This window comes from Arachis hypogaea, chromosome 4, assembly GCF_003086295.3.
Source record: "Arachis hypogaea cultivar Tifrunner chromosome 4, arahy.Tifrunner.gnm2.J5K5, whole genome shotgun sequence".
NCBI lineage: Eukaryota > Viridiplantae > Streptophyta > Magnoliopsida > Fabales > Fabaceae > Arachis > Arachis hypogaea.
In genome coordinates, this window is record NC_092039.1 from 93,550,443 (window position 1) to 93,622,531 (window position 72,089).

General features: G+C 39.5%; 3 non-coding genes across 3 annotated transcripts; 2 read left to right on the forward strand and 1 right to left on the reverse strand.

Moving 5' to 3' along the window:
* The first annotated feature begins 26,851 nt into the window (after window positions 1-26,851).
* Window positions 26,852-26,959, forward strand: LOC112799044 (small nucleolar RNA R71). Its single transcript, XR_003200632.1, has one exon. It is a non-coding gene; the product is annotated as a small nucleolar RNA R71 (small nucleolar RNA).
* Window positions 26,960-37,086: 10,127 nt separating this feature from the next.
* Window positions 37,087-37,194, forward strand: LOC112799012 (small nucleolar RNA R71). Its single transcript, XR_003200602.1, has one exon. It is a non-coding gene; the product is annotated as a small nucleolar RNA R71 (small nucleolar RNA).
* Window positions 37,195-43,168: 5,974 nt separating this feature from the next.
* Window positions 43,169-43,276, reverse strand: LOC112799083 (small nucleolar RNA R71). Its single transcript, XR_003200668.1, has one exon. It is a non-coding gene; the product is annotated as a small nucleolar RNA R71 (small nucleolar RNA).
* Window positions 43,277-72,089: the final 28,813 nt, after the last annotated feature.

Below are 72,089 nucleotides of genomic sequence, written 5' to 3' on the forward strand. Positions count from 1 at the left end.
ATGAATGAGTGCCTGATAACCACTACCGTTCTACAAGCAAACAAGGCTTGAATGTTTATCTCTTGGATCCCTTAATTGGAATCTTCGTGGTATAAGCTAGAACTGATGGCGGCATTCAAGAGAATCCGGAAGGTCTAAACCTTGTCTATGGTATTCTGAGTAGGATTCAATGATTGAATGACTGTGACGAGCTTCAAACTCTCGATTGTGCGGCGTTAGTGACAGACGCAAAAGAATCACTGGATTCTATTCCGACATGATCGAGAACCGACAGCTGAATAGCCGTGCTGTGACAGGGTGCGTTGAACATTTTCACTGAGAGGATGGGAGGTAGCCACTGACAACGGTGAAACCCTACATACAGCTTGCCATGGAAAGGAGTAAGAAGGATTGGATGAAGACAGTAGGAAAGCAGAGAGACGGAAGGGCAAAGCATCTTCATACGCTTATCTAAAATTCCCACCAATGAATTACATAAGTATCTCTATCTTTATCTTTATGTTTTATTCATCATTCATAACCATTTGAGTTTGCCTGACTAAGATTTACAAGGTGACCATAGCTTGCTTCATACCAACAATCTCTGTGGGATCGACCCTTACTCGCGTAAGGTTTATTACTTGGACGACCCAGTACACTTGCTGGCTAGTAGTGCGAAGTTGTGATAAAGAGTTGAGATTGCAATTGAGCGTACCATGTTGATGGCGCCATTGATGATCACAATTTCGTGCACCGCTGACCCACTTGTGCCTCCAAATTTCTAATGGAGGACCTTGTTTCATTCATGAAACTGAGAGTGGTCTTAGATAGATTAGAGACTATGTTTGCTAAGCTAAAGAGGCTCTGCTCAGAATTCTCTGTTAGTTGCTGAGAAGATGATGGGAAAGGTTTGCTATTGCCAAACCTGTTTCTCCTACCATTATTGTTATTGAAGCCTTGTTGATGCTTCTGTTGATCCTTCCATGAGAAATTTGGGTGATTCTTCCATGAAGAATTGTAGGTGTTTGATGCGGGCAGAAATTGGCGAATTAAAAATTATTAAAATATATACGTTGCAAGTATAGTTCTTAACTCGCCAGAAATCCACTTATCAATTTAGAAAGGTGTCACAGAAATTTAAAATTAAAATACTGGGAGTATGAATCCCAGGTCGTCTCCCAACGAGTTGCAGAAAAGTGTGCTATTTTATTAATCAGATGTTTTCAAAAAGGTTTGAGTTGAGTAAACAGAAAATTAAATTGGAGAATTTGAATAATGTAAATAAAAGCCTTGACTGGGAGTTGATTAGTTGGAAGCCCCATTATTGTTGGATTACTCTCTAGATTAATTGATAATTAAAGGTTATCCTGTTTAGTTATCTCTTACTAGGTAAGGGAAAGTCAAACAAGTTGGAATGCTACGTCCGTTCACAAGTTGCAACCCACTTAATTAAAAGGGATTGGTGTTAGTGACTAGAGGGCAATCCAACAATAAACCCAATTACAATCTTTCTTTTAAGCTTTCCAACTCAAGGGTTCCATTCAATCAACTCCCCATCAAGTTAGGGAACTACTCGCTCATTGTGAATGTAAAATTCATAACATATGAAAAGGAATTAAAGAAAGACATTGTAAATAAAAATCAAAATAATCAATTAAAAATAAAAGTAATTGATGAGCGGATAATTTATACGTTTTTTGGCATTGTTTTTAGTATGTTTTAGTTAATTTTTATTATATTTTTATTAGTTTTTAGTTAAAATTCACTTTATTGGACTTTACTATGAGTTTGTGTGTTTTTCTGTGATTTCAAGTATTTTCTGGCTGAAATTGAGGGACCTGAGCAAAAATCTGATTCAGAGGCTAAAAAGGACTACAGATGCTGTTGGATTCTGACCTCCCTGCACTCGAAGTGGATTTTCTGGAGCTACAGAGACCCAATTGGTGCGCTCTCAATTGCGTTGTAAAGTCGACATCCTGGGCTTTCCAGTAATGTATAATAGTCCAAACTTTGCCCGAGATTTGATGGCCCAAACCGGCGTTCCAAATCCGCTCAAAACTGCCCGGCGTTAAACGCCGGAACTGGCACAAGAATGGGAGTTAAATGCCCAAACTGGAACAAAAGCTGACGTTTAACTCCAAGAAGAGTCTCTACATGAAAATTCTTCAATGCTCAGCCCAAGCACACACCAAGTGGGCCCGGAAGTAGATTTTTATGTCATTTACTCATTTATGTAAACCCTAGCTACTAGTTCTCTATAAGTAGGACCTTTTGCTATTATATTTTCATCTTTTGATCATACTTTTATGATTGAACCCTCTTTGGGAGGCTGGCCATTCGGCCATGCCTAGACCTTATTCTTATGTATTTTCAACGGTGGAGTTTCTACACACCATAGATTAAGGTGTGCAGCTCTACTGTACCTCGAGTATTAATGCAATTACTATTGTTCTTCTATTCAATTCAGCTTATTCTTGTTCTAAGATATTCATTCGTACCCAAGAACATGATGAATGTGATGATTATGTGACGCTCATCATCATTCTCACTTATGAACGCGTGCCTGACAACCACTTCCGTTCTACAAGCAAACAAGGCTTGAATGTTTATCTCTTAGATCCCTTAATCGGAATCTTCGTGGTATAAGCTAGAATTGATGGCGGCATTCAAGAGAATCCGGAAGGTCTAAACCTTGTCTGTGGTATTCTGAGTAGGATTCAAGGATTGAATGACTGTGACGAGCTTCAAACTCGCGATTGTGGGGCGTTAGTGACAGACGCAAAAGAATCACTGGATTCTATTCCGACATGATCGAGAACCGACAGCTGAATAGCCGTGCTGTGACAGAGCGCGTTGAACATTTTCACTGAGAGGATGGGAGGTAGCCACTCACAACGGTGAAACCCTACATACAGCTTGCCATAGAAAGGAGTAAGAAGGATTGGATGAAGACAGTAGGAAAACAGAGAGACGGAAGGGACAAAGCATCTCCATACGCTTATCTGAAATTCTCACCAATGAATTGCATAAGTATCTCTATCTTTACTTCATATTTCATAAATCACCTATAACTATTTGAATCTGCCTGACTGAGATTTACAAGATGACCATAGCTTGCTTTATACCAACAATCTCCGTGGGATCGACTCTTACTCGCGTAAGGTTTATTACTTGGACGACCCAGTACACTTGCTGGTTAGTTGTGTGAAGTTGTGATAAAGAATTGAGATTGCAATTGAGCGTACCATGTTGATGGTGCCATTGATGATCACAATTTCGTGCACCAGTAATCCTTGTATTAAATAATCCTAAAAATATTCCAATGCTAAAATTAAATAAAGCAAAGGACATGGAAGAGTAAAGCCAAGTAAAGAAAATGAACTAGAATGACGAAGTCTTGATGAGGTAATAACTCTTCTAAGTATCCCAATGCAAAAAGTGGTAGAAAAATAAAATCCTAAGAACTATGAATGTGTAGAGAGAAAAACCTAGAGGAGGAGTAAAAACTAGATCTAAAACTAAAACTGTGTAGAATGAATGTTGTCCCTGGTTTCTGCATGTTCTCTGGCTCTAGTCTGCTGTTCTGGGCCGAAAACTGGGTCAAAATAGGGTCCAAAATCACCCCCAGCAAATTCTGCAGATTATGCAAATCGCGCACGTCACGCGATCGCGACATCCATGCGGACGCGTCATTCACGTTTTTCCCTGCCACGCGTTCGCGTCGTTCACGCTTCCGCGTCACTTGTGCTTTTCCAATCCGTGCGGTCGCGTGAGCCATGCGGCCGCGTCACTGCGATTTCTCCTCTTTCGCGCGAACGCGTGAGCCATGCGGCCACGTCACTTCTCGCTGGTTATCTCCTCAATTTCTCGTGTTCCTTCCATTTTTGCTAGCTTCCTTTCCAATCTCCAACTCATTCATGCCCTATAAAGCCTGAAACACTTAACACACAGATTATGGCATCGAATGGAATAAAGGAGAATTAAAATGCATAATTAAAAGTCTCTAGGAAGCAGTTTTCAATCATGTAATAGTTTTAGGAAGGAAATATAAATGCATGCTAAATTAATGAATAAGTGGGTAAGGATCATGATAAAACGACACAATTAAACACAATATAAACCATAAAATAGTGGTTTATCAACCTCCCCACACTTAAACATTAGCATGTCCTCATGCTTAACTGAAGGAGATAAGATAAATAAGTATGAACATGTAGAAACTCATATAATGCAATGCAACCTATATATATGAATGCAACTATATGATTCTTTCCCACTTGATCAAAAGTAAATAAGCTCTTCAAAACAATTACAAATCAAATTCCACTAATTCTATCATTATACAGTAAGACAGATAAAAGTGCAAGAAGATAGCTCATGAAAGCAGGGAACATGGAAATTCAAGCATTGAACTCTCACTGATGATGTATGTATGCTCTAATCTCTCTAGTGTATAGGATAATCACTTTATCCTTCTTTAATCATGCTCTCTAACTTTTGTTCTTCTCCTAACCAATCAACAACAGTTAATGTACCAATACAAACATCATGAGGTCTTTTCAAGGTTGTAATGGGGCCAAGGTAAGGGTAGGGATACATATATGGTTAAGTGAGCTTATAAATTGAATCTTTAATTAACCCAAGCTTTAACCCAACCTATATATTTTATATAACCTTAGAATTCATACCTAGCTACCCAGAATTCCCTTTTACATTCCATACTCATGTATCAATTTTTTTTAATTTTATCATATGTGCATTGATCTTTGAATTCTTAATTCAGCATTGGGGTAATTTTGTCCCCATATTTATTTATTGATTTTTTTAATATAGACATAAAAATAAACATAGCTTATCAATGCACATAGATTTTTAATTCTTATAGTTTCACATGAGTAGGTATCCAAATCCCCATTGTATTATCATGACACATTCTCTTAATAACTTTTGTTCCCACAATTTTCCATACTTAACTAGCATACACAATTCTATCTTAAGCTAACCAAAGATTCAATTTAGGATATACAATTATTTTTCCGCTTAAGGCTAGTAATGTGGTAAAATATAGAACAAATGGGATTTAAAGGCTCAAAGTAGTTAACAAAGGTAATTGAAAAGGGTAGGCTTAATTTGGATAAGTGAGTTTAAACAAATAATGGCCTCAATCATATGCAAGCATACAAACATAATAAATATTGGACATATAGGATAAAACAAAATATAGATTACAATCATAGAGAAGTAAACACATAAGAATAAAATAATTATGGTTAAATAATGTAACCATGTATAAAGGCTCAAATCTTCACAGGTTGTGTGTTCTTTAGCTCAAAAATCATGTTCCAAATACAACTTCAAGCAGATTTATCATAAAAAAATTTAATTAAAATTAGTGAAATTTTGTTCCAAAGATAGAGTCTTAGAAGAAACTTATTGTCTTTTCAATTAAGTAGAACATGCATGCAACTAACCTATTACTATGCAATTTATCCTATTCTATAAAAGAAAGAAAATCTAACTAAAATATCCTAATTTATTGGTGTTAGGAAAGAGAAATTACCTCTGGAAGTCAGGTATTGACCGACCTCCCCACACTTAAGGCTTTGCACCGTCTCCGGTGCCATCTGTCTGGAACAGGGGTGGGCTGGTAGCAGTATCTCCACAGTCGGGACCATCATGGCTCCCTGTGCTGGTAAAAGAAGTGGATTCCAGGGTGTCTGAGTCTCTGCAATCTCCTCTAAGTAGCTCCCTGAGGTGTTTGAATCGGCGGTTGTTACGACGCTCTCTTAACTTTGCTTTCTGTTCTTGCTGATCCAACCTTTTGATTATCTGCTAGAGCAGTTCGTCTGTTGTAGGTGCTTGTGGTGTTGAAGAAGGAATATCTTCAACCAGTGCAGTAGGAAGGCTTGTAGTGGCTGCTGGAAGTCTGAGGTATTTCCCGTTAGGGACATACTGATCATCCTGTGAAAGCATGGCTTTAGTGTCCCCAGCTCTGTAGGAGACTCTGGCTGCTGAGACAAGATCTGAGACCAAGGCGGGAAAAGGTAAGTTACCCGCAATTTGTACGTGTCCCATGGCATTCCGGATATGTCTTGGTAGATTCAGAGGTTGGTCTGTAAGGATGCACCATAGTAGAATGGCCATGTCCGCAGTGAAGGAGGACTCGTGAGTGCTCGGAAAGACGCAATGGGACATGATCTGTGCCCATACGTGAGCCTCCAAGGTAAGTGCTGAAGCCGATATTCCCTTAGGGCGGGTACGATGGTATCGGTAGATCCAACGGCTGCCAGGTAATGCGATAACTCTTAGAACGGCGTCCCAGTCAAATTGGTACTTCTGGCGCTTGAGTGTGGCTTCTTGAAAGGCGTCCATTCCTTCTGGAATAGGGGGAAGACCTAGAGCTTGTTGAATGGCCTCTTCTGTAATGGGGACTTGCTTCTGACGGACATAGACAGACTACAGGGTTGGCAGGTAGAAGTTAGAGTAGAACTCAACTACCCAAGAAAGATTGACCTGCCTTGGCTGTCTCTGTAGGAAACCCCATTGTCTTCGTTCAATTTGCGGCTCAACAAAGGTAGCAATATTGGGCGGGAGGATAAGAAGATATTCGTTGTTATAGCTCCTTTCTACCAGGATAGGGAACATCTGCTCACAGTAGCGATTGGGAAATCGCGCAGTGTCCTTTGCTGGAAAGGCTTTCTCCTTTTCATCAACCTTTATGATCCTCTTAACTCTTTTTGTTGAGGGCTTGACTGCAGTTGAAGAAGGTTCTGCCACTAATGCTCTTTTAGTTCCTCTTCTTGCTGGGGGTTTGGGAGTAGCTTTCTCCTTACCTTTCTTGGTGGCCATCCTGAAAAAGGGAAGAGAAAGTAATTTAAATTCAAATAGATATAGCAAGGAAGGAAACAGAAAAGGTGGTGATGGATGCACATTAAGATGTAACTACATTAACACATGCTCATGAGTACATATGAAAAATCATCAATGGAAAATAGCTAGTGCATATAATAACAAGTGAATGCAAGGTGTTTATTGGCATGCCGGAAAAGGGCGTGAGTAGCATAAACCAAGCATTACTTATAATAAATCACCATGTTGTATTGACAATTAAATTCAATTAATACAATAGTAAAGGGAGTTTATGAAAAGCAAGCATTGAATAGTAGAAAGCATAATAGAGAAGTGCATAATGCCATATGGGCTTTTTCACAAACACATAGCATGCATGGTAAATAAGGTATAGAAAGTATTAAAGTAAACATGCAAGCAACCCTTTAAAGAAAATAACATATAGTTGCCAAACAATTTGCAACAATCCACAAGCATATAATGAGGAATAATGACTCAAATAAATTTCTAACATTATGTAAAAAGGAAAGAAGAAGAAAGAAAATATGGATAATGAAAAGAAAAAGAAAAGAAACGAAAATAACATATAAAATAAGAAGAATGATAGAAAAGGAAGGAGGGAAGAAGAAAATAAAACCTTGTTAATGGAGGTGAGAGAGAGAGAGTGAAAGGTGAGATAGAAGGAAGAAGGGAGAAGGAAGAAATAAGGAGGGAAAAGAAAAATTAGGATTTTGAGAAGAGAAAGATAAGATATTTTGGCAATTTAGGTTGAGCTGTGCGGCGTAAGCGACGCGGCCACGTGGGGCACGCGTTTGCATGATTGCGCTTTAATTCAGTTGACGCGGTCGCGTCGGTCACGCAGTCCCGTGACCCATGTTATGCTTCTGGCGCGAGTGCAGCCTCGCGCCTGCACAACTCTCTGTTCGAATTTATATATTTGCCAAATTTGAGGTGACGCGATCGCGTGGGGCATGCGATCGCGTGAGTGGGCTTCAGAAAGGAATGAAGCGGACGCGTTGGCGACGCGGTCGCGTGATAGGGATTGTGTGTCCAGCACCAATCCAGCACCACTCTCGCACAATAATTTGTTGTGCACCCTTTTTACGTCGAAAATCAGGGCACGCGGCTGCCTGGGACACGCGGTCGCGTGGGAAACCATTATTCTCATGTGACGCAGACGCGTCAGCGATGCGGTCGCGTGGGACGATTTGTGCCACTGGCACGCCTCCAGCCACGCTCCAGCGTGACTCTCTGTTCGTTTTTATTTTCTCCCCTCTCCTTTCGATGCGGACGCGTCGCTGATGCAGTCGCGTCGCGTGGCAACTTTTTTAGAGAAATAAAAGTAAGTAAATGCAGATGCACGAAAGTACTGATAAAGAGAAGAGTTATTGAATAGGAAAAACTAAAAATAAAGAAAAGAACAATCATACCATGGTGGGTTGTCTCCTACCTAGCACTTTGCTTTAACGTCCGTAAGTTGGACACTCCACTAGCTCAATCTTCTGCTATGTGGGGATCTTCCAAGATGAAGATCTCAAGCTCTTTGTTTTTCTGCATCTTCTCACCATGGTACAGCTTCAGACGTTGTCCATTAACTTTGATAAGTTCAGAGCTTGAAGGATGGCTTAGGTGATAAACTCCGTATAGTTCGGCCTTCTCTACTCTGTATGGACCTTCCCATCTTGATCTCAACTTGCCTGGCATGAGCCTCAGTCAAGATTTGTAAAGGAGGATTAAATCCCCAGGTTGGAACTCTTTTCTCTTGATGTGCTGATCATGTACAGCCTTCATCTTCTCCTTGTATATTCTTGAGTTCTCATAAGCTTCTAGGCGAAGGCTCTCTAGTTCTTGCAGTTGCAACTTTCTTTCAGCTCCGGCTTTCTCAATTCCCATGTTGCACTCCTTGACTGCCCAAAAGGCTCTGTGCTCTACTTCAACTGGGAGATGACAAGCTTTTCCATAAACTAAGCGGAAAGGACTCATCCCAATGGGTGTTTTATATGCTGTCCTATATGCCCATAGTGCATCTTGTAGCCTGGTGCTCCAGTCTTTTCTATGAGGTTTGACTATCTTCTGCAAGATACGCTTTATCTCTCTATTTGACACCTCAGCTTGCCCATTGGTCTGAGGATGGTATGCTATTGCAACCTTATGAATTATCCCATGCTTCTTCATTAATCCTGTTAGTCTCCTATTACAAAAATGGGTGCCTTGATCGCTCACAATTGCTCGTGGTGATCCAAAGCGGCAAATAATATGGTTTCTCACAAAGGAAACAACAGTGTTAGCATCATCAGTGTGGGTAGGAATTGCCTCCACCCATTTGGAAACGTAATCCACAGCTAACAATATATAAAAATAACCATTAGAATTTGGAAATGGACCCATGAAGTCAATGCCCCAAACATCAAAAATTTCACAGAAAAGCATAATTTGTTGAGGCATCTCATCCCTCCTGGATATATTACCAAATTTTTGGCATGGGAGACAAGATTTACAAAACTCAGCAGCGTCTCTAAAAAGAGTAGGCCACCAGAATTCATAGTCTAAGGTCTTTCTAGCTGTTTTTTGAGGGCCAAAATGTCCTCCACTCTCAGATGAGTGACCGGCCTCTAAAATGGACTGGAATTCTGATTGAGGCACACAACATCTAATTACCTGATCAGCGCCACATCTCCATAAATATGGGTCATCCCATATATAATATTTAGACTCGCTTTTCAGCTTGTCTCTTTGATGCTTAGAAAAGTGTGGAGGAAATGTGCGGCGAACTAGATAATTAGCTACAGGTGCGTACCAAGGGACTACCTCAGATACTGCTTGCAGGTTATCAAATGGAAAATTATCATCTATAGGAGTAGAATCATCCTTAATGTGCTCAAGGTGACTCAAGTGGTCTGCCACTAGATTCTGGTTACCACTCCTATCCTTTATTTCTAAATCAAATTCTTGTAATAGCAGTATCCAACGTATGAGCCTTGGTTTGGACTCCTTTTTAGCTAATAGATACTTTAAAGTTGTATGGTCTGAATACACTACTACTCTAGTACCAAGTAAATAAGCTCGGAATTTATCCAGAGCAAAAATAATAGCAAGAAGCTCTTTCTCAGTAGTAGTATAATTGGACTGGGCAGTGTCTAAAGTCTTAGACGCATAAGCAATAACAAAAGGATCCTTACCTTCACGCTAAGCCAGCACTGCTCCTACTGCATGGTTGGAAGCATCGCACATGATTTCAAATGGCTGACCCAGTCTGGTCCTCTCACAATTGGAGCTTGAGTCAGGTCGGTCTTCAGCTTATCAAACGCTTGTTTGCAATCCTCACTGAACTCGAACTCAATATCCTTCTGCAGTAATCTGGATAAGGGAAGTGCTACCTTACTAAAGTCCTTAATAAATCTCCTGTAAAAACTTGCATGGCCAAGGAACGAACAGACTTCCCTCACAAAGGAGGGGTAAGGTATACTAGAAATAACATTCACCTTTGTTGGGTCTACAGAAATTCCATTATTAGATACAACATGTCTTAGTACAATCCCTTGTTTTACCATAAAGTGACATTTTTTCAAAATTTAATACAAGGTTTGTATTGACACATCTATCTAATACTCTAGATAATCCATCTAAGTAAAGGCTAAAAGAATCACCATAAACGCTAAAATCGTCCATAAAAACCTCCATACAGTCCTCAATAAGATCAGAGAAAAGACTCATCATGCACCTCTAGAAGGTAGCTGGTGCATTGCACAGGCCAAAGGGCATTCTCTTGTAAGCATAAATCCCAAAAGGACATGTAAAGGTAGTATTTTCCTGATCCTCAAGAGCTATATGAATCTGGAAATAGCCTGTGTAACCATCTAAAAAGCAATAATGTGATTTACCTAACAGGCGATCCAGCATTTGATCAATGAATGGAAGAGGGTCGTGATCCTTACGAGTAGCTTGGTTGAGACGCCTGTAATCAATGCAGACCCTCCAGGCGTTCTGTACTCTGGTTGCTATGAGCTCTCCATGCTCATTCTTCACTGTAGTTACTCCAGACTTCTTGGGAACCACTTGTACTAGACTCACCCATTCATTGTCTGAGATGGGGTAGATAATACCTGCCTCTAATAGTCTGGTCACTTCCTTCTTGAAAACCTCTAAAATAGTGGGGTTCAATCTTCTTTGGGATTGACAAACAGGTCTTGCTCCTTCTTCTAAAAATATCCTATGCTCACAAACTTGATGATTGATGCCTACTATGTCTGCTAAACTCCACCCAATTACTTTCTCGTACCTCCTCAGCACACTAAGTAATTGCTCTTCCTGCTGAGAAGTGAGGTCCTATGCAATGATAACTGGAAACTTCTGCTTGTCCTCGAGGTAAGCATATTTGAAGTGTGGAGGGAGGGGTTTCAATTCTAACTTCTGGTCATGGTCTGGCTCTGGATTATTTGGAACTGGTGGCAGTGGTAGAGTGCCTGCATTGTCCTCTGAATTCCCCACACTTGGACCTTGCCCTATGTACTTATCTTCAAACTCTTCCTGGTGAACTTCAGCTACGGTTTCATCTATGATGTCACACTGGAAGATAGAACGATCTTCTGGAGGGTGCTTCATAACTCCATTCAGATTGAAGCTTACTACCCGGCCGTCTATTTCAAAAGAGTATGTGCCTGCAAAAGCATCTAATTTGAACTTCGAGGTCTTCAAGAAAGGTCTTCCGAGTAGGATTGATGATGGCTTCTCTGAGTCATTTTGGGGCATCTCCAGGATGTAAAAATCAATGGGGAAAGTGAGACCTTTAATGCCCACCAATACATCTTCAGCAACTCCAGCCACTGTAATAATACTTTTATCTGCTAACACAAAACGAGCTGCCGACCTCTTTAAGGGAGGGAGCCTCAAAACATCATATACAGATAAAGGCATTATACTAACACATGCTCCTAAATCACACATGCAGTCAGAAAATATCACACCTCCAATGGTATAGTTAACCATTCATGGACCTGGATCACTACATTTTTTAGGTATATTTCCCATTAAAGCAGATATAGAACTTTCTAAAGGGATAGTTTCTAATTCATTAATTTTGTCTTTATGTATGCACAAATCTTTTAGAAACTTTGCATATTTAGGTACCTATTGAATGACATCAAAAAGGGGAACAGTTACCTCAACCTTTTTGAAAATTTCTACCATTTTGGGATCAGGTTCCAACTGCTTCCTGGGCTTCCTTGCAAGTTGTGGAAATGGAATAGGAACGGCATCCTCTATAGTGTCTGCGCCCTTTGGTGCTTCTTCCTGTGATTTGGCATCTTCTTCTTCAGCCATGTCTTGCATGCTCTTTTCTTCTTCAACATCTTCTATTTCCACTACCTTTTCAGCTGAGGTGTGTTCAGATGGAGTTGGCTCTTCCTGATTCCTCTCTTGCAATGTGGTTCCGGACCTTAGGGTGATGGCATTAATACCACCCTTTAGGTTGGGTAATGGTTGAGAGGGGAGTCCACTAGAGCTTGAGGACTGGTTGTTGGAGTTGTTCATTGATCCAATCTGTGAGACAAGGGCTTGCAAAGTAGAATTCAAACCATTCAGAGTAGAAGTAAGGTTATTTTCCATGGCCTGTTGTCTCCGATCAATGGCTTGTAGTAATTCATCATTAGGAGATGAAGAAGGGTAATTGATCTGAGAGGTCTGCTGAGATGCTTGAGGCTGTCTTAAATGAGGTGCTCTGTAGGACTGATTCTGATTCTGCTGCCTGAAGTTGTTATTCTTATTCCACCTCTGATTTCCATTATTATCTCTGCCTCCTCTGTTATAATTGTCCCTCGAACCCTGGTTAGAATTATCTCTCTAACCTTGGTTAGAGTTATCCTACCATCCTTGGTTATAGTTGCCACCTTGATTGTACCCTTGATTGGGGCGGTCATGAAAGTTATGAGTGGCTGCTACAGTGTTGTCTTCTGGTTAGAGTTGCGGGCATTCATCGGTATAGTGACTGTAATCTGCACATATTTCTCATACTCTTTGTGGAACCAACTGCTGGTTGTGCTGTGGTGGAGAAGGCTGAACTTGCTGAGGCTGTTGTTGATTCAGTTACATCTGCTTCAACAAGTTAGTCATTTTACATAAGCTCTGAGCTATAGCAGCAGTCTCTTTACTAGTGGATACCTCTGCAATATCTCTTGACCGAATTTGTCTCTGCCTATGACTCCTAGTAGAGTCATCTAAGTCGCTGATCAATTGCCATGCTTCTTCCGTAGTCTTGTACTTTTTTGTAGAACCATTGCTAGCACCTTCCAGTGTGGTCCTATCTTGAGATTTCAAACCCTGTGTAAAGTAACCGAGCAACACTATCTTGTCAATCATATGATGGGGGCATGCGTCTTGAAGATTGTTGAAGCGTTCCAAGTATTCATAGAGGGTCTCAGATTCATCCTGAACGATCATAGACATGTCCTTCCTCAGCTTATCGGCAACCTCAGCTGGAAAGAATTTATCCAGAAACTCTCTCCTAAGTGTATCCCAGTTGGAAATAGTTGTTACGGGTTGAGTGTAGTACCACTCTCTTGCCTTTCCCTCCAGAGAAAATGGGAAGGCTTTCAACAGAATGGAGATTTCATCAGTGCCATCACGCTTAACAGTAGAACAAGCAGTCTGGATATTCCTAAGATGCTTGATAGGCTCTTGAGCAGGTAAGCCATAAAACTTGGACATCAAGTTGAGTAGTGAAGATTTTATTTCAAAATCTACAGCTACTGCTGGGTGGTGTGCCTGGAATGGTTGGAGCGTAAAATCAGGGGCTCCTTCCTCCTGGATAGTGACTCTTTTGGGCACTGCCATGTCACCTGCACGTAAATGAACTGGATCAGTAGAGAGGGAGCTTGTTTCTTCCTTAGATGATGGTTCAGGTTTGTCCTCAAAGAGGAGTCACCGACGCTGAGCTTGCCTTATACGTGAAAGAGTTCTTTCAATTTCAGGGTCAAATACTGGCAAGCTTGGATCAGGAAGTGAATGCATCATTTAACGAAAGAAACATACAGCTCATAGTGATAGAATGAAAAGAAAAATTGCAATAAAAATAAATACCAATCAATAAATTAGCACACTGTTGCAACTCCCCGGCAACGGCGCCAAAAATTGAAGCGAGCAGAAATTGGTGAATTAAAAATTATTAAAATATATACGTTGCAAGTATAGTTCTTAACTCGCCAGAAATCCACTTATCAATTTAGAAAGGTGTCACAGAAATTTAAAATTAAAATACTGGGAGTATGAATCCCAGGTCGTCTCCCAACAAGTTGCAGAAAAGTGTGCTATTTTATTAATCAGATGTTTTCAAAAAGGTTTGAGTTGAGTAAACAGGAAATTAAATTAGAGAATTTGAATAATGTAAATAAAAGTCTTGACTGGGAGTTGATTAGTTGGAAGCCCCATTATTGTTGGATTACTCTCTAGATTAATTGATAATTAAAGGTTATCCTGTTTAGTTATCTTTTACTAGGTAAGGGAAAGTCAAACAAGTTGGAATGCTACGTCCGTTCATAAGTTGCAACCCACTTAATTAAAAGGGATTGGTGTTAGTGACTAGAGGGCAATCCAACAATAAACCCAATTACAATCTTTCTTTTAAGCTTTCCAACTCAAGGGTTCCTTTCAATCAACTCCCCATCAAGTTAGAGAACTACTCGCTCATTGTGAATGTAAAATTCATAACATATGAAAAGGAATTAAAGAAAGACATTGTAAATAAAAATCAAAATAATCAATTAAAAATAAAAGTAATCCTTGTATTAAATAATCCTAAAAATATTCCAATGGTAAAATTAAATAAAGCAAAGGACATGGAAGAGTAAAGCCAAGTAAAGAAAACGAACTAGAATGACGAAGTCTTGATGAGGTAATAACTCTTCTCAGTATCCCAATGCAAAAAGTGGTAGAAAAATAAAATCCTAAGAACGATGAATGTGTAGAGAGAAAAACCTAGAGGAGGAGTAAAAACTATATCTAAAACTAAAACTGTGTAGAATGAATGTTGTCCCTGGTTTCTGCATGTTCTCTGGCTCTAGTCTGCTGTTCTGGACCGAAAACTGGGTCAAAATAGGGTCCAAAATTGCCCCCAGCGAATTCTATAGATTATGCAAATCGCGCACGTCATGCGATCGCTTCATCCATGCGGACGCGTCATTCGCGTTTTTCCCTGCCACGCGTTCGCGTCGTCCACGCTTCCGCATTACTTGTGCTTTTCCAATCCGCGCGGTTGCGTGAGCCATGCGACCGCGTCACTTCTCGCAGGTTATCTCCTCAATTTCTTGTGTTCCTTCCATTTTTGCTAGCTTCCTTTCCAATCGCTAACTCATTCATGCCATATAAAGCCTGAAACACTTAACACACAGATTACGGTATCGAATGGAATAAAGGAGAATTAAAATGCATAATTAAAAGTCTCTAGGAAGCAGTTTTCAATCATGTAATAATTTCAGGAAGGAAATATAAATGCATGCTAAATTAATGAATAAGTGGGTAAGGATCATGATAAAACCACACAATTAAACATAATATAAACCATAAAATAGTGGTTTATCAGTGTTTCCATAGGGTTCTCCCATGTAATTCACCTCTTCCATTGCAGGATTCTCAGGTTCATAAGCTTCTCCTTTAGAGGAGGCTTCTTTAGCACTGCCGGATGCAGCTTGCAATCCAGTCAGATTCTGAGAAATTATATTGACTTGCTGAGTCAATATTTTGTTTTGAGCCAATATGGCATTCAGAGTATCAATTTCAAGAACTCCTTTCTTCTGAGTTGTCCCATTGTTCATAGGATTTCTTTCAGAAGTGTACATGAACTGGTTATTTGCAGCCATTTTAATGAGTTCCTGGGCTTCTGCAGGCGTTTTCTTCAGATGAATAGATCCGCCTGCAGAATAGTCCAATGACATCTTGGATAACTCAGACAGATGATGAGCGGATATTTTGTACGCTTTTTGGGGGTAATTTCATGTAGATTTTAGCATGTTTTAGTTAGTTTTTAGTAGAATAATATTAGTTTTTAGGCAAAAATCATATTTCTGGACTTTACTATGAGTTTGTGTGTTTTTCTGTGATTTCAGGTATTTTCTGACTGAAATTGAGGGAGCTGAGCAAAAATCTGACTTAGGCTGAAAAAGGACTGCTGATGCTGTTGGATCCTGACCTCCCTCTACTCGAAATGGATTTTCTGGAGCTACAGGAGTCCAATTGGCGCGCTCTCAACGGCGTTGGAAAGTAGACATCCAGGGCTTTCCAGCAATATATAATAGTCCATACTTTGAGTGAGGATAGACGACGTAACTTGGCGTTAAACGCCAAGTTCATACTGCTGTCTGGAGTTAAACGCCAGAAAAACGTCATGATCCGGAGTTGAACGCCCAAAACACGTCATAACCTAAAGTTTGACGCCAAGAAAGGCCTTTGCACGTGGAAAGCTTTAGTCTCAGCCCCAGCACACACTAAGTGGGCCCCAGAAGTGGATTTCTGCACCAATTATCTTAGTTTATTCATTTTCTGTAACCCTAGGTTATTAGTTTACTATTTAAACAACTTTTACAGACATTTCTTGTACCTCATGACATTTTCAGATCTGAATTACATACTTTGTGACGGCATGAGTCTCTAAACTCCATTGTTGGGGGTGAGGAGCTCTGCAGCGTCTCGATGATTTAATACAATTCCTTTGTTTTCCATTCAAACACGCTTGTTCTTATCTAAGATGTTTATTCGCGCTTAACTGTGGAGAAGGTGATGATCCGTGACACTCATCACCTTCCTCAACCCATGAACGTGTGCCTGACAACCACCTCCGTTCTACATCAGATTGAATGAATATCTCTTAGATTCCCCAACAGAATCTTCGTGGTATAAGCCGGATTGATGGCAGCATTCATGAGAATCCGGAAAGTCTAAACCTTGTCTGTGGTATTCCGAGTAGGATTCCGGGATTGAATGACTGTGACGTGCTTCAAACTTTAACCTGCTGGGCGTTAGTGACAGACGCAAAAGAGTGATTCTATTCCAGTAGGAGCGGGAACCAACCGGTGATTAGCCGTACTGTGACAGAGTGCGTGAGCATAGTTTTCACTGCGAGGATGGGAAGTAGCCACTGACAACGGTGACACCCTACATAGAGCTTGCCATGGAAGGAACCTGCGTGTGAGAAGAGGATTTCAAGGAAGAGTTGAAGTCAGAGGACAAAGCATCTCCAAAACTCCAACATGTTTCCCATTACTGCAAATCAAAGTAACATTGTTCCCTCTTTTATCAAATTCCAGTAATTTCACTTTTAATCCAAATTAATCCTTGTTGACATCCTAACTAAGATCAATAAAGTAAATATTGATTGCTTCAAACCAATAATCTCTGTGGATTCGACCCTTACTCACGTAAGGTATTACTTGGACGACCCAGTACACTTGCTGGTCAGTTGAACGGAATTGTGCCCACTCATACCAAAAATCCTAAGTTCCACAATCCTACAATAAATATATTAATACTATATTGATGTGATCACAATTTCGTCCACCAAGTTTTTGGCGCCGTTGCCGGGGATTATTGAGTTTGAATAATTGAAGGTTTATTTTATTTCTTAGATTAGGAATAATTTATTTTTATTTTTATTTTTATTGTTATAGAGTCATTAAATTTTGATAGGATAGTTTCTTTTCAAGAACATCTGCATCAAGTGTCATATTTATTCCCAATTGGCTAAAGCATTGGCTTATATTCTTGATAAGGGAGCACCAGTACTTTTGAAAATCTTTTTCAAAAATAATTTTTCTTGATTTAATCTTGTGCCAAACTCCAAGTTTGGTGTTTTATTGTTAATTTTTATAATTTTCGAAAATTTTATTAAAGTTTTCTAAAAATTTTAAGTTTGGTATTCTTCCTTGTGTTCTTGGTGTTCTTGTGAATCTTCAAGGTGTTCTTGAGTTTCTCTTGTGTCTTGATCTTAAAAATTTTTAAGTTTGGTGTTCCTTGGTGTTTTCCCTCCAAAAATTTTCGAAAATAAGGAGCACTAGATCTAAAAATTTTAAGTCTTGTATCTTTTGTGTGTTTTTCTCTTTCTTTATAAAATTCAAAATTCAAAAAAAAAATTTTTTTGTTTTCTAACCAATTTTAAAAACTACTTTTTCGAAATTTTTAATATAAAATCCAAATTTCAATTTCAAATTTTTCGAAAATTTTCACAAAGTGCTTTCAAAATATTTTTACAAATTCCATTTTTATTTATTCCATTATTATAACACAAATAATAGCAACATACATATCATCTCTTTTATTCCATTATGGAATTAAATGGGAGTGATCAGTCCAAGAGGACTCTGGGGTCATATGCTAACCCCACTACTGCTTCATATGGGAGTAGTATTTGTATACCCTCCATTGGAGTTAGTAGCTTTGAGCTGAATCCTCAGCTCATTATCATGGTGCAGCAAAACTGCCAGTATTCTGGTCTTCCACATGAAGAACCTACAGAGTTTCTGGCACAATTTCTGCAAATTGCTGATACAGTACATGATAAGGAAGTGGATCAGGATGTCTACAGATTATTATTGTTTCCATTTGCTGTAAAAGATCAAGCTAAGAGGTGGTTAAACAACCAGCCTAAGAACAGCATAAAAACATGGAAACAGCTGTCAGAAAAATTCCTGAATCACTATTTCCCTCCCAAACGGATGACACAGCTAAGGCTAAGCATCCAAGGCTTCAAACAAGGAGATAATGAATCCCTTTATGATGCATGGGAGAGATACAGAGAGATGCTAAGAAAATGCCCCTCTGAAATGTTTTCAGAATGGGTGCAATTAGACATCTTCTACTATGGGCTTACAGAAAAAGCTCAGATTTCTCTAGACCACTCAGCTGGTGGATCTATACACATGAGAAAAACAATTGAAGAAGCTCAAGAGCTCATTGATACAGTTGCCAGAAATCAGCATCTGTATCTGAACAGTGAATCTTCCATGAAAGAAGAGGCTAAAACAGTAACTGCGGAACTCAATCCGGTGGATCAGGTTAATGAATTCAATCAGCAATTAGACTTTCTAACTCAGCAGCTAGCCGAATTCAAGGAAATGTTACAGGAAACAAGAATGGCTAACAGGAACATGGAAGTGCAACTAAAACAGACAGAAAAGCAACTGTCAAAACAAATAGCAGATGAATGCCAAGCAGTTCAATTAAGAAGTGGGAAAACATTAAATACCTCACTTCAAAGCAGCAAGAAGACATGAAATGAACAAATAGCTACTCAAAATCCCTCTAAGGACAAGCAGAGCCCAGAGAGGGATAAAGCTGGCGCTGAACGCCCAAACCATGCTCATTCCTGGCGTTCAACGCCAGAAACAAGCATGGATCTGGCGTTGAACGCCCAAAAGGAACATGGTTCTGGCGTCCAAACGCCAGAAACAAGCAGGGAGGTGGCGTTTAACGCCACCCCAGCTTCCACCCCTGGTATTCAAACGCCAGTGGGTGATCAGTCACATACAAGTGCTGATAACAATCCTTCTAAAAAGGCTTCCCAACCCACTTCTGTAGGTAATAAACCTGCAGCAACTAAAGTTGAGGAATACAAAGCCAAAATGCCTTATCCTCAAAAACTCCGCCAAGCGGAACAGGATAAGCAATTTGCCCGCTTTGCAGACTATCTCAGGACTCTTGAAATAAAGATTCCGTTTGCAGAAGCACTTGAGCAAATACCTTCTTATGCTAAGTTCATGAAAGAGATCTTAAGTCATAAGAAGGATTGGAGGGAAACTGAAACAGTTTACCTCACTGAAGAATGCAGTGCAGTCATTCTAAAAAGCTTACCTGAGAAGCTTAAAGATCCTGGGAGCTTCATGATACCATGCACATTAGAAGGTGTTTGTACCAAGCAAGCTTTATGCGATCTTGGGGCAAGTATCAACCTAATACCTGCATCTACTATCAGAAAGCTTGGTTTGACTGAAGAAATCAAACCAACCAGGATATGTCTTCAACTTGCTGATGGCTCCATTAAATACCCATCAGGCGTGATTGAAGACATGATCGTCAAGGTTGGGCCATTTGCCTTTCCTACTGACTTTGTGGTGCTGGAAATGGAGGAGCACAAGAGTGCAACTCTCATTCTAGGAAGACCTTTCCTAGCAACTGGCCGAACCCTCATTGATGTCCAAAAAGGGGAAGTGACCTTAAGAGTCAATGAGGAGGAGTTCAAGTTGAATGTTGTTAAAGCCATGCAACATCCAGACACCCCAAATGACTGCATGAGTGTTGATCTTATTGATTCTCTGGTAAGAGAGGTCAATATAGCTGAGAGTCTCGAATCAGAGCTGGAGGACATCTTTAAAGATGTTCAGCCTGATTTGGAGGAATCAGAGAAGATAATAGAACCTCTGAAAATCCCTCAAGAAGAGGAGAAACCTCCAAAACCCGAGCTCAAACCATTGCCACCATCCCTGAAATATGCATTCCTGGGAGAAGGTGAAACCTTTCCTGTAATTATAAGCTCTACCTTAGAGCCACAGGAAGAGGAAGCACTAATTCAAGTGCTAAGGACGCACAAGACAGCTCTTGGGTGGTCCATTAGTGATCTTAAGGGCATTAGCCCAGCCAGATGCATGCACAAAATCTTGTTGGAGGATGACGCCAAGCCAGTGGTTCAACCACAAAGGCGGCTGAACCCAGCTATGAAAGAAGTGGTGCAAAAAGAGGTCACTAAATTACTAGAGGCTGGGATTATTTATCCTATTTCTGACAGCCCCTGGGTGAGCCCTGTTCAAGTTGTCCCTAAGAAGGGTGGCATGACAGTGGTTCATAATGAAAAAAATGAACTGGTTCCTACAAGGACAGTTACAGGGTGGCGTATGTGCATTGATTACAGAAGACTCAATACAGCCACCAGAAAGGATCATTTTCCTTTACCATTCATAGACCAGATGCTAGAAAGACTAGCAGGTCATGAATACTACTGCTTCCTGGATGGATATTCAGGTTATAATCAAATTGCAGTAGATCCCCAAGATCAGGAGAAAACGGCCTTCACATGTCCATCTGGAGTATTTGCATACAGAAGGATGCCATTTGGCCTGTGCAATGCACCTGCAACTTTTCAAAGGTGCATGCTCTCAATTTTCTCTGATATGGTGGAAAATTTTCTGGAAGTCTTCATGGATGATTTTTCAGTATTTGGAGACTCATTCAGCTCCTGCCTTAACCATTTAGCACTTGTTCTGAAAAGATGCCAAGAGACTAACCTGGTTTTAAACTGGGAAAAATGTCACTTTATGGTGACTGAAGGAATTGTCCTTGGGCACAAAATTTCGAACAAGGGCATAGAGGTGGACCAAGCTAAGGTAGAAGTAATTGAAAAATCACCACCACCTGCTAATGTTAAGGCAATCAGAAGCTTTCTGGGGCATGCAGGATTCTATAGGAGGTTTATAAAGGATTTTTCAAAAATCGCCAAACCTCTGAGCAACCTGCTAGCTGCAGACACGCCATTCATCTTTAATGAAGAGTGTCTGCAGGCATTTGAAACTCTAAAAGCTAAATTGGTTACAGCACCAATCATCTCTGCACCAGACTGGACATTACCATTTGAACTAATGTGTGATGCCAGTGACCATGCCATTGGTGCAGTGTTGGGACAAAGGCATGACAAGCTTCTGCATGTCATCTACTACGCCAGCCGTGTGCTAAATGATGCACAGAAGAATTACACAACCACAGAAAAAGAGCTACTTGCAGTGGTTTACGCCATTGACAAATTTAGATCCTACTTAGTAGGATCAAAAGTGATTGTGTACACTGATCATGCTGCTCTTAAATATCTACTCACAAAGCAGGATTCAAAACCCAGACTCATCAGATGGGTGCTGCTTCTGCAAGAGTTTGATATAGAAATAAGAGACAGAAAAGGGACAGAAAATCAAGTAGCAGATCACCTGTCCCGAATAGAACCAGTGGAAGGGGCGTCCCCCCTCTCACTGAAATTTCTGAAACCTTTCCGGATGAGCAATTACTAGCCGTCCAGGAAGTGCCATGGTTTGCAGACATTGCAAACTACAAGGCAGTAAGATTCATACCCAAAGAGTACAGTAAGATGCAATCGAAGAAATTAATCACAGATGCAAAGTACTATCTTTGGGATGAACCATATCTCTTTAAGAGATGTGCAGACGGAGTAATCCGTAGATGTGTGCCTAAAGAAGAAGCACAGAAGATCCTTTGGCACTGCCATGGATCACAGTATGGAGGACATTTTGGAAGTGAACGAACAGCCACAAGAGTCCTCCAAAGTGGCTTCTACTGGCCTACTCTCTATAAAGATTCCCGAGCATTTGTGCTTAACTGTGATAGTTGCCAAAGATCAGGCAACCTGCCTCACAGTTATGCCATGCCTCAACAAGGAATCTTGGAGATTGAGTTGTTTGATGTATGGGGCATTGACTTCATGGGACCTTTCCCACCATCATACTCAAACACCTATATTCTGGTGGCAGTGGATTATGTATCCAAATGGGTGGAGGCTATTGCAACACCCACTAATGACACTAAAACAGTGTTAAAGTTCCTCCAGAAATATATCTTCAGCAGATTTGGTGTCCCTAGAGTGTTAATCAGTGATGGGGGCACTCATTTCTGTAATAAACAGCTTTATTCTGCTCTGGTACGTTATGGAGTCAACCACAGGGTGGCTACTCCATATCACCCACAAACTAATGGGCAAGCTGAAGTCTCAAATAGAGAACTTAAAAGAATCCTGGAACGGACTGTAATTAACCGTAGAAAGGATTGGGCAAGAAGCTTGGATGATGCTCTGTGGGCATACAGAACAGCATTCAAGACCCCCATAGGGACCTCTCCATACCAGCTTGTGTATGGAAAGGCATGTCACTTGCCAGTGGAACTGGAACACAAGGCCTACTGGGCAACCAGATTCCTAAACCTTGATGCCAAGTTAGCTGGAGAAAAACGATTGCTCCAACTAAATGAGCTAGAGGAATTTAGACTCAATGCTTTCGAGAATGCAAAAATTTACAAAGAGAAAGCAAAAAGATGGCATGATAAGAAATTGTCATCCAGAGTCTTTGAGCCTGGGCAGAAAGTTCTGTTATTCAATTCTAGGCTCAAATTATTCCCTGGGAAATTAAAATCCCGGTGGAGAGGTCCATATGTAATTACAAGTGTATCACCATATGGATACGTAGAGCTTCAGGATAATGAATCTAACAAAAGGTTCATTGTTAATGGACAGAGAGTTAAACATTATCTTGAAGGCAATTTTGAGCAAGAATGCTCAAAACTGAGACTTGATTAAAAGCTCAGTAATAGTCCAGCTAATGACATTAAAGAAGCGCTTGCTGGGAGGCAACCCAGCCAATCACAAAATTTAATTTTATTCGTTTTACAGGTAGATGCTACAGTATCTTCAAAAGGTGAAATAGCAATTGGTTGAAGTCACAGAGTTACAGGGAAATTTGGAAGCTCACTGGCGTGAAAAAGCCAGTGAGAAACATTTTGGGCGTTGAACGCCCAAAAGAAGCACCCACTGGGCGTTTAACGCCAGTAAGGGTAGCCTTCTGGGCGTTAAACGCCAGAAAGGAGCATCTTCTGGGCGTTAAACGCCAGAAAGATGCACCTTCTGGGCGTTTAACGCCAATCTGCTAGCATTCTGGGCGTTTAGAAAAACGCCCAGTAAAGAAGGACTTCCTGGCGTTCAACGCCAGAAAGAAGCATCACATGGGCGTTGAACGCCCAGGAGAAGCAACATGTGGGCGTTAAACGCCCAAACCATGCACCATGTGGGCGTTTAACGCCAGGATGCTGGGAGGAGGTACAATTCGTTTTTCTTCATAATTTTTCAAAATTTTTAAGTTTCAATTCATGATTTCTTGCATAAACATGTTTCAAAATGTCATCCTTCAAAATCAAATTGGTTTTCTAAAGAACCCTAATTTCTAAAATCCCTTTTTCAAAAATATCAAATGTATCTTAATTCATAAACATAAATCTTTTTCCAATCCAATTCTTTTTCAAATATTTTTAATTTCTTCTCATATCTTTTTCAACTCATCTTATCTTTATTTGAAAAATGCATTTCCTTCTACTCCTCTCCTTTCCTTTCTTTTGCTTGAGGACAAGCAAACCTCTAAGTTTGGTGTGATTTGCCATGATCACTGAGCTAAAACTCATTAAGATCATGGCACCTAAGAGAACAGGAAGAGCAAGGATGTGAACTTAAGGGAGCTGAAGCGTCAGAAATTAATTCTTGAAGGCACCCCACAGACTAGAGGAACATCCACTTCCCAAAATACAGGTTGTTAAGTTCTAATTCCAGCTTTAACTCTGTGATAGTATTATTATAGGATTTTACCTTAGAAGTTATATAGTAGTAGTAGTAATTAGTATGTCTATTTTGATTTTATTTCCAATTAAGCTATAATTTATTTTTCTCATCATCATTAGGCATGAATAAAGTAGTAGATTTTCTTTTAGAATAAAGAAGTAATTTATATTTTTCGAGTTCTTAATAAATAAAATTATAATTAATTATATGTGGTGGCAATACTTTTTGTTCTCTGAATGAATGCTTGAACAGTGCATAATATGTACTTTGAATTTGATGAATATTGGCTCCTGAAAGAATGAGGAACACGAAAAATATTGTTGATGATCTGAAAAATCATGAAATTGATTCTTGAAGCAAGAAAAAGCAGTAAAAAAAAATAAAAAATAAAAAAATAACACAATATTCACAAGCCATGGGCACTAGCCAAGAATAAAAAGGATCCAAGGCTTTGAGCATCAATGGATAGGAGGGCCCAAGGAAATAAAATCCAGGCCTAAGCGGCTAAACCAAGCTGTCCCTAACCATGTGCTTGTGTCATGAAGGTCCAAGTGAAAAGCTTGAGACTGAGTGGTTAAAGTCGTGATCCAAAGCAAAAGAGTGTGCTTAAGAGCTCTGGACACCACTGACTGGGGACTCTAGCAAAGCTGAGTCATAATCTGAAAAGGTTCACCCATTTATGTGTCTGTGGCATTTATGTATCCGGTGGTAATACTGGAAGACAAAGTGCTTAGGGCCACAGCCAAGACTCAGAAAATAACTGTGTTCAAGAATCAACATACTACACTAGGAGAGTCAACAATACTATCTGAATTCTGAGCTCCTAAGGATGCCAATCATTCTGAAAATTTAAAGATACAGGGAGATGCCAAAACTATTCAGAGACAAAAAGCTACAAGCCCCGCTCATCTAATAAGAATCTGAGCCTCATTTAAAACTCGAGAATATTATTATTTCTTTATTTCTGTTAGAACCTATTTTATTCATCTAGTTGCTTGAGGATAAGCAACAGTTTAAGTTTGGTGTTGTGATGAGCGGATATTTTGTACGCTTTTTGGGGGTAATTTCATGTAGATTTTAGCATGTTTTAGTTAGTTTTTAGTAGAATAATATTAGTTTTTAGGCAAAAATCATATTTCTGGACTTTACTATGAGTTTGTGTGTTTTTCTGTGATTTCAGGTATTTTCTGACTGAAATTGAGGGAGCTGAGCAAAAATCTGACTTAGGCTGAAAAAGGACTGCTGATGCTGTTGGATCCTGACCTCCCTGCACTCGAAATGGATTTTCTGGAGCTACAGGAGTCCAATTGGCGCGCTCTCAACGGCGTTGGAAAGTAGACATCCAGGGCTTTCCAGCAATATATAATAGTCCATACTTTGAGCGAGGATAGACGACGTAACTTGGCGTTAAACGCCAAGTTCATACTGCTGTCTGGAGTTAAACGCCAGAAAAACGTCATGATCCGGAGTTGAACGCCCAAAACACGTCATAACCTAAAGTTTGACGCCAAGAAAGGCCTTTGCACGTGGAAAGCTTTAGTCTCAGCCCCAGCACACACTAAGTGGGCCCCAGAAGTGGATTTCTGCACCAATTATCTTAGTTTATTCATTTTCTGTAACCCTAGGTTATTAGTTTACTATTTAAACAACTTTTACAGACATTTCTTGTACCTCATGACATTTTCAGATCTGAATTACATACTTTGTGACGGCATGAGTCTCTAAACTCCATTGTTGGGGGTGAGGAGCTCTGCAGCGTCTCGATGATTTAATACAATTCCTTTGTTTTCCATTCAAACACGCTTGTTCTTATCTAAGATGTTTATTCGCGCTTAACTGTGGAGAAGGTGATGATCCGTGACACTCATCACCTTCCTCAACCCATGAACGTGTGCCTGACAACCACCTCCGTTCTACATCAGATTGAATGAATATCTCTTAGATTCCCCAACAGAATCTTCGTGGTATAAGCCGGATTGATGGCAGCATTCATGAGAATCCGGAAAGTCTAAACCTTGTCTGTGGTATTCCGAGTAGGATTCCGGGATTGAATGACTGTGACGTGCTTCAAACTTTAACCTGCTGGGCGTTAGTGACAGACGCAAAAGAGTGATTCTATTCCAGTAGGAGCGGGAACCAACCGGTGATTAGCCGTACTGTGACAGAGTGCGTGAGCATAGTTTTCACTGCGAGGATGGGAAGTAGCCACTGACAATGGTGACACCCTACATAGAGCTTGCCATGGAAGGAACCTGCGTGTGAGAAGAGGATTTCAAGGAAGAGTTGAAGTCAGAGGACAAAGCATCTCCAAAACTCCAACATGTTTCCCATTACTGCAAATCAAAGTAACATTGTTCCCTCTTTTATCAAATTCCAGTAATTTCACTTTTAATCCAAATTAATCCTTGTTGACATCCTAACTAAGATCAATAAAGTAAATATTGATTGCTTCAAACCAATAATCTCTGTGGATTCGACCCTTACTCACGTAAGGTATTACTTGGACGACCCAGTACACTTGCTGGTCAGTTGAACGGAATTGTGCCCACTCATACCAAAAATCCTAAGTTCCACAATCCTACAATAAATATATTAATACTATATTGATGTGATCACAATTTCGTCCACCAACAGACCATCATAGAAGATACATATGATGCTCCATTCTAAAAGCATATCTGAAAGACACCTTCTGATCAATTGCTTGTATCTTTCTCAAGCTTCATAGAAGGATTCACCTTCCTTCTGTTTGAAGGTTTGAACTTCCACTCTAAGCTTACTCATCTTTTGAGGTGGAAATAATTTAGCTAAGAAGGCATTGACCAGCTTTTCCCAAGAGTTTAGGCTTTCTCTAGGTTGTGAGTTCAACCATATACTAGCTCTGTCTCTTACAGCTGAAGGGAAAAGCATAAGTTTGTAGACCTCGGGATCAACTCCATTGGTCTTAACAGTGTCACAGATTTGCAAAAATTCATCCAAGAACTGATGAGGATCTTCCAATGGAAGTCCATGAAACTTGCAATTCTGTTGCATCAGAGAAACTAATTGAGGCTTAAACTCAAAGTTGTTTGCTCCAATGGTAGGAATGGAGATGCTTCTCCCATGGAAGTCGGGAGTTGGTGCAGTAAAGTCACCAAGCACCTTCCTTGTATTGTTGGCATTGTTGTTATTTTTGGCTGCCATGTCTTCTTCTTTTTCAAAAATTTCTGTTAGGTCCTCTCCAGAGAGTTGTGCTTTAGCTTCTCTTAACTTCCTCTTCAGAGTCCTTTCAGGTTTAGGATCAGCTTCAACAAGAATGCCTTTATCTTTATTCCTACTCATATGAAAGAGAAGAAAAAAAAGAAAGTATGGAATCCTCTATGTCACAGTATAGAGATTCCTTGATGTGTCAGTGGAAAAGAAGAATAGAAGGATGAGGTAGAGAGAGAAATTCAAACTTATAGAGAGAGAAGGGGTCCGAATTATCAAAGGAGGATAAGTGTTAGTGATTAAATAGAAAGAGATGGGAGAGGGAGAATTTTTGAAAATTTTTAAATAAAATAAAATTAGAGTTTAAAACAATTAGTTAATTAAAAAGATTTTTGAAAAAGTTGTTAGTTGTTTTCAAAAATTGGAGAGAGAAAAGTAGTTAGGTGGTTTTGAAAAAGATAAGAAATAGTAAGTTTTGAAAAGATAAGAAGTTAGAAAAAGATTTTGAAATTAAAATTTAAAAAGATGTGATTTGAAAAAGATATGATTTAAAAAGATATGATTGAAAAGATATGATTGAAAAACAAATTAAAAAAAATATTTGATTTTTAAAATTGATGACTTGACTAATAAGAAATTAAATGATATGATTCTAAAATTCAAATATTGAACCTTTCTTAACAAGAAAGTAACAAACTTGAAATTTTTGAATCACAACATTAATTGTTAGCAAGGATTTTCGAAAATATTAAAAGAAAAATGAAAAAAGATTTGATTTTGAAAAAGATATGATTGATAAGAGAGGATATGAAAAAGTTAAGATTTTGAAAAATTAATTTTAAAATTTGAAAAGTTGAAAAAGATTTGGATTGAAAACAAAATTTCCTCCTTGGTGTTATCCTGGCTTTTAACGCCCACTTGGCTACCTCCTTGGGCATTAAACACCTAGCCAGATACCCTGGCTTGCGTTTAAACGCCAAAAATCCTTCCTTACTAGGCGTTTTGAACGCTCAGCTTTTTCTCTGTGATTCATCTGCTGTATGTTCTGAATCTTCAATTCTCTGTTTTATTGACTTGAAAAGACATAATTTTGAATTTTTTGAATTTTTTATGATGAGAGGGAAAAACAACAGAATGAAATTAAACATGAAAAACTAAGATCAAAACAAGGAATGCATGCAAGAACAATTTGAAGATCATGATGAATATCAAGAACATATTTTTGAAAATTTTTAAGAAAAGAAAGACATGCAAGACATCAAACTTAGAAATTTTCATACTAGAGACACTAACAATTTTAGAATGCACATGAGAAACAACAAAAGACACAAAATAAGAGAATTTAAAGATCAGACAAGAAAATCATCAAGAACAACTTGAAGATCAATAAAGAACACAAGAACACACTTTCGAAAAATGCAAGAAGAATAAAGACATACAATTGACACCAAACTTAAAAATTGACACTAGATTCAAACAAAAAACACAAAATATTATTTTTTTATGATTTTAATTTTTTTAATTTTTCAAAAATTATTTTTGAAAAAGAAAATAAGAAACTCAAAATTTTTAATGAGAATTCCATGAATCATGCAATGTTAGTCTAAAGCTTCAGTCTAAAAAGATTAGACATGGCTAACCAAGCTTCAGCAGGACATTACATATGATGAGCGGATAATTTATACACTTTTTGGCATTGTTTTTAGTATGTTTTTAGTATGTTTTAGTTAGTTTTTATTATATTTTTATTAGTTTTTATTTAAAATTCACTTTTCTGGACTTTACTATGAGTTTGTTTATTTTTCTGTGATTTCAGGTATTTTCTGGCTGAAATTGAGGGACCTGAGCAAAACTCTGATTCAGAGGCTGAAAAAGGACTGCAGATGCTGTTGGATTCTGACCTCCCTGCATTTAAAGTCAATTTTCTGGAGCTACAGAAACCCATTTGGCGTGCCCCCAATTGCGTTGGAAAGTAGACATCGTGGACTTTCCAGCAATATATAATAGTTTATACTTTGCCTGAGATTTGATGGCCCAAACTGGCGTTCCAAGTCAACTCAAGAATTCTGGCGTAAAACGCCGGAACTGGCAAAAGAATGGGAGTTAAACGCCCAAACTGGCACAAAAGCTGGCGTTTAACTCCAAGAAGAGTCTCTACACATAAAAGCTTTAATGCTCAGCCCAAGCACACACCAAGTGGGCCCGGAAGTGGATTTTTACGTCATTTACTCAGTTTTGTAAACCCTAAGCTACTAGTTCTCTATAAATAGGACCTTTTGCTATTGTATTTTCATCGGGGTAGCTATCTTCGAGTAGTCTTATGCTATCTTAGATCATGGGGCTGGCCTCACGGCCATGCCTAGACCTTTTTCTTATGTATTTTCAATGGTGGAGTTTCTACACACCATAGATTAAGGTGTGGAGCTCTACTGTACCTCGAGTATTAATGCAATTACTATTGTTCTTCTCTTCAATTCAGCTTATTCTTGTTCTAAGATATCACTTGTTCCTCAACTTGATGAATGTGATGATCCGTGACACTCATCATCATTCTTACCTATGAACGTGTGCCTAACAACCACCTCCGTTCTACCTTAGATTGAGTGGATATCTCTTGGATTCCTTAATCAGAATCTTCGTGGTATAAGCTAGAATTGATGGCGGCATTCTTGAGAATCCGGAAGGTCTAAACCTTGTCTGTGGTATTCTGAGTAGGGTTCAAGTATTGAATGACTGTGACGAGCTTCAAACTTGCGATTGTGGGACGTTAGTGACAGACGCAAAAGAATCACTGGATTGTATTCCGACATGATCGAGAACCGACAGATGAATAGCCGTGCTGTGACAGAGCGCGTTGAACATTTTCATTGAGAGGACAGGACTGTAGCCATTGACAACGGTGATGCCCAACATACAACTTGACATGGAAAGGAGTAAGAAGGATTGGATGAAGACAGTAGGAAAGCAGAGAGACGGAAGGGACAAAGCATCTCCATACGCTTATCTGAAATTCTCACCAATGAATTACATAAGTATCTCTATCTTTATTTTATGTTTTATTCATCTTTTAATCATGAATCCTCTATAACCATTTGAATCCGCCTGACTGAGATTTACAAGATGACCATAGCTTGCTTCATACCAACAATCTCTGTGGAATCGACCCTTACTTGCGTAAGGTTTATTACTTGGATGACCCAGTGCACTTGCTGGTTAGTTGTGCGAAGTTGTGATAAAGAGTTGAGATTGCAATTGAGCGTACCATGTTGATGGCGCCATTGATGATCACAATTTCGTGCTCCAAGTTTTTGGCGCCGTTGCCGGGGATTATTCGAGTTTGGACAACTGACGGTTCATCTTGTTGCTTAGTGGTGCGCGAAATTGTGAACTATACTTTTTCACAACTCTCATAATCCCCGGTAATGGCTCCAAGAACTTGGTGGCTCAATACCATGGCATTACACAACTTCGCACAACTAACCAGCAAGTGCACTGGGTCGTCCAAGTAATAAACCTTACGTGAGTAAGGGTCGATCCCACGGAGATTGTTAGTATTGAAGCAAGCTATGGTCATCTTGTAAATCTTAGTCAGGCAAACTCAAATGGTAATGATGGTGATAAACGAAAATAACATAAAGGTAAAGATAGAGATACTTATGTAATTCATTGGTAGGAACTTCAGATAAGCGTATGAAGATGCCTTCCCTTCCGTCTCTCTGCTTTCCTACTGCCTTCATCCAATCCTTCTTCCTCCTTTCCATGGCAAACTCGTGTAGGGTCTCACTGTTGTCAGCAGCTACCTCCCATCCTCGCAGTGAAAGCTAATGCACACACTCTGTCACAGTGCTGCCAATCACCGGTGTGGTTCCCTCCCCTACTGGAATAGAATCCAGTGATTCTTTTGCGTCTGTCACTAACGCCCAGTAAGTTACAGGTTTGAAGCACGTCACAGTCATTCAGTCATTGAATCCTACTCAGAATACCACAGACAAGGTTAGACCTTCCGGATTCTCTTGAATGCCGCCATCAGTTCTTGCCTATACCACGAAGACTCTGATCTCACGGAATGGTTGGCTCGTTTGTCAGGCGAGCACTCGGTTGTCAGGCGATCAACCATGCATCGTGCAATCAGGAATCCAAGAGATATTCACTAGAGCCTCGAATGCTAGTAGAACAAGAGTGGTTGTCAGTCACTTTGTTCATGAGTGAGAATGGTGATGGGCGTCAATCATCACCTTCATCAAGTTGAAGAACAAGTGATATCTTGGATAAAGAACAAGCGGAATTGAATGGAAGAACAATAGTAATTGCATTAATACTCGAGGTACAGCAGAGCTCCACACCTTAATCTATGGTGTGTAGAAACTCCACCGTTGAAAATACATAAGCATAAGGTCTAGGCATGGCCGAATGGCCAGCCTCCCAAGGAACTAAGATAGCATACAATGAAGATAGCTACCAAAGTCTACTTAAGATCTAAAAGTGATCAAAAGCTCTCTAATACAATAGTAAAAGGTTCTACTTATAAGAAACTAGTAGCCTAAGGTGTACAGAAATGAGTAATTGACATAAAAATCCTCTTCTGGGCCCACTTGGTGTGTGCTTGGGCTGAGCAATGAAGCAAATTTCGTGTAGAGACTCTTCTTGGAGTTAAACGCCAGCTTTGGTGCCAGTTTGGGCGTTTAACTCCCATTTGGGTGCCAGTTCCAGCGTTTAACGCTGGGATTTCTTGAGGTGACTTTGAACGCCGGTTTGGGCCATCAAATCTTGGGCAAAGTATGGACTATCATATATTGCTGGAAAGCCCAGGATGTCTACTTTCCAACGCCGTTGAGACCGCGCCAATTGGGCTTCTGTAGCTCCAGAAAATCCGCTTCGAGTGCAGGGAGGTCAGAATCCAACAGCATCTGCAGTCCTTTTTGGTCTCTAAATCAGATTTTTGCTCAGGTCCCTCAATTTCAGCCAGAAAATACCTGAAATCACAGAAAAACACACAAACTCATAGTAAAGTCCAGAAAAGTGAATTCTAACTAAAAACTAATAAAAATATACTAAAAACTAACTAGATTATATCAAAAACATACTAAAAACAATGCCAAAAAGTATACAAATTATCCGCTCATCACAACACCAAACTTAAATTGTTGCTTGTCCCCAAGCAACTGAAAATCAAATAAGACAAAAAGAAGAGAATATGCAATGAATTCCAAAAACATCTGTGAAGATCAGTATTAATTAGATGAGCGGGGTTTTTAACTTTTTGCCTCTGAACAGTTTTGGCATCTCAATCTATCCCTTGAAATTCAGAATGATTGGCTTCTTTAGGAACTCAGAGTCCAGATAGTGCTAATGATTCTCTTAGTAAGATATGATGATTCTTGAACATAGCTATTTATTGAGTCTTGGCTGTGGCCCAAAGCACTCTGTCTTCCAGTATTACCACCGGATACATACATGCCACAGACACATAATTGGGTGAACCTTTTCAGATTGTGACTCAGCTTTGCTAAAGTCCCCAATTAGAGGTGTCCAGGGTTCTTAAGCACACTCTTATTTGCCTTGGATCACAACTCTTATTTCTAATATATTTTTTTTCTCGTTTCCTTTTTTTCTCTTTTTTTTTCGGTTTTTTTTTTTGAAAATGCTTTTTCTTGCTTCAAGAATCATTTTATTGATTTTTCAGATCCTCAGTAACATGTCTCCTTTTTCATCATTCTTTCAAGAGCCAACATTCATGAACCACAAATTCAAGATATATATGCACTGTTTAAGCATACATTCAGAGAACAAAGGTATTACCACCACATCAAAATAATTAAACTATTATAAAATTCAAAATTCATGCAATTCTTCCTTTTTCAATTAAGCACATTTTTATTTAAGAAAGGTGATGGATTCATAGGACATTCATAACTTTAAGGCATATACACTAAGACACTAATGATCATAAGACACAAACATGGATAAACATAAGCATAAAATTCGAAAAAACAGAAGAACAAATAACAAGGAGATCAAAGAACGGGTCCACCTTAGTGATGGCGGCTCTTTCTTGCTCTTGAAGATCCTATGGAGTGCTTGAGCTCCTCAATGTCTCTTCCTTGTCTTTGTTGCTCCTCCCTCATGATTCTTTGATCTTCTCTAATCTCATGAAGGATGATGGAGTGTTCTTGGTGCTCCACCCTTAATTGTCCCATATTGGAACTCAACTCTCCTAGGGAGGTGTTTAGTTGCTCCCAATAGTTTTGTGGAGGAAAGTTCATCCCTTGAGGAATCTCAGGGATCTCATGATGAGTGGGATCTCTTGTGTACTCCATCCTTTTCTTGGTGATGGGTTTGTCCTCATCAATGGGGATGTCTCCCTCTATGTCAACTCCAACTGAATAACAGAGGTGACAAATGAGATGAGGGAAGGCTAACCTTGCCAAGGTGGAGGTCTTGTCTGCCACTTTATAGAGTTCTTGGGCTATAACCTCATGAACCTCTATTTCTTCTCCAATCATGATGCCATGGATCATGATGGCCCGGTCTAGGGTAACTTCGGACCGGTTGCTAGTGGGAATGATTGAGCGTTGTATGAACTCTAACCATCCTCTAGCCACGGGCTTGAGGTCATGCCTTCTCAATTGGACCAGCTTTCCTCTTGAATCTTGCTTCCATTGTGCGCCCTCTTCACATATGACTGTGAGGACTTGGTCCAACCTTTGATCAAAGTTGACCCGTCTAGTGTAAGGATGCTCATCTCCTTGCATCATAGGCAAGTTGAACGCCACCCTCACACTCTCCGGACTAAAATCCAAGTATTTCCCCCGAACCATAGTAAGATAATTCTTTGGATTCGGGTTCACACTTTGGTCATGGTTCTTGGTGATCCATGCATTGGCATAGAACTCTTGAACCATCAAGATTCCGACTTGTTGAATGGGGTTGGTAAGAACTTCCCAACCTCTTCTTCGGATCTCATGGCGGATCTCCGAATATTCACCCTTTTTGAGTGAAAAGGGTACCTCGGGGATCACCTTCTTCAAGGCCACAACTTCATAGAAATGGTCTTGATGCACCCTTGAGAGGAATCTATCCATCTCCCATGACTCGGAGGTGGAAGCCTTTGCCTTCCCTTTCCTCTTTTTAGAGGTTTCTCCGGCCTTGGATGCCATAATGGTTATGGAAAAACGAAAAAGCAACGCTTTTACCACACCAAACTTAAAATGTTTGCTCGTCCTCGAGCAAAAGAAGAAAGAAGAGAGTAGAAGAAGAAGAAATGAGGAAGAGGGAGATGGTGGTGAATTCGGCCAAAGAGGGGGAGAAGTGGTGTTTAGGTTGTGTGAAAATGAAGGGTTGAAGAGGGGTATATATAGGAGAGAGGGGGTGAATGGTTCGGCCATTATGGGTGGGTTTGGGAGGGAAAGTGGTTTGAATTTGAAGGGTGAGGTTGGTGGGGATTTATGAAGGATGGATGTGAGTGGTGAAGAGAAGGGTAGGATTTGATAGGTGAGGGGTTTTTGGGGAAGAGGTGTTGAGGTGATTGGTGAATGGGGGAAGAAGAGAGAGAGTGATGGTAGGGTCCTGTGGGGTCCACAGATCCTGTAGTGTCAAGGAAAAGGCATCCTTGCACCAAATGGCATCAAAATCCACGTTTTGAGCCATTTCTGGCGTTAAACGCCGGGCTGGTGCCCATTCCTGGCGTTTAACGCCAGGTTCTTGCCCTTTACTGGCGTTTAACGCCAGTCTGGTGCCCCTTTCTGGCGTTAAACGCCCAGAAGGGTGCCAGACTGGGCGTTAAACGCCCAACTGCTAGGCTGACTAGCGTTTAAACGCCAGCAGCATCTTCCTCCAGGGTGTGCTGTTTTTCTTCCTGTTTTTCATTCTGTTTTTGCTTTTTTCATTGTTTTTGTGACTTCTTATGATCATCAACCTACAAAAAAGATAGAACAACAAAAGAAAATAATTAATTATAAAACATTGGGTTGCCTCCCAACAAGCGCTTCTTTAATGTCATTAGCTTGACAGAGGACTCTCATGGAGCCTCAGAAATGCTCAGAACCGTGTTGGAACCTCCCAACACCAAACTTAGAGTTTGAATGTGGGGGTTCAACACCAAACTTAGAGTTTGGTTGTGGCCTCCCAACACCAAACTTAGAGTTTGACTGTGGGGGCTCAGTTTGGCTCTGTTTTGAGAGAAGCTCTTCATGCTTCCTCTCCATGAAGACAGAGGGATATCCTTGGGCCTTAAACACCAAGGATTCTTCATTCACTTGAATGATCAACTCTCCTCTATCAACATCAATCACAGCCTTTGCTGTGGCTAGGAAGGGTCTGCCAAGGATGATGGATTCATCCATGCACTTCCCAGTCTCTAGGACTATGAAATCAGCAGGGATGTAATGGTCTTCAATCTTCACCAAAACATCCTCTACAAGTCCATAAGCTTGTTTTCTTGAGTTGTCTGCCATCTCTAGTGAGATTTTTGCAGCTTGTACCTCAAAGATCCCTAATTTCTCCATTACAGAGAGGGGCATGAGGTTCACACTTGACCCTAAGTCACACAAGGCCTTCTTGAAGGTCATGGTGCCTATGGTACAAGGTATAGAAAACTTCCCAGGATCCTGCCTCTTTTGAGGCAATTGCTGCCTAGACAAGTTATCCAGTTCTTTGGTGAGCAGAGGGGGTTCATCCTCCCAAGTCTCATTTCCAAATAACTTGTCATTTAGCTTCATGATTGCTCCAAGGTATTTAGCAACTTGCTCTTCAGTGACATACTCATCCTCTTCAGAGGATGAATACTCATCAGAGCTCATGAAAGGCAGAAGTAAGTCTAATGGAATCTCTATGGTCTCAGTTTGAGCCTCAGATTCCCAAGGTTCCTCATTGGGGAACTCAGTGGAGGTCAGTGGACGTCCATTGAGGTCTTCCTCAGTGGCGTTCACTGCCTCTTCTTCCTCCCAGAATTCGGCCATATTGAGGGCCTTGCATTCTCCTTTTGGATTTTCTTCAGTATTGCTTGGGAGAGTGCTTGGAGGAAGTTCAGTAATTTTCTTGCTCAGCTGACCCACTTGTCCTTCCAAATTCCTAATGGAGGACCTAGTTTCAGTCATGAAACTTTGAGTGGTTTTGATTAGATCAGAGACCATGGTTGCTAAGTCAGAGGTACTCTGCTTAGAACTCTCTGTCTGTTGCTGAGAAGATGATGGGAAAGGCTTGCTATTGCTAAACCTGTTCCTCCCACCATTATTGTTATTGAAACCTTGTTGAGGTCTCTGTTGATCCTTCCATGAAAGATTTGGATGATTCCTCCATGAAGGGTTATAGGTGTTTCCATAGGGTTCTCCCATGTAATTCACCTCTTCCATTGAAGGGTTCTCAGGATCATAAGCTTCTTCCTCAGATGAAGCTTCTTTAGTACTGCTTGGTGCATTTTGCATTCCAGACAGACTTTGAGAAATCATATTGACTTGTTGAGTCAATATTTTGTTCTGAGCTAATATGGTATTCAGAGTGTCAATCTCAAGAACTCCTTTCTTCTGACTAGTCCCATTGTTCACAGGATTCCTTTCAGAAGTGTACATGAATTGGTTATTTGCAACCATTTCAATCATTTCTTGAGCTTCAGTAGGCGTCTTCTTCAAATGAAGAGATCCTCCAGAAGAGCTATCCAAAGACATCTTGGACAGTTCAGAGAGACCATCATAGAAAATACCTATGATGCTCCATTCAGAAAGCATATCAGTGGGACACTTTCTGATCAATTGTTTGTATCTTTCCCAAGCTTCATAGAGGGATTCTCCTTCCTTCTGTCTGAAGGTTTGGACTTCCACTCTAAGCTTACTCAATTTTTGAGGTGGAAAGAACTTTGCCAAGAAGGCATTGACTAGCTTTTCCCAAGAGTCCAGGCTTTCTTTAGGTTGAGAGTCCAACCATGTTCTAGCCCTGTCTCTTACAGCAAAAGGGAATAGCATCAGTCTATAGACCTCAGGGTCTACCCCATTAGTCTTGACTGTGTCACAGATTTGCAAGAATTCAGCTAAAAACTGATGAGGATCTTCCATTGGAAGTCCATGGAACTTGCAATTCTGTTGCATTAGAGAAACTAATTGAGGCTTAAGCTCAAAGTTGTTTGCTCCAATGGCAGGGATAGAGATGCTTCTCCCATAGAAGTCGGGAGTAGGTGCAGTAAAGTCACCAAGCACCTTCCTTGCATTGTTGGCATTGTTGTTGTTTGCGGCTGCCATTTGTTCTTCTTCCTTGAAGAATTCGTCCAAGTGCTCTAAAGAGAGTTGTGCCTTGGCTTCTCTTAGCTTTCTTTTCAAGGTCCTTTCAGGTTCAGGATCAGCCTCAACAAGAATGCCTTTGTCTTTGCTCCTGCTCATAAGAAAGAGAAGGGAACAAGAAAATGTGGAATCCTCTATGTCACAGTATAGAGATTCCTTTAGGTGTCAGAGGAAAAGAAGAGTAGAAGACAGAAGTGTAAAATTCGAACTTATCAAAGAGAATGGAGTTCGAGTTTTACATTAAAGGATAGTGTTAATCCATAAATAGAAGGATATGAGAAGGAGGGAAGTGATTTTCGAAAATTAAGTAGAAAATTTGAAAACAATTTTGAAAAACAATACTTAATTTTCGAAAATGAAAGTGGAAAAGAAATAAAGTGATTTTTGAAAAAGATTTTGAAATTGGAAATCAAAAAGGTTTGATTGAAAGCTTAATTTGAAAAAGATGTGATTAAAAAGATATGATTGATTAAAAAAATGTGATTGAGAAGATATGATTTGAAAACATTTTTTAAAAGATATGTTTTGAAAACAATTTGAAAAAGATTTGATTTGAAAATTAAAAACTTGACTAACAAGAAAAGATATGATTCAATCATTAAACCTTTCTCAACAGAAAAGGCAGCATACTTGAAATGTTGAATCAAACCATTAATTGATAGTAAGTATCTTTAAAAATAGAATGAAATTGATTTTGAATAAGATTTGATTGAAAATTTGATTTGAAAAAGATTTGATTTTGAAAAGATTTTGAAAACTTAGAAAAAATCTGATTTGAAAACAAAATCTTCCTCCCTTAGCCATCCTGGCGTTAAACGCCCAGAATGGTATACATTCTGGCGTTTAACGCCCAAAATGCTACCTTTTTGGGCGTTAAACGCCCAACCAGGTACCCTGGCTGGCGTTTAAACGCCAGTCTGTCCTTCTTCACTGGGCGTTTTGAACGCCCAGCTTTTTCTGTACAATTCCTCTGCTGTATGTTCTGAATCTTCAATTCCTTGTATAATTGACTTGAAAAGACACAAATTAAAAATATTTTTGGATTTTTAATAATAAGGACAAACCAAAATGCAACAAGAATCAAATAACAATGCATGCAAGACACCAAATGAAAATGCATATGAGACACACAAAACAATCAAGTCAATAGAATTCAAAGACCAGAGCAAGTAAATCATCAAGAACATCTTGAAGATCACCAAAATACATGAATGCATGCAGTTGACACCAAACTTATGATGAGACTCTAGACTCAAACAAGAAATATTTTTGGATTTTATGATTTTTTTCTTTTTTTTCTTTTTTTTTGTGTTTTTCGAAAATCAATTGGAAAAAGGTATCAAAATTCTTAATGAGAATTCCAGGAATCAGTGCAATGTTAGTCTAAGACTCCGGTCCAGGAATTAGACATGGCTTTACAGCCAACCAAGCTTTCAAAGAAAGCTTCGGTCCAAAACACTAGACATGGCCAGAAGCCAGCCAAGCCTTAGCAATCATTGCTCCAAAAGCAAGATTGATGAAAATCAATAAGCTCTTGTGGTGATAAGTTGAAACCTCGGTCCAATCAGATTAGACATGGCTTCTCAGCCAGCCAGATTTCAACAAATCATCATGAAACTCTAGAATTCATCTTCAAGAATTTCGAAAAAAAAAATACCTAATCTAAGCAACAAGATGAACCGTCAGTTGTCCAGCCTAAACAATCCCGGGCAATAACACCAAAATTTGATGTTGTTGCCGGATCTTGGCACTGATGTTACCAAAGCTTGCTCAAAACTTGAACAATCCCCGGCAACGGCGCCAAAAACTTGGTGCGCGAAATTGTGAACTATACTTTTTCACAACTCTCATAATCCCCGGTAATGGCTCCAAGAACTTGGTGGCTCAATACCATGGCATTACACAACTTCGCACAACTAACCAGCAAGTGCACTGGGTCGTCCAAGTAATAAACCTTACGTGAGTAAGGGTCGATCCCACGGAGATTGTTAGTATTGAAGCAAGCTATGGTCATCTTGTAAATCTTAGTCAGGCAAACTCAAATGGTAATGATGGTGATAAACGAAAATAACATAAAGGTAAAGATAGAGATACTTATGTAATTCATTGGTAGGAACTTCAGATAAGCGTATGAAGATGCCTTCCCTTCCGTCTCTCTGCTTTCCTACTGCCTTCATCCAATCCTTCTTCCTCCTTTCCATGGCAAACTCGTGTAGGGTCTCACTGTTGTCAGCAGCTACCTCCCATCCTCGCAGTGAAAGCTAATGCACACACTCTGTCACAGTGCTGCCAATCACCGGTGTGGTTCCCTCCCCTACTGGAATAGAATCCAGTGATTCTTTTGCGTCTGTCACTAACGCCCAGTAAGTTACAGGTTTGAAGCACGTCACAGTCATTCAGTCATTGAATCCTACTCAGAATACCACAGACAAGGTTAGACCTTCCGGATTCTCTTGAATGCCGCCATCAGTTCTTGCCTATACCACGAAGACTCTGATCTCACGGAATGGTTGGCTCGTTTGTCAGGCGAGCACTCGGTTGTCAGGAGATCAACCATGCATCGTGCAATCAGGAATCCAAGAGATATTCACTAGAGCCTCGAATGCTAGTAGAACAAGAGTGGTTGTCAGTCACTTTGTTCATGAGTGAGAATGGTGATGGGCGTCAATCATCACCTTCATCAAGTTGAAGAACAAGTGATATCTTGGATAAAGAACAAGCGGAATTGAATGGAAGAACAATAGTAATTGCATTAATACTCGAGGTACAGCAGAGCTCCACACCTTAATCTATGGTGTGTAGAAACTCCACCGTTGAAAATACATAAGCATAAGGTCTAGGCATGGCCGAATGGCCAGCCTCCCAAGGAACTAAGATAGCATACAATGAAGATAGCTACCAAAGTCTACTTAAGATCTAAAAGTGATCAAAAGCTCTCTAATACAATAGTAAAAGGTTCTACTTATAAGAAACTAGTAGCCTAAGGTGTACAGAAATGAGTAATTGACATAAAAATCCTCTTCCGGGCCCACTTGGTGTGTGCTTGGGCTGAGCAATGAAGCAAATTTCGTGTAGAGACTCTTCTTGGAGTTAAACGCCAGCTTTGGTGCCAGTTTGGGCGTTTAACTCCCATTTGGGTGCCAGTTCCAGCGTTTAACGCTGGGATTTCTTGAGGTGACTTTGAACGCCGGTTTGGGCCATCAAATCTTGGGCAAAGTATGAACTATCATATATTGCTGGAAAGCCCAGGATGTCTACTTTCCAACGCCGTTGAGAGCGCGCCAATTGGGCTTCTGTAGCTCCAGAAAATCCGCTTCGAGTGCAGGGAGGTCAGAATCCAACAGCATCTGCAGTCCTTTTTGGTCTCTGAATCAGATTTTTGCTCAGGTCCCTCAATTTCAGCCAGAAAATACCTGAAATCACAGAAAAACACACAAACTCATAGTAAAGTCCAGAAAAGTGAATTCTAACTAAAAACTAATAAAAATATACTAAAAACTAACTAGATTATATCAAAAACATACTAAAAACAATGCCAAAAAGTATACAAATTATCCGCTCATCACTTAGATTAGGTATTTTCCTTCAGAGTTCTTAAGAATGAATTCTAGAGTTTCAGATGATGTTTTCATCATCACCAAGCTGATTGATTCTCATCAATTTAGCTCTTGAATGTAATGTCCTGCTGAAGCTTTGCTATCCATGTCTAATCTTTTTAGACTGCAGCTTTAGACTAACATTGCATGATTCCTGGAATTCTCATTAAGAATTTTGAACCCTTGTTTTTCTTTTCCACTCAATTTTCGAAAAAGCACAAAAAATTTATAAAATCATAAAACCAAAAATAATTTTATGTTTCTTGTTTGAGTCTAGTGTCCAATTTTAAGTTTGGTGTCAATTGCATGTCTTTAGTCTTCTAATTTTCGAAAATTACATGCATTATGTTCTTCATTGATCTTCAAGTTGTTCTTGATGATTTCCTTGCTCTGATCTTTAAATTCTTTTGTCTTGTGTGTTTTGTTGTTTCTCATATGCATTCTCAATTTGTTAGTGTCAATAGTATACAAACTTCTAAGTTTGGTGTCTTGCATGCATTGTTTATTTGATCTTAGTTTCATTTTGATTATTCCTCATCATTAAAAATTCAAAAAAAATTTTAATTTGTGTCTTTTCAAGTCAATAATACAGAGAAACAGAATTGAAGATTCAGAACATGCAGCAGAGGAATTACACAGAAAAACCTGGGCGTTCAAAACGCCCAGTGAAGAAGGAAAACTGGCGTTTAAATGCCAGCCTGGGTACCTGGCTGGGCGTTTAACGCCAGGATGATACAAGAGGGAAGATTTTGTTTTTAATTCAAATTTTTTTCAAGTTTTCATAATTTTTCAAAATCAAATCTTTTTCAAATCATATCTTTTCAATCATATATTTTCAAAATCAATTTCTTTCCATTTTCAAAAATACTTGCTAACAATTAATGATTTGATTCAAACATTTCAAGTATGTTGCCTTTTCGTTGAGAAAGGTTTAATGTCTGAATCATATCTTTTAAATTTCTTGTTAGCCAAGTCATTAATTTTAAAAATCAAATCTTTTTAAATTGTTTTTCAATCATATATTTTTAATCACATCTTTTTCAAAATAGTTTTCAATCATATCTTTTTGATTTCTAATTTCAAAATCTTTTTCAAAATCACTTTATTTCTTTCCCATCTTTAATTTTCGAAAATCATTCATCAAATTTTCAAAATTTCTTTTAATCATTTTAAAATCTTTTATTTTATTTTCGAAAGTTCCTCCCCTCTTCTCACATCCTTCTATTTATGGACTAACACTCCTCCTCAATACACAATTCGAACTCTATCCCTATTGATAAGTTCGAATTCTTCTACCTCCTCCTTCTATTCTTCTTTTCCTCTGACACCTCAAGGAATCTCTGTACTGTGACATAGAGGATTCCATATTTTCTTGTTCTCTTCTCTTTCATATGAGCAGGAGCAAAGACAAAGGCATTCTTGTTGATGCTGATCCTGAACCTGAAAGGACCTTGAAGTGAAAGCTAAGAGAAGCAAAAGCACAACTCTCGGGAGAGGACCTAACAGAAATCTTCAAATTAAAAAAAGATATAGCAGCCGAAAACAACAACAATGCCAACAATGCAAGGAAGGTGATGGGTGACTTTACTGCACCTACTCCCGACTTCTATGGGAGAAGCATCTCTATCCCTGCCATTGGAGCAAACAACTTTGAGCTTAAGCCTCAATTAGTTTCTCTAATGCAACAGAATTACAAGTTTCATGGACTTCCATTGGAAGATCCTCATCAGTTCTTAGCTGAATTCTTCCAAATCTGTGACACTGTCAAGACTAATGGGGTTAACCCTGAGGTCTACAGACTTATGCTATTCCCTTTTGCTGTAAGAGACAGAGCTAGGATATGGTTGGATTCACAACCTAAAGAAAGCCTGAACTCTTGGGAAAAGCTAGTCAATGCCTTCTTGGCAAAGTTCTTTCCACCTCAAAAATTGAGTAAGCTTAGAGTGGAAGTCCAAACCTTCAGACAGAAGGAAGGTGAATCCCTCTATGAAGCATGGGAAAGATACAAATAATTGATCAGAAAGTGTCCTTCTGACATGCTTTCTGAATGGAGCATCATAGGTATCTTCTATGATGGTCTGTCTGAACTGTCCAAGATGTCATTGGACAACTCTGCAGGAGGATCTCTTCATCTGAAGAAGACGCCTGCATAAGCTCAAGAACTCATTGAAATGGTTGCAAATAACCAATTCATGTACACTTCTGAAAGGAATCTTGTGAACAATGGGATGAATCAGAAGAAAGGAGTTCTTGAGATTGATACTCTGAATGCCATATTGGCTCAGAAAAAAATATTGACTCAGCAAGTCAATATGATTTCTCAAAGTCTGTTTGGAATGCAAGCTGCACCAGGCAGTACTAAGGATGCTTCATTTGAAGAAGAAGCTTATGATCCTGAAAACCCATCAATGGAAGAGGTGAATTACATGGGAGAACCCTATGGAAACACTATAATCCTTCATAGAGAAATCATCCAAATCTCTCATGGAAGGATCAACAGAGACCTCAACAAGGTTTCAACAACAATAATGGTGGAAGAAACAGGTTTAGCAATGGCAAGCCTTTTCCATCATTTTCTCAGCAACAGACAGAGAATTCTAAGCAGAGCCACTCTGACTTAGCAACCATGGTCTCTGATCTAATCAAAACCATTCAAAGTTTCATGACTGAAACAAGGTCCTCCATTAGAAAGTTGGAGGCACAAGTGGGTCAGCTGAGTAAGAAAGTTACTGAACTCCCTCCTAGTACTCTTCCAAGCAATACAGAAGAGAATCCAAAAGGAGAGTGTAAGGCCATCAACATGGCCGAATTTGGAGAGGAGGAAGAGGCAGTGATTGCCACTGAGGAAGACCCCAATGGACGTCCACTGGCCTCCAATGAGTTCCCTAATGAGGAACCATGAGAATCTGAGGCTCACACTGAGACCATAGAGATTCCATTAGATTTACTTCTGCCATTCATGAGCTCTAATGAGTATTCTTCCTCTGAAGAGGACGAAGATGTCACTGAAGAGCAAGTTGCTAAGTACCTTGGAGCAATCATGAAGCTAAATAACAAGTTATTTGGTAATGAGACATGGGAGGACGAACCCCCTTTGCTCACTAAAGACTTGGATGACTTGACTAGGTAGAGATTACCTCAAAAGAGACAGGACCCTGGGAAGTTCTCAGTACCTTGTACAGTAGGCACCATGACCTTCAAGAAGGCTCTGTGTGACCTAGGGTCAAGCATAAACCTCACGCCTCTCTCTGTAATGGAGAAGCTAGGAATCTTTGAGGTACAAGTTGCAAGAATCTCACTAGAGATGGCAGACAATTCAAGAAAACAAGCTTATGGACTTGTAGAGGATGTTCTGGTAAAGATTGAAGACCATTACATCCCTGATGATTTCATAGTCCTAGAGATTGGAAAGTGCATGGATGAATCCATCATCCTTGGCAGACCCTTCCTAGCCACAGCAAAGGTTGTGATTGATGTTGACAGAAGAGAATTGATCTTTCAAGTAAATGAAGAATCCCTTGTGTTTAAGGCTCAAGGATATCCCTCTGTAACCATGGAGAGGAAGCATGAAGAGCTTCTCTCAAAACAGAGTCAAACAGAGCCCCCACAGTCAAACTATAAGTTTGGTGTTGGGAGGCCACAACCAAATTCTAAGTTTGGTGTTGAACCCCTACATTCAAACTCCAAGTTTGGTGTTGGGAGGTTCCAACATTACTCTGAACATCTGTGAGGCTCCATGAGAGCCCACTGTCAAGCTACTGACATTAAAAAAGCGCTTGTTGGGAGGCAACCCAATGTTATATTTATCTATCTTCCTTTGTTATTTTATGTTATCTGTAGGTTGATGATCATGTGAAGTCACAAAATCAATTGAAAAAGCAAAAACAGAATGAAAAACAGAAAGTAGACATCTTCACTCCTCACCAATCACCTCAATACCTCTTCCCCAAAAATCCCTCACCTATCAAATCCCACCATTCTCTTCACCACTCACATCCATCCTTCATAAAACCCCACCTACCTCACCATCCAAATTCAAACCACTTTTCCTCCCAATCCCACCCATAATGGCCGAACCCTACCCCTCTCTCCACCCCTATATAAACCCATCTTCACTCCTTCATTTTCACACAACCTAAACACTACTTCTCCCCCTGGCCGAAACACAAAGCCCCCCTCCATCTCCTATCTTTCTTCTTCTTCTACTCTCTTCTTTCTTCTTTTGCTCGAGGACGAGCAAACCTTCTAAGTTTGGTGTGGTAAAAGCGTTGCTTTTTGTTTTTCCATAACCATTTATGGCACCTATGACCGGAGAAACCTCTAGAAAGAGGAAAGGGAAGGCAAAAGCTTCCACCTTTGAGTCATGGGAGATGGAGAGATTCATCTCAAGGGTGCATCAAGACCACTTCTATGATGTTGTGGCCAAGAAGAAGGTGACCCCCGAGGTCCCTTTCAAACTCAAAAAGGGTCAACTTTGATCAAAGGTTGGACCAAGTCCTCATGGATACCACTAAGAAGAGGATGGAGCAAACAAGAGATCCCACTCATGGACATGAGGAAATTCCTCATCATGAAATCCCTGAGATGCTTCAAGGGATGCACTTTCCTCCACATAACTATTGGGAGCAAATCAACACCTCCCTAGGAGAATTGAGTTCTGGTGCACGTAAATTGTGATCATCAATGGTGCCATCAACATGGTACGCACAATTGTAATCTCAACTCTTTATCACAACTTCGCACAACTAACCAGCAACTGCACTGGGTCGTCCAAGTAATAAACCTTACGCGAGTAAGGGTCGATCCCACGGAGATTGTTGGTATGAAGCAAGCTATGGTCACCTTGTAAATCTTAGTCAGGCAGATTCAAATGGTTATGGATGATATATGAATAAAGCATAAAGATAGAGATACTTATGTAATTCATTGGTGAGAATTTCAGATAAGCGTATGGAGATGCTTTGTCCCTTCCGTCTCTCTGCTTTCCTACTGTCTTCATCCAATCCTTCTTACTCCTTTCCATGGCAAGCTGTATGTAGGGTTTCACCGTTGTCAGTGGTTACCTCCCATCCTCTCAGTGAAAATGTTCTATGCACCCTGTCACGACACGACTAATCATCTGTCGGTTCTCAATCAGGTTGGAATAGAATCCAGTGATTCTTTTGCGTCTGTCACTAACGCCCAGCCTTCAGGAGTTTGAAGCTCGTCACAGTCATTCAATCATTGAATCCTACTCAGAATACCACAGACAAGGTTTAGACCTTCCGGATTCTCTTGAATGCCGCCATCAATTCTAGCTTATACCACGAAGATTCCGATTAAGGGATCCAAGAGATAAACATTCAAGCCTTGTTTGCTTGTAGAACAGAAGTGGTTGTCAGACACTCGTTCATAAGTGAGAATGATGATGAGTGTCACATAATCATCACATTCATCATGTTCTTGGGTGCAAATGAATATCTTAGAACAAGAATAAGCTGAATTGAATAGAAGAACAATAGTAATTGCATTAATACTCGAGGTACAGCAGAGCTCCACACCTTAATCTATGGTGTGTAGAAACTCCACCGCTGAAAATACATAAGAACAAGGTCTAGGCATGGCCGTGAGGCCAGCCCCCATGATCTAAGATAGCATAAGACTAAAGCTAGCTACCAAGATAAGAATACAATAGTAAAAGGTCCTATTTGTAGAGAACTAGTAGCCTAGGGTTTACAAGGATGAGTAAATGACATAAAAATCCACTTCCAGGCCCACTTGGTGTGTGCTTGGGCTGAGCATTGAAGCATTTTCGTGTAGAGACTTCTCTTGGAGTTAAACGCCAGCTTTTGTGCCAGTTTGGGCGTTTAACTCCCATTCTTGTGCCAGTTTCGGCGTTTAACGCCGGGCAGTTTTGAGCTGATTTGGAACGCCGGTTTGGGCCATTAAATCTCCGGCAAAGTATGAACTATTATATATTGCTGGAAAGCCCAGGATGTCTACTTTCCAACGCAGTTAAGAACGCGACAATTGGGCTTCTGCAGCTCCAGAAAATCCACTTCGAATGCAGGGAGGTCAGAATCCAATAGCATCTGCGATCCTTTTCAGCCTCTGAATCAGATTTTTGCTTAGGTCCCTCAATTTCAGCCAGAAAATACCTGAAATCACAGAAAATACACAAACTCATAGTAAAGTCCAGAAAAGTGAATTTTAACTAAAAACTAATAAAAATATACTAAAAACTAACTAAAACATACTAAAAACATACTAAAAACAATGCCAAAAAGCGTATAAATTATCCGCTCATCAAGTTCCAACATGGGACAACTAAGGGTGGAGCACCAAGAACATTTCATCCTTCTCCATGAAATTAGAGAAGATCAAAGAATCATGGGAGAGGAGCAACAAAGGCAAGGAAGAGACATTGAGGAGCTCAAGCACTCCATAAGATCTTTAAGAGGAAGAACAAGCCGCCATCACTAAGGTGGACCCGTTCTTTAATCTCCTTGTTCTTTATTTTTCTATTTTTCGAATTTTTATGCTTATGTTTATCTATGTTTGTGTCTTATGATCATTAGTGTCTTAGTGTCCATGCCTTAAAGTTATAAATGTCCTATGAATCCATCACCTTTCTTAAATGAAAAATGTTTTTATTACAAAAGAACAAGAAGTACATGATTTCGAATTCATCCTTAAAACTAGCTTAATTATTTTGATGTGGTGGCAATACTTTTGTTTTCTGAATGTATGCTTGAACAGTGCATATGTCTTTTGAATTTGTTGTTCATGAATGTTAAAATTGTTGGCTCTTGAAAGAATGATGAAATAGGAGAAATGTTACTGAGGATCTGAAAAATCATAAAAATGATTCTTGAAGCAAGAAAAAGCAGTTAATTCAAAAAAAAAAGAGAAGAGAGAGAAAGAAAAAGCAAGCAGAAAAAGCCAATATCCCTTTAAACCAAAAGGCAAGGGTAATAAAAAGGATCCAAGGCTTTGAGCATCAGTGGATAGGAGGGCCTACAGGAATAATATCCTGGCCTAAGCGGCTAAACCAAGCTGTCCCTAACCATGTGCTTGTGGCGTGAAGGTGTCAAGTGAAAACTTGAGACTGAGCGATTAAAGTCGTGATCCAAAGCAAATAGAGTGTGCTTAAGAACCCTGGACACCTCTAATTGGGGACTCTAGCAAAGCTGAGTCACAATCTGAAAAGGTTCACCCAGTTATGTGTCTGTGGCATGGATGTATCCGGTGGTAATACTGGAAAACAGAGTGCTTTGGGCCACGGCCAAGACTCATAAAGTAGCTGTGTTCAAGAATCAACATACTATACTAGGAGAATCAATAACACTATCTGAATTCTGAGTTCCTATAGATGACAATCACTCTGAACCTCAAAGGATAAAGTGAGATGCTAAAACTGTTCAGAGGCAAAACGCTACTAGTCCCGCTCATCTAATTAGAGCTAAGTTTCATTGATATTTTGGAGTCTATAGTATATTCTCTTCTTTTTATCCTATTTGATTTTCAGTTGCTTGGGGACAAGCAACAATTTAAGTTTGGTGTTGTGATGAGCGGATAATTTATACGCTTTTTGGCATTGTTTTTAGTATGTTTTAGTTAGTTTTTATTATATTTTTATTAGTTTTATTTAAAATTCACTTTTCTGGACTTTACTATGAGTTTGTGTGTTTTTCAGTGATTTCAGGTATTTTCTGGCTGAAATTGAGGGACCTGAGCAAAAATCTGATTCAAAAGCTGAAAAAGAACTGCAAATGTTGTTGGATTCTGACCTCCCTGCATTCGAAGTGGATTTTCTGGAGCTACAGAAGCCCAATTGGCGCGCTCTCAATTGCGTTGGAAATTAGACATCCTGGGCTTTCCAGCAATATACAATAGTTCACACTTTGCCCGAGATTTGATGGCCCGAACCGGCGTTCCAAATCAGCTCAAGACAGCCCGGCATTTAACGCCGGAACTGGCACAAAAATGGGAGTTAAACGCCCAAACTGGCACAAAAGCTGGCGTTTAACTCCAAGAAAAGTCTCTACACATAGAAGCTTCAATGCTCAGTCCAACCACACACCAAGTGGGCCCGGAAGTGGATTTTTACGTCATTTACTCATTTTTTGTAAACCCTAAGCTACTAGTTCTCTATAAAGAGGACCTTTTGCTATTGTATTTTCATCGGAGTAGCTATCTTCGAGTAGTCTTATGCTATCTTAGATCATGGGGCTGGCCTCACGGCCATGCCTAGACCTTGTTCTTATGTATTTTCAATGGTGGAGTTTCTACACACCATAGATTAAGGTGTGGAGCTCTGCTGTACCTCAAGTATTAATGCAATTACTATTATTCTTCTATTCAATTCAGCTTATTCTTGTTCTAAGATATCACTTGTTCCTCAACTTGATGAATGTGATGATCCGTGACACTCATCATCATTCTCACCTATGAACGTGTGCCTGACAACCACCTCCGTTCTACCTTAGATTGAGTGGATATCTCTTGGATTTTTTAATCAGAATCTTCGTGGTATAAGCTAGAATTGATGGCGGCATTCTTGAGAATCCGGAAGGTCTAAACCTTGTTTGTGGTATTCTGAGTAAGGTTCAAGGATTGAATGACTGTGACGAGCTTCAAACTCACGATTGTGGAGCGTTAGTGACAGACGCAAAAGAATCACTGGATTCTATTCTGACATGATCGAGAACCGACAGATGAATAGCCGTGCTGTGACAGAGCGTGTTGAACATTTTCACTGAGAGGACGGGACTGTAGCCGTTGACAACGGTGATGCCCAACATACAACTTGCCATGGAAAGGAGTAAGAAGGATTGGATGAAGATAGTAGGAAAGCAGAGAGACGGAAGGGACAAAGCATCTCCATACGCTTATCTGAAATTCTCACCAATGAATTACATAAGTATCTCTATCTTTATTTTATGTTTTATTCATCTTTTAATCATGAATCCTCCATAACCATTTGAATCCGCCTGACTGAGATTTACAAGATGACCATAGCTTGCTTCATACCAACAATCTTCTATTGGTTTCTGGGCGTTTATTAGGCGTTTATTCATCTTTTGATATTGAATTTTATGAATGTTAAAAGTGTTGGCTCCTGAAAGAATGATGAACAAGAGAAATGTTATTGATGATCTGAAAAATCATGAAAGTGATTCTTGAAGCAAGAAAAAGCAGTGAAAAAGCAAAAGCTTGAAAAAAAAAGTGGCGAAAAAAAATAGAAAGAAAAAGAAAAAGCAAGCAGAAAAAGCCAATAGCCCTTAAAACCAAAAGGCAAGGGTAAAAAGGATCCAAGGCTTTGAGCATCAATGGATAGGAGGGCCAAGGAAATAAAATCCAGGCCTAAGCGGCTAAATCAAGCTGTCCCTAACCATGTGCTTGTGTCATGAAGGTCCAAGTGAAAAGCTTGAGACTGAGTGGTTAAAGTCGTGATCCAAAGCAAAAAGAGTGTGCTTAAGAGCTCTGGACACCTCTAACTGGGGACTCTAGCAAAGCTGAGTCACAATCTGAAAAGGTTCACCCAGTTATGTGTCTGTGGCATTTGTGTATCCGGTGGTAATACTGGAAAACAAAGTGCTTAGGGCCACGGCCAAGACTCATAAAAGTAGCTGTGTTCAAGAATCAACATACTTAACTAGGAAAATCAATAATACTATCTGACTTCTGAGTTCCTATGGATGCCAATCATTCTGAATTTCAAAGGATAAAGTGAGATGCCAAAACTGTTTGGAAGCAAAAAGCTACTAGCCCCGCTCATCTAATTAGAATCTGAGCTTCACTTAAAACTCTGAGATATTATTGCTTCTTGATTTCTTTTTATCCTCTTTTATTCATCTAGTTGCTTGAGGACAAGCAACAGTTTAAGTTTGGTGTTGTGATGAGCGGATATTTTATACGCTTTTTGGGGGTAATTTCATGTAGATTTTAGTATGTTTTAATTAGTTTTTAGTAGAATGTTATTAGTTTTTAGGCAAAAATCATATTTCTGGACTTTACTATGAGTTTGTGTGTTTTTCTGTGATTTCAGGTATTTTCTGGCTGAAATTGAGGGAGCTGAGTAAAAATCTGAGTTAGGCTGAAAAAGGACTGCTGATGCTGTTGGATCCTGACCTCCCTGCACTCGGAATGGATTTTCTGGAGCTACAGGAGTCCAATTGGCGCGCTCTCAACGGCGTTGGAAAGTAGACATCCAGGGCTTTCCAGCAATATATAATAGTCCATACTTTGCGCGAAGATAGATGACGTAACTTGGCGTTGAACGCCAAGTTCATGCTGCTGTCTGGAGTTAAACGCCAGAAAAACGTCATGATCCGGAGTTGAACGCCCAAAACACGTCATAACCTGGAGTTTAACGCCAAGAAAGGCCTCTACTCGTGGATAGCTTTAGTCTCAGCCCCAGCACACACCAAGTGGGCCCCAGAAGTGGATTTCTGCACCAATTACCCTTGTTTACTCATTTTCTGTAAACCTAGGTTACTAGTTTACTATTTAAACAACTTTTAGAGACTTATCTTGTACCTCATGACATTTTTAGATCTGAATTACATACTTTTTGACGGCATGAGTCTCTAAACCCCATTGTTGGGGGTGAGGAGCTCTGCAGCGTCTCGATGATTCAATGCAATTCCTTTGTTTTCCATTCAAACACGCTTATTCTTATCTAAGATGTTTATTCGCGCTTAACTGTGGAGAAGGTGATGATCCGTGACACTCATCACCTTCCTCAATCCATGAACGTGTGCCTGACAACCACCTCCGTTCTACATCAGATTGAATGAATGTCTCTTAGATTCCCCAACAGAATCTTCGTGGTATAAGCCGGATTGATGGCGGCATTCATGAGAATCCGGAAAGTCTAAACCTTGTCTGTGGTATTCTGAGTAGGATTCTGGGATTGAATGACTGTGACGTGCTTCAAACTCCTGAGGGCTGGGCGTTAGTGACAGACGCAAAAGGATCAATGGATTCTACTCCAACCTGATTGAGAACCGACAGATGATTAGCCGTGCTGTGACAGAGCATAGGAACGTTTTCACTGAGATGATGGGAAGTAGCCACTGACAACGGTGACACCCTACATAGAGCTTGCCATGGAAGGAGCCTTGCGTGTGTTGAAGGATTTCAAGGAAGAGTTGAGATTCAGAGGACAAAGCATCTCCAAAACTCCAACATATTCTCCGTTACTGCACAACAAGTAACACTAGTAGTCTCTATTATTTCAACTTACAATTTTAAATACTTTGGCTTCTTATAAATAAATCCAAATAACTTTATTGGCCTCCTGACTAAGATTAATAAAATAAACATCGATTGCTTCAAACCAATAATCTCCGTGGGATCGACCCTTACTCACGTAAGGTATTACTTGGACGACCCAGTGCACTTGCTGGTTAGTTGTGCGAATCACAAATTCGTGCACCAAGTTTTGGCGCCGTTGCCGGGGATTATTGAGTTTGAACAATTGAAGGCATATTTTATTTCTCAGATCAGGAATAATTTATTTTGTTGTTACAGAGTCATTAAATTTTGATAGGATAGTTTCTTTTCAAAAATTTCTTTTCAAAAATATTATTTTTCTTAATTAGTTGTTAATTTTTCGTGAGTTTAGTGTCTTATTTTAAGTTTGGTGTTAATTGCATATTTGATATTTTTCTTTAAATTTTCGAACTTGTGTTCTTTGTTCTTCATTGATCTTCAAGTTGTTCTTGGTTATTTTTCTTGTTTGATCTTGAGTTTTTCTCGTTTTGTGTCTTTTCTTGTTTTTCTTGTGCTTTTTCAAAACATTAACTTTCAAAAATTATACTTTTATCCACAAAACTTATACATCTTTAAAATACATTACATTTTTAACTCAGTTGGTTATAGCGTTGGCTTATGTTCTTGGCAACTGGGCACCAGTTCTTTTGAAAATCTTTTTCAAAAATAATTTTTCTTGATTTAATCTGTGCCAAACTTTAAGTTTGGTGTTTTCTTGTTAATCTTTTTATAATTTTCGAAAATTTTATTAAGGTTTTCTAAAAATTTTAAGTTTGGTGTTCTTCCTTTTGTTCTTGGTGTTTTTGAGAATCTTCAAGGTGTTCTTGAGTCTTTCTTGTGTCTTGATCTTAAAATTTTTAAGTTTGGTGTTCCTTGGTGTTTTCCCTCCAAAAATTTTCGAAAATAAGGAGCATCAGATCTAAAAATTTTAAGTCTTGTGCCTTTTGTGTGTTTTTCTCTTTCATCATAAAATTCAAAATTCAAAAAAATTTATATTTTCTAACTAATTTTGAACCACTTTTTTTCGAAATTTTTATATAAATTTCAGATTTTAATTTCAATTTTTTTCGAAAAATTTTCAAAAAAAAAATTTATTTTTAACTTCTTTTTGTATATTTTGTTTTTACTTATTCCATTTTTTTAAATCAACATATAAATTATCTCTTGTAATCCAATATGGAAGCAAGCAGGAATGAACAGTCCAAGAGGACTCTGGGGTCATATGCTAACCCCACTACTGCTTCATATGGGAGTAGTATTTGTATACCCTCCATTGGAGTTAGTAGCTTTGAGCTGAATCCTCAGCTCATTATCATGGTGCAGCAAAACTGCCAGTATTCTGGTCTTCCACATGAAGAACCTACAGAGTTTCTGGCACAATTTCTGCAAATTGCTGATACAGTACATGATAAGGAAGTAGATCAGGATGTCTACAGATTATTACTGTTTCCATTTGCTGTAAAAGATCAAGCTAAGAGGTGGTTAAATAACCAGCCTAAGAACAGCATAAAAACATGGAAACAGCTGTCAGAAAAATTCCTGAATCACTATTTCCCTCCAAAACGGATGACACAGCTAAGGCTAAGCATCCAAGGCTTCAAACAAGGAGATAATGAATCCCTTTATGATGCCTGGGAGAGATACAGAGAGATGCTAAGAAAATGCCCCTCTGAAATGTTTTCAGAATGGGTGCAATTAGACATCTTCTATTATGGGCTTACAGAAAAAGCTCAGATTTCTCTAGACCACTCAGCTGGTGGATCTATACATATGAGAAAAACAATTGAAGAAGCTCAAGAGCTCATTGATACAGTTGCCAGAAATCAGCATCTGTACCTAAGCAATGAATCTTCCATGAAAGAAGAAGCTAAAACAGTAACTGCTGAACTCAGTCCGGTGGATCAGGCTAATGAAATTAATCAGCAATTAGACTTTCTAACTCAGCAGCTAGCCGAATTCAAGGAAATATTACAGGAAACAAGAATGGCTAACAGGAATATGGAAGTGCAATTAAAGCAGACAGAAAAGCAACTGTCAAAACAAATAGCAGAAGAATGCCAAGCAGTTCAATTAAGAAGTGGGAAAACATTAAATACCTCACTTCAAAGCAGTAGGAAGCCAAGAAATGAACAGATGTCTACTCAAAATCCCTCTGAGGACAATCAGAGCCCAGAGAGGAATGATGCTGGCGCTGAACGCCCAGACCATGCTCATTCCTGGCGTTCAACGCCAGAAACAAGCATGTATCCGGCGTTGAACGCCCAAAGGGAACATGGTTCTGGCGTTCAAACGCCAGTAACAAATAAGGAAGTGGCGTCTAACGCCACTCCAGCTTCCACCCCTAGCATTCAAATGCCAGTGGGTGATCAGTCACATACAAGTGTTGATAGCAACCCTTCTAAAAAGGCTTCTCAACCCACTTCTGAAGGTAATAAACCTGCAGCAACTAAGGTTGAGGAATACAAAGCCAAGATGCCTTATCCTCAAAAACTCCGCCAAGCGGAACAGGATAAGCAATTTGCCCGCTTTGCAGACTATCTCAGGACTCTTGAAATAAAGATTCCGTTTGCAGAAGCACTTGAGCAAATACCCTCTTATGCTAAGTTCATAAAAGAGATCTTAAGTCATAAGAAGGATTGGAGGGAAACTGAAAAAGTTTACCTCACTGAAGAATGCAGTGCAGTCATTCTGAAAAGCTTACCTGAGAAGCTTAAAGATCCTGGGAGCTTTATGATACCATGCACATTAGAGGGTACTTGTACCAAGCAAGCTTTATGTGATCTTGGGGCAAGTATCAATCTAATACCTGCATCTACTATCAGAAAGCTTGGTTTGATTGAAGAAATCAAACCAACCAGGATATGTCTTCAACTTGCTGATGGCTCCATTAAATACCCATCAGGCGTGATTGAAGACATGATTGTTAAGGTTGGGCCATTTGCCTTTCCTACTGACTTTGTGGTGCTGGAAATGGAGGAGCACAAGAGTGCAACTCTCATTCTAGGAAGACCTTTCCTAGCAACTGGCCGAACCCTCATTGATGTCCAAAAAGGGGAAGTAACCTTGAGAGTCAATGAGGAGGAGTTTAAGTTGAATGTTGTCAAAGCTATGCAACACCCAGACACCCCAAATGACTGCATGAGTGTTGATATTATTGACTCTCTGGTAAGAGAAGTCAATATGGCTGAAAGTCTCGAATCAGAGTTAGAGGACATCTTTAAAGATGTTCAGCCTGATTTGGAGGAATCAGAGAAGATAATAGAACCTCTGAAAATTCCTCAAGAAGAGGAGAAACCTCCAAAACCCGAACTCAAACCATTACCACCATCCCTGAAATATGCATTTCTGGGAGAAGGTGATACCTTTCCTGTAATTATAAGCTCTACCTTAGAGCCACAGGAAGAGGAAGCACTAATTCAAGTGCTAAGGACGCACAAGACAGCTCTTGGGTGGTCCATTAGTGATCTTAAGGGCATTAGCCCAGCCAGATGCATGCACAAAATCTTGCTGGAGGATGACGCCAAGCCAGTGGTTCAACCACAAAGGCGGCTGAATCCAGCTATGAAAGAAGTGGTGCAGAAAGAGGTCACTAAATTACTAGAGGCTGGGATTATTTATCCTATTTCTGACAGCCCCTGGGTGAGCCCTGTCCAAGTTGTCCCTAAGAAGGGTGGCATGACAGTGATTCATAATGAAAAAAATGAACTGGTTCCTACAAGAACAGTTACAGGGTGGCGTATGTGTATTGATTATAGAAGGCTCAATACAGCCACCAGAAAGGATCATTTTCCTTTACCATTCATAGACCAGATGCTAGAAAGACTAGCAGGTCATGAATACTACTGCTTCCTGGATGGATATTCAGGTTATAATCAAATTGCAGTAGATCCCCAGGATCAGGAGAAAACGGCATTCACATGCCCATCTGGAGTATTTGCATACAGAAGGATGCCATTTGGCCTGTGCAATGCACCTGCAACCTTTCAGAGGTGCATGCTCTCAATTTTCTCTGATATGGTGGAAAAATTCCTGGAAGTCTTCATGGATGACTTTTCAGTATTTGGAGACTCATTTAGCTCCTGCCTTAACCATTTAGCACTTGTTCTGAAAAGATGCCAAGAGACTAACCTAGTTTTAAACTGGGAAAAATGCCACTTTATGGTGACTGAAGGAATTGTCCTTGGGCACAAAATTTCGAACAAGGGAATAGAGGTGGATCAAGCTAAGGTAGAAGTAATTGAAAAATTACCACCACCTACTAATGTTAAGGCAATCAGAAGCTTTCTAGGGCATGCAGGATTCTATAGGAGGTTCATAAAGGATTTTTCAAAAATCGCCAAACCTCTGAGCAACCTGCTAGCTGCTGACACGCCATTTATCTTTGATAAAGAGTGTCTGCAGGCATTTGAGACTCTGAAAGCTAAATTGGTTACTGCACCAATCATCTCTGCACCAGACTGGACATTACCATTTGAATTGATGTGTGATGCCAGTGACCATGCAATTGGTGCAGTGTTGGGACAAAGGCATGACAAGCTTCTGCACGTCATTTACTATGCCAGCCGTGTTTTGAATGATGCATAGAAGAATTACACAACCACAGAAAAAGAGCTACTAGCAGTGGTTTACGCCATTGACAAATTCAGATCCTATTTAGTAGGATCAAAAGTGATTGTGTACACTGATCATGCTGCTCTTAAATATCTACTCACAAAGCAGGATTCAAAACCAAGACTCATCAGATGGGTGTTGCTTCTGCAAGAGTTTGATATAGAAATAAGAGACAGAAAAGGGACAGAGAATCAAGTGGCAGATCACCTGTCCCGAATAGAACCAGTGGAAGGGGCGTCCCCCCTTCTCACTGAGATATCTGAAACCTTTCCGGATGAGCAACTGTTTGCCATCCAGGAAGTGCCATGGTTTGCAGACATTGCAAACTACAAGGCAGTGAGATTCATACCCAAAGAGTACAGTAGGGTGCAATCAAAGAAATTAATCACAGATGCAAAGTACTATCTTTGGGATGAACCATATCTCTTTAAGAGATGTGCAGACGGAGTAATCCGTAGATGTGTGCCTAAAGAAGAAGCACAGAAGATCCTTTGGCATTGCCATGGATCACAGTATGGAGGACATTTTGGAAGTGAACGAACAGCCACAAGAGTCCTCCAAAGTGGCTTCTACTGGCCTACTCTCTATAAAGATTCCCGAGCGTTTGTGCTTAATTGTGACAGTTGCCAAAGATCAGGCAACCTACCTCACAGTTATGCCATGCCTCAACAAGGAATCTTGGAGATTGAGTTGTTTGATGTATGGGGTATTGACTTCATGGGTCCTTTCCCACCATCATACTCAAACACTTATATTCTGGTGGCAGTGGATTATGTGTAACGACCCAATTTTCAATATGTCTAGATCATACCGGAAACTGAGCGCTACCAATTTGTCTTCCTAATTATTATCTATTATTTATCATATGAGCCTGATTCGTTGTTAAAAATGTAGTTAATTTGCGATGTATATTTTTTTTTGTTTGAAAACATTTGGGTTAATAGACGGAATCACTCATAATCAATTCACAAGTAATAACAGATAAAACAGTTATAAACAACCACACATAAATACATCACGAGTAGCTAGCAACATTCATTTATCCAGCCTTTGTTAGAGTATAGACCTTTCAACAGGCCCTTTGCTTTTTATTATCTTTTATAATCATAAATACGCAAGCGGGACAATACCCACGTCCTTGCCAACAATTTCATAAACTGAATACTTTTCCTCAACAGAATCAGTGTAATTGTCATCATAAGTTATCATTCTCATTATTCATCTCCAGTTACATATTCTTATACAATATCTCTCTCTTTCTTTGTTCAACCATACTATACAAACTTTACATCTTTCACTTGTACAAAAGCTTGGCTCAAACCATTTTTCTTTATCATATTACTCTTTTCCCTTCGTATCTCTTTACTCTGTTCTGGTTACTATGTTCTCTGTGTTACTTTATTCTGCTCTGACTTCTCTGCTTAACGTATGTATTTAAAGCTTATGTAAATTTCGGTACGAATAGTTAGCTTGTCCCAAGTATAGGTTCATTAAGTCTATACTGAAATAGTTTAACTTTTCATATTATACCTAATCCTAGTTGCAACTCAAGGACTAACTATGTTGCCCTAGTTCGTTCACTAATGTCTGTCTGTTTTTCTGTCATTAAAACTTTACAGACTTTTTCTTCGATTTTTGTCTTTTCTTCAACTTTTTATCCTTTATTTATCTTTGCCTCACTAATATGTTCTTACCACTCCCTAAGTGTTTTATGAAGGTAATTATGAGATTCTGCACTTAAAGTTGTCTTTCTAAAGCTTTTACAGAAAACTGCCTTTTTCGCATTATTTTATTATTTTTATTAAAATATTATTTTTAATTAAATATTATTATTTAATATTTTATTATTATTTATTATTTTATTAATATATTTTCGAAAATTAACTCACTTTTACTTTTAACCTTTAAAATTCACTTTTTACCACCCGTAACTTTTAATATTTCTACTTTAACCACCCTAACTTTCAGAAATTACAAAATAACCCCTCAAACACCAAAATAATTACTTCCTTGCCCTTTTATGAATCAAAAAGGTGTTCTTCATTGTTCTTCACCACACTCAAAGTGTTCTTCGTGTTCTTCATAAATTCTTCAGATTCTTTCTCTGTTTTTACCCGTTTTTCAATCTTTTCAGCAACCGATTTTTACCAAAATTCATAATAAATTCCCAGCCACTAAAACCCCATCTTTTCCACATGATTTTAACACAAATTGAACCCCAATTTAAGGCCTAGGGTTTCGTTTTCCAGCAGCCCTCAAGAACAACATTCATAGCTTGAATTTCATCAAATTTCATCAAAATTTCACCAAATTTTCACCAAGAATCAATCATATATGCAACCACTTTTTAGCACAGCCAAATCATACAACATTCACACATCTCAAACACAAATAATCAAGATTAATTTCGTGACACCCTACCTTGATTTGCTGCTCCAAATCCGATTACTCTTTGAAGTGTTCTTAAAGCACTTTTTCCTCCTAAAACACATCAAGAACAACTTTAAATCCACAAACTCTCAACAGACCAAATCTCCCTCAGCACGTTAGGAAGAGATATCTCACCTTAGACTTGCTGGAAATTAACGTTTCTTGGCCCTCAAGTCAAGTTAAGCATGATTCCTAAGGAAAAACATCAAGAAAACACATGTTTACATGGTTTTCCTTGAAAACCGAATTGAAGAGGGAGGGAGACAGCCATCTCACCTTATTTCCAGCCTTGATAAGTCACATGGTTATGTAGAGGAAGAAGAGAGGATCATTTTGGTGAAATCGGAGTTTTGATTTGAGTTTTAGTTCAGAAGAAATCAAGCTTTGAAGATTAAAGGGTCATGAAAGTTTCTCTCTTTTCTCTCTTCACATTTTCGGCCAAAGGGAGTAAATGACCAGCCTTGGAGTGTCTTGGGGGTGTAAGGAGAGTTGTGATTGGTTGGCTTGAAGATGGATTAAAATAATATTAAAATATCCCAAGTGTATAACTACTAAAACTAGATGTATCGGAACACTTGCAAAAACATCTCTAAAAATTATTTTCTGAGCTACTAGCATAAATGACACTAGTAACATATTTATTATGAGAATAGAACATGTATAATGAGGCCTTAGCATTGCTAAAGTCATCAGAGAGTGCTGGTGCTAAGCTGCACCAGTAAACCGTAAACCCGGTTAAACCGATTTTCTGTTTTTAACAAAAATAGACTAGGTAACCTTATAATATCATTCGAGCATTTTCTAATACTAATATAATGATAATATTATACTATTATCTCTCTCCTCTCATGAATCGAGTCCGGTTCGTCAAACAAAGACTATTTACGAGAATCAGAATCAAAACTGCCAACCGATACGGTTCAAAAACTAGGTTCTTCGCGATTGCATTATCGAGCTTGCCTCAAAGGAGGTTCTAGCTTAAGGATGACATAATGATAATGAGGATTGAGATGCTTGATGATATAACAGAGGTGTTCCCTTTACTGATCTTCCGGAGAATTCCGTGCCTTTAGAAAAGATCTCGCGTACTCGAAAATTAGGGTTGTTACATTCTACCCTCCTAAAAGAAAATTTTGCCCTCAAAATTTCAATTACTTGAGAATAGATGCAGGTAATTAGCTTTCATCTTATCTTCCAGTTCCCAAGTGTGCTCTTCTTCTTCTCTTTGTCCCTAAGCTACTTTGACTAAGCGAACAGTCTTGCCTCTCAGCTGCTTATCACTTCTTTCTACGATCTGAACTGGTGATGCTTGATATGTCAAATCATTTCGTAACTGTACTATCTCTGGTTGTAAAACGTGACTCTTGTCGGGAATATATTTCTTAAGTTGCGAGACATAAGAAAAAAACATCATGAAGGTTTGATAAATAAGGAGGAAGGACTATTTGATAAGCTACTAGACCGACTCTTTTAAGTGTTTGGAAAGGTTCTATGTATCGTGGGTTAAGCTTTTTAGTCTTAAGGGCTCTACCTATTCCAGTAATCGAAGTTATTTCTAGAAAGACATGATCTCCCTCACTAAACTCTAAGGGTCTACGTCTATTATCGGCATAGCTCTTTTGACGCCTTTGTGCGGTCTGGATCTTCTGGCGAATACCCTTTATCTTCTCAGTAGTTTCTTGCACTAAGTCTGGACCTAAGACACTAACTTCTCCATCGTCATTCCAACACAATGGTGTCCGACATCTTTTTCCATAGAGAGCTTCATATGGTGCCATCCCGATACTTTATTGGAAACTGTCGTTGTAGATGAATTTGACCAAAAGCAAATACTTATCCCAGCTGTTTTGGTTGTCTATCATACATGATCGTAACATCTCTTCTAACGTCTGGATTATCTGCTCTGATTGTCCGTCTATCTGAGGATGGTATGCTATACTCGTGTGCAATTCTGTTTCCAACGCTTTTTTAAAAAGCTCCCCAAAATCTAGTAGTAACCCTCGAAACTTGATCTGAGACAATTTACGAAGGTATCCCATGTAGTCATATGATTTCTTGAATATATATATTCATTCCAGCCTTTCTGAAATATAGTCAACTCGAATTGAAAAGAAGCACGCCGACTTTGGCAGCCTGTCCACAATCACCCAAATGGCACTACGTCCTGTTGAGGTTCTTGGAAATCTCGTGATAAAATCCATAGTAATCTGCTCCCATTTGCATTGTGGTATTTCTAAGGGTTGCAGGGTTCCTGACGGCTTCTGATGTTCCACCTTCACCTTCTGGCAGGTTAAACATCTTGAGACATAATCAGCTACTTCTTTCTTTAAGTCCGGTGACCAGAATATTTGTTTCAAATCTCAATACATCTTCGTCACTCCAAGATGCATAGAAAATCTGCTTTGATGAGCTTCTGTAAGAATCTTTTGTTGCAATTCTCCAGAGTTAGGCACACAAATTCTGTTCTTGTACCTCCATAGGCCACTACGATCCTATCTCATAGCTTCTTCAGCTCTGCAAGCAATGGTGACATCCGGTACGGTGCTATGAAAATCGGTCCAGTTCCAGGTACTAGATCAATGCTGAATTTTATCTCTTGCTGAGGAAGAAACTCAGGTATGTCGTCCAAGAAAACATCAGGAAATTCTTTCACCATTTGGATTCGTTCCAAGCTTAATTTACTATCATTCGAGCTAGCCGCTAACAGAACGTACCCCTCACAATCACTCCCACCTAAGGTAACTCTTACAGAATTCAGATATAAGGTGTGGAACAAAAATGGTTTAGTACATAGACTATTAGATGGAATAACAGCAGTTCTTTTAAAATAATCAAAGAAAACATGATACTTAGATAACCAATCTAATCCTAAAATAACTTATAAACTAGATGGAGATAAACAGATTAGATCGTGTATAAAAGTCCTGTTCCTAATAGCGAATGGTACTTGCAGGCACACTAAACTGGTCAAAGCATTTTGGGATGCAGTTGTATGGAAAATCAAGTAAAAATTCAATTTAAAGAAATATAATCCTAACTCGTGAGCAATAATTAGAGAAATAAAGAATGCGATGCACCCGAATCATACAGTACAGTTAGAAATCGATTCTTGACATAGCCTGACCTTGAATGAGGGTGTTCGATTGCACAACATTGTCAATAGTGATAGCAAACACTCGTCCTTGTTGTTGAGTGCTAACTGGATTTCGAGTAAATCCCTTTGGACAATCCTTGGCAATATGTCCAAGTTCTCTACAAGCATAGCAGTTAGGTGATCCAAACTGGCAAGACCTACTATCATGCTCTTTTCCGCATTACTTACATGCAGTGTTTATGTAAGCCTGATGGGTTCGTTTACCATTACCTTGCCTTACTTTACCTCCATTCTTACCCATACGGCGATCAGTAATGTTACCAACTTGTAGGTTCTTACACTGTCGTATGCCACGTGCTTTGAAATGCACACTTCTCCCAGCTGTCTGATGATTGCTAAGACGCCTTGGTGGAAATCCTTGGCGACTCACTTTAGCCACAGTCACTTTCTTAATACATTCTTCCACTAACTTGCTCTTGTTGACTAATTCGGCAAAATTACGTATCTCCAGCGAAACTATTGAACTCATCAGATCAACACAAAGGCCTCCTTCAAACTTCAAGCACTTCCATTCTTCAAGGTCAGCAGGATCCCCTTGACAAATCTTGGAGAAACAACACAAGTCATCAAACTTACGGGCATACTCAGCAATAGTCATATCCCCTTGTTTCAACTGCATAAGCTCCATCTTCCTAGCATCTCGTGCTGCTCCCGGAAAATATTTTTTATAAAATTCGTCCCTAAAGATATCCTAAGGAATGTCATTTTCATTCTGTTGTAGCAGTCGCTGTATCTCCTGCCACCAGTACTCAGCTTCTCCCTCAGGCATATAAGTAGCAAACTCCACGTGCTGGCCTTCCGGAACATGTTGCGCTCGCAATGATCGTTCAATAGCTCGAAACCAATTGTCAGCATCAGTCGCAACAAGTGTACCTTTAAACTTAGGCGGTTTAACTTTCAGAAAAGTCGCAAGGGTCATAGGTCTTTCGAGATGCCCTAAGTTATTCTCATCATTTCCATTATCTTCTCCGTATCCATTCTCGTCCCCATTTCTCACTCCAAGACGTTCAACAGCCCTAGCCGCTCCTACAGCAGCTTCACGCACTACTTCAGCCACGTCGTTCATGGTAGTCATAAACGTTTCCTGTTCCCTCTCGTAGTTAACATTAGGAATTCCTTCCCATACGCCTTGTCTCTGTGAACCCATCGTGGTCCCGTTCACACCAAACAATCATTATTAAGGTGATCAGTCTTAACACTTCAAGTCAAGTGTGAACATTCCCAGAATGAAAACACAGAAACAATCATGCAACATATATCACTGGGATATCCTATACGCATGAGACACACAACAGAGTATGCAATGAAGCATAGTCAGTCCACTCCCCAGGCTCTACTGGGAACGAACTGCTCTGATACCAAATTGTAACGACCCAATTTTCAATATGTCTAGATCATACCGGAAACTGAGCGCAACCAATTTGTCTTCCTAATTATTATCTATTATTTATCATATGAGCCTGATTCGTTGTTAAAAATGTAGTTAATTTGCCATGTATATTTTTTTTTTGTTTGAAAACATTTGGGTTAATAGACGGAATCACTCATAATCAATTCACAAGTAATAACAGATAAAACAGTTATAAACAACCACACATAAATACATCACGAGTAGCTAGCAACATTCATTTATCCAGCCTTTGTTAGAGTATAGATGGTGCACGAAATTGTGATCACTACAACTTCGCACAACTAACCAGCAAGTGCACTGGGTCGTCCAAGTAATACCTTACGTGAGTAAGGGTCGATCCCACGGAGATTGGTGGTATGAAGCAAGCTATGGTCACCTTGTAAATCTCAGTCAGGCAGACTCAAATGGTTATAGTGATAAACGAATAAAGCATAAAGATAAAGATAGAGATACTTATGTATATCATTGGTGAGAGCTTCAGATAAGCGAATGAAGATGCCTTCCCTTCCGTCTCTCTGCTTTCCTACTGTCTTCATCCAATCCTTCCTACTCCTTTCCATGGCAAGCTTGTGTAGGGTTTCACCGTTGTCAATGGCTACCTCCCATCCTCGCAGTGAAAGCTAATGCACACACTCTGTCACAGTGCTGCCAATCACCGGTGTGGTTCCCTCCCCTACCGGAATAGAATCCAGTGATTCTTTTGCGTCTGTCACTAACGCCCAGTAGGTTACAGGTTTGAAGCACGTCACAGTCATTCAGTCATTGAATCCTACTCAGAATACCACAGACAAGGTTAGACCTTCCGGATGCTCTTGAATGCTGCCATCAGTTCTTGCCTATACCACAAGGATTCCGGTTAAAGAATCCAAGAAATATTCACTAGAGCCTCGAATGCTTGTAGAACAAGAGTGGTTGTCAGTCACTTTGTTCATGGGTGAGAATGGTGATGGGCGTCAATCATCACCTTCATCAAGTTGAAGAACAAGTGATATCTTGGATAAAGAATAAGCGGAATTGAATGGAAGAACAATAGTAATTGCATTAATACTCGAGGTACAGCAGAGCTCCACACCTTAATCTATGGTGTGTAGAAACTCCACCGTTGAAAATACATAAGCATAAGGTCTAGGCATGGCCGAATGGCCAGCCTCCCAATGATCTAAGAACTAAAATGTCCAAAGATGATAAATACAATAGCAAAAGGTCCTACTTATAGAAACTAGTAGCCTAAGGTGTACAAAGATGAGTAAATGACATAAAAATCCACTTCCGGGCCCACTTGGTGTGTGCTTGGACTGAGCAATGAAGCATTTTCGTGTAGAGACTCTTCTTGGAGTTAAACGCCAGCTTTTATGCCAGTTTGGGCGTTTAACTCCCATTTAGGTGCCAGTTCCGGCGTTTAACGCTGGAATTTCTGTAGGTGATTTTGAACGCCGGTTTGGGCCATCAAATCTTGGGCAAAGTATGGACTATCATATATTGCTGGAAAGCCCAGGATGTCTACTTTCCAACGCCGTTGAGAGCGCGCCAATCGGGCTTCTGTAGCTCCAGAAAATCCACTTCGAGTGCAGGGAGGTCAGAATCCAACAGCATCTGCAGTCCTTTTTGGTCTCTGAATCAGATTTTTGCTCAGGTCCCTCAATTTCAGCCAGAAAATACCTGAAATCACAGAAAAACACACAAACTCATAGTAAAGTCCAGAAAAGTGAATTTTAACTAAAAACTAATAAAAATATACTAAAAACTAACTAGATCATACTAAAATCATACTAAAAATAATGCCAAAAAGTATACAAATTATCCGCTCATCACAACACCAAACTTAAATTGTTGCTTGTCCCCAAGCAACTGAAAATCAAATAAGATAAAAAGAAGAGAATATACTATAGACTCCAAATTATCAATGAAACTTAGCTCCAAATTAGATGAGCGGGACTAGTAGCTTTTTGCCTCCGAACAGTTTTGGCATCTCACTTTATCCTTTGAAATTCAGAATGATTGGCTTCTTTAGGAACTCAGAATCCAGATAGTGTTATTGATTCTCCTAGTTAAGTATGATGATTCTTGAACATAGCTACTTATTGAGTCTTGGCTGTGGCCCAAAGCACTCTGTCTTCCAGTATTACCACCGGATACATACATGCCACAGACACATAATTGGGTGAACCTTTTCAGATTGTGACTCAGCTTTGCTAGAGTCCCCAATTAGAGGTGTCCAGGGTTCTTAAGCACACTCTTATTTGCCTTGGATCACAACTCTTATTATATATTTTTTTCGTTTTTCTTTTTTTTTTTTCTTTTTCGCTTCCTTCCCCTTTTTTTTGTATTCACTACTTTTTCTTGCTTCAAGAATCATTTTTGTGATTTTTCAGATCCTCAGTAACATGTCTCCTTTTTCATCATTCTTTCAAGAGCCAACAATTTTAACATTCATGAACCACAAATTCAAAAGACATATGCACTGTTTAAGCATACATTCAGAAAACAAAAAGTATTGTCACCACATCAATCTAATTAAGCTAGTTTTAAGGATAAATTTGAAATCCTGTACTTCTTGTTCTTTTGTGATAAAAACAGTTTTCATTTAAGAAAGGTGATGGATTCATGTTCATAGCTTTAAGGCATAGACACTAAGACACTAATGATCATAAGACACAAACATGGATAAACATAAGCATAAAAATTCGAAAAACAGAAGAAAATAAAGAACAAGGAGATTAAAGAACGGGTCCACCTTAGTGATGGCGGCTTGTTCTTCCTCTTGAAGATCCTATGGAGTGCTTGAGCTCCTCAATGTCTCTTCCTTGTCTTTGATGCTCCTCTCTCATGATTCTTTGATCTTCTCTAATTTCATGGAGGAGGATGGAATGTTCTTGGTGCTCCACCCTTAGTTGTCCCATGTTGGAACTCAATTCTCCTAGGGAGGTGTTGATTTGCTCCCAATAGTCTTGTGGAGGAAAGTGCATCCCTTGAGATGCCATAAATGGTTATGGAAAAACAAAAAGCAATGCTTTTACCACACCAAACTTAAAAGGTTTGCTCGTCCTCGAGCAAAAGAAGAAAGAAGAAAGTAGAAGAAGAAGAAAATGGAGGAGGTGGAGGAGGTTGTGTGGTTTTATGAAGGATGGATGTGAGTGGTGAAGAGAAAGATGGGATTTGATAGGTGAAGGGTGTTTGGGGAAGAGGTATTGAGGTGATTGGTAAATGGGGGAAGAAGAGAGAGAGAGTGGTGGGGTAGGTGGGGATCCTGTGGGGTCCACAGATCCTGAGGTGTCAAGGAAAAGTCATCCCTGCACCAAATGGCACTCAAAATCACGTTTTGAGCCAATTCTGGCGTTAAACGCCGGGCTGATGCCCATTCCTGGCGTTTAACGCCAGGTTCTTGCCCTTTCCTGGCGTTTAACGCCAGTCTGGTGCCCCTTTCTGGCGTTAAACGCCCAGAATGGTGCCAGACTGGGCGTTAAACGCCCAACTGCTAGCCTCACTGGCGTTTAAACGCCAGTGAGTTCTTCCTCCAGGGTGTGCTGTTTTTCTTCCTGTTTTTCATTCTGTTTTTGCTTTTTCAATTGATTTTGTGACTTCTCATGATCATCAACCTACAAAAAAGATAAAATAACAAAAGAAAATAGTTAATATAAAACATTGGGTTGCCTCCCAACAAGCGCTTCTTTAATGTCAGTAGCTTGACAGAGGACTCTCATGGAGCTTCAGAAATGCTCAGAGCTATGTTGGAACCTCCCGACACCAAACTTAGAGTTTGAATGTGGGGGTTCAACACCAAACTTAGAGTTTGGTTGTGGCCTCCCAACACCAAACTTAGAGTTTGACTGTGGGGGCTCTGTTTGGCTCTGTTTTGAGAGAAGCTCTTCATGCTTCCTCTCCATGATGACAGAGGGATATCCTTGGGCCTTAAACACCAAGGATTCTTCATTCACTTGAATGATCAACTCTCCTCTATCAACATCAATCACAGCCTTTGCTGTGGCTAGGAAGGGTCTGCCAAGGATGATGGATTCATCCATGCACTTCCCAGTCTCTAGGACTATGAAATCAGTAGGGATGTAATGGTCTTCAACCTTTACCAGAACATCCTCTACAAGTCCATAGGCTTGTTTTCTTGAGTTGTCTGCCATCTCTAGTGAGATTTTTGCAGCTTGCACCTCAAAGATCCCTAATTTCTCCATTACAGAGAGGGGCATGAGGTTCACACTTGACCCTAAGTCACACAAGGCCTTCTTGAAGGTCATGGTGCCTATGGTACAAGGTATAGAAAACTTCCCAGGATCCTGCCTCTTTTGAGGCAATTGCTGCCTAGACAAGTTATCCAGTTCTTTGGTGAGCAAAGGGGGTTCATCCTCCCAAGTCTCATTTCCAAATAACTTGTCATTTAGCTTCATGATTGCTCCAAGGTATTTAGCAACTTGCTCTTCAGTGACATACTCATCCTCTTCAGAGGATGAATACTCATCAGAGCTCATGAAAGGCAGAAGTAAGTCTAATGGAATCTCTATGGTCTCATTTTGAGCCTCAGATTCCCATGGTTCCTCATTGGGGAACTCATTGGAGTTCAGTGTATGCCCATTGAGGTCTTCCTCAGTGGCGTTCACTTGCTCTCCTTCCTCTCCAAATTCGGCCATGTTTATGGCTTTGCACTCTCCTTTTGGATTTTCTTCTGTATTGCTTGGGAGAGTACTTGGAGGGAGTTCAGTGATTTTCTTACTCAGCTGTCCCACTTGTGCCTCCAAATTTCTAATGGAGGACCTTGTTTCATTCATGAAACTTTGAGTGGTTTTAATTAGATCAGAGACCATGGTTGCTAAGTCAGAGGGGTTCTGCTTAGAGTTCTCTGTCTGTTGCTGAGAAGATGATGGAAAAGGCTTGCCATTGCTAAACCTGTTTCTTCCACCATTATTTTTGAAACCTTGTTGAGGTCTCTCTTGATTCTTCCATGAGAGATTTGGGTGATTCCTCCATGAAGGATTGTAGGTGTTTCCATAGGGTTCTCCCATGTAATTCACCTCTTCCATTGAAGGGTTCTCAGGATCATAAGCTTCTTCCTCAGATGAAGCTTCCTTAGTACTGCTTGGTGCATTTTGCATTCCAGACAGACTTTGAGAAATCATATTGACTTGTTGAGTCAATATTTTGTTCTGAGCCAATATGGCATTCAGAGTGTCAATCTCAAGAACTCCTTTCTTCTGACTAGTCCCATTGTTCACAGGATTTCTTTCAGAAGTGTACATAAATTGGTTATTTGCAACCATTTCAATCAGTTCTTGAGCTTCAGTAGGCGTCTTCTTCAGATGAAGAGATCCTCCAGAAGAGCTATCCAAAGACATCTTGGACAGTTCAGAGAGACCATCATAGAAAATACCTATGATGCTCCACTCAGAAAGCATATCAGTGGGACACTTTCTGATCAATTGTTTGTATCTTTCCCAAGCCTCATAGAGGGATTCTCCTTCCTTCTGTCTGAAGGTTTGGACTTCCACTCTAAGCTTACTCAATTTTTGAGGTGGAAAGAACTTTGCCAAGAAGGCATTGACTAGCTTTTCCCAAGAGTCCAGGCTTTCTTTAGGTTGGGAATCCAACCATGTTCTAGCCCTGTCTCTTACAGCAAAAGGGAATAGCATCAGTCTATAGACCTCAGGGTCTACCCCATTAGTCTTGACAGTGTCACAGATTTGCAAGAACTCAGCTAAAAACTGATGAGGATCTTCCAGTGGAAGTCCATAGAACTTGCAATTCTGTTGCATTAGAGAAACTAATTGAGGCTTAAGCTCAAAGTTGTTTGCTCCAATGGCAGGGATAGAGATGCTTCTCCCATAGAAGTCGGGAGTAGGTGCAGTAAAGTCACCCAGCACCTTCCTTGCATTGTTGGCATTGTTGTTGTTTTCGGCTGCCATGAGTTCTTCTTCCTTGAGGAATTCGTTTAGGTGCTCTAAAGAGAGTTGTGCTTTGGCTTCTCTTAGCTTTCTCTTCAAGGTCCTTTCAGGTTCAGGATCAGCCTCAACAAGAATGCCTTTGTCTTTGATCCTGCTCATATGAAAGAGAAGAGAACAAGAAAATGTGGAATCCTCTATGTCACAGTATAGAGATTCCTTTAGGTGTCAGAGGAAAAGAAGAATTGAAGGAAGAGGTAGAAGAATTCGAACTTAGTCAGATTGGTACTCCAAAAATAGAAGGATGTAAGGAGAGAGGAAGAAAATTTCGAAAATTAAGTTAAAAAGATTTTAAAAACATTTTGAAAAACTTTAATTGATTTTCGAAAATTAAAAGTGGAAAAGAAATCAAGTGATTTTTGAAAAAGATTTTGAAATTAGAAATCAAAAAGATTTGATTGAAAACTATTTTGAAAAAGATGTGATTAAAAAGATTTGATTGAAAAGTTATAGTTTTAAAAAGATATGATTAAAAAGATATGATTTGAAAACAATTTTAAAAAGATATGATTTGAAAACAATTTGAAAAGATATGATTTTAAAAATTAATGACTTGCCTAACAAGAAAAGATATGATTCAAACATAAAACCTTCCTCAACAGAAAAGGCAAAAAATGTTCAATCAAATCATTAATTGTTAGTAAGTATCTTTGAAAAAGGAAAGAAATTGATTTTGAAAACATTTGATTGAAAAGATATGATTTGAAAAAGATTTGATTTTGAAAAAACTTTGAAAACTTGAAAAAAAATTGATTTTGAAAACAAAATCTTCCCCCTTTGCCATCCTGGCGTTAAACGCCCAGAATGGTGCACATTCTGGCGTTTAACGCCCAATGCACTACCTTTTTGGGCGTTAAACGCCCAACCAGGCACCCTAGCTGGCGTTTAAACGCCAGTCTGTCCTTCTTCACTGGGCGTTTTGAACGCCCAGCCTTTTCTGTATAATTCCTCTGCTGTATGTTCTGAATCTTCAATTCTCTGTATTATTGTCTTGAAAAGACACAAATTAAAAATACTTTTGGATTTTTGATAATAAGGAATAACCAAAATGCAACTAAAATCAAATAACAATGCATGCAAGACACCAAACGTAGCAGTTTGTATACTACTGACACTAACAAGATGAGAATGCACATGAGAAACAACAAAACACTCAAGTCAATAGAATTCAAAGATCAGAGCAATGAAATCATCAAGAACAACTTGAAGATCAATGAAGACACATGCATGAATGCAATAAGAACAAAAACATGCAATTGACACTAAACTTAAGATAAGACTCTAGACTCAAACAAGAAATATTTTTGGTTTTTATGATTTTGAAAATTTTTTTTTTTAGATTTTTCGAAAATTAAGTGAAAAAGAAAATAAAGATATCAAAATTCTTAATGAGAATTCCAGGAATCATGCAATGTTAGTCTAAAGCTTTAGTCTAAAGGAATTAGACATAGCTAGCTAAGCTTCAGCAGGACATTGCATTCAAGAGCTAAATTGATGATGATCAATCAGCTTTGGTGATGATAAGAACATCACCTTGAAACACTAGAATTCATTCTTAAGAACTCTGAAAAAAAATACCTAATCTAAGCAACAAGATGAACCGTCAGTTGTCCATACACAAGAACAATCCCCGGCAACGGCGCCAAAAACTTGGTGCACGAAATTGTGATCACTACAACTTCGCACAACTAACCAGCAAGTGCACTGGGTCGTCCAAGTAATACCTTACGTGAGTAAGGGTCGATCCCACGGAGATTGGTGGTATGAAGCAAGCTATGGTCACCTTGTAAATCTCAGTCAGGCAGACTCAAATGGTTATAGTGATAAACGAATAAAGCATAAAGATAAAGATAGAGATACTTATGTATATCATTGGTGAGAGCTTCAGATAAGCGAATGAAGATGCCTTCCCTTCCGTCTCTCTGCTTTCCTACTGTCTTCATCCAATCCTTCCTACTCCTTTCCATGGCAAGCTTGTGTAGGGTTTCACCGTTGTCAATGGCTACCTCCCATCCTCGCAGTGAAAGCTAATGCACACACTCTGTCAC